The sequence below is a fragment of the Citrus clementina genome, unplaced genomic scaffold (assembly GCF_000493195.1).
Source record: "Citrus clementina cultivar Clemenules unplaced genomic scaffold, Citrus_clementina_v1.0 scaffold_4, whole genome shotgun sequence".
NCBI lineage: Eukaryota > Viridiplantae > Streptophyta > Magnoliopsida > Sapindales > Rutaceae > Citrus > Citrus x clementina.
Window position 1 is genome coordinate 20391710 of NW_006262274.1, and position 70767 is coordinate 20462476.

Sequence of the window (70767 nt, forward strand, 5' to 3'; positions counted from 1 at the left end):
ATATATATATATAGGGGAGGAAGGGGAAGAGGAAGAACCTTAGGAGGTGATAAGGAGGTACAAATAACAAGAGAAAAGAAAAGGGTATTGAAATTGAAATCTGAATGCTTATGCTTGAAAAAAGAGGAAGGTGAAAGCGAACATTGAAAGAAAAAGAGTAAATAAATGAAAAAAGTGGGAAAGAAATTAAAAGGAGTGAGTGAGTTGTAATAATCAAAATCCCAGTAAAAAGGTCAACTGCAATTAATATTAGAGAGAGAGCATCAAACGGCTCTTTGCAGTTTATAGTGAAGTGAACCCCCCTACCTCTTTATTTACATTAATTATCAAACCCCACCTCAACAGAACATAAAACATTTCACATTAAACCCTGACCCCAAAAAATTTAAATAAAAAGAAAATAAAAATTCCCCCCCTTACCAGCTTCTCACTTTCCCGCTGAACAAACAGCAGCAACATGAGAAAAAAAAATTTGTATCCCGATCTACCCAATAACCCAAAGGCGTGTTTTTTACCAATATGCTGAAAAGCTTGCTTTCTGTTTTGTTTTGAGTTTTGTTTTTTTTGGGGTTATTTTTAACTTTCTTGATCCTTATTGTCGCACAGAACTGTTTGCTCTCCTGGTTTTGTCTTTGTTTTGTTTTTGTCGTTGAAGGGCTTGAGCCCTTGAAGCTGATGATGACAAACGATGTCGTATTAAAACGAACAAAAGTCAACTGCGTATGTGGGTGAGTTGTGTTGCTTGTCGCCGGAGACTTTGTTAGAGTGGCAATTGGTAATTGATCTAAAATGAGAAATTTTGTATTTGGTTATTTGTTAGTGGCTGCCTGCCTTGCCTGCCTCTGTCAGTACTAATCAGTTCGTTGAGATCTTGAGCTGGCTGCTGGCCCCTCTCTCTCTCTCTCTGTTACTCTCTGTAACCATTTTTATCTTTTTCTTTATATATTTTTTTAATTATTGTCTATTTTACAATTCTTTTGTCTCAGGATCAACAAAATCGTCTCTTTTGATTTCTGTCAGGTTTTTTTTTTTTTTTTATCATCTATTTGTTTAAAAATAAATAAAATAATTCATTGGGACCCATGTGAGCGCTACTGCTTTCAACTTTCGTCCTCCCCACTGACTCTACTGGTTTGAATCAAAATCTCGTTCTATCCTGTGAGCATGAATTTTGCCGCTTGATCTTATTACTCTTGATGAATTGTGGTTAAAAGGCAATGCAAATTAATAAAATTTTATTATGGGACGTAACTGCACACGTATTGAGCTTCTATTATATAGTGTTATGAGCTCCATTGCTCAACTCTCTTTGATGAAAATTGACACGCTCGTAATCGTGCATCTGATCATAATACATATTATAGCATAATAATATTTAGGAGAAATTTATGGTGCAACGGTGGTACCGTGCAACCGTTACATTCAGTTGTTGAATTTTAATAAATCCATCCATGTAAGTGGATCCAAGAATACAATAGTGATATTGTACCGTCGTTGCACCGTAACCGAACCCAATAATTAAGCTACGACGTACAATATCCTTAATTCCTATAGAAACAATAGTTTATCATGATTTACTTTGACTAACAACCCGTATTAATTAGGCTATATTTATGAGAATGAAGGGTGCGATTGCACTATTATACACCGTCCTCTATTGTCATCACGCTAAAGACATTAATTATGATTTGTTCCAACCAGCCGCCCATCCCAAAAGAATATAAATGCGAATGTGAAATTCATTGTATCAATCAGGGTACGTTTAATGTGAAAATCTACTCATTTAATACGATTCGCTTCAAATAACTTCCTACACTACGATGTATTTATGAAAATAAAATATACTATAACAGTTATATCACATATTTTTTTTATAAAAAAAAATTAATTTAACGTCATTCACTTTTATTGGCCGTGTATTTCCCAACTATTATCTTTGAAAGTGAAATATTAAAAGTCAATTAATATCTAAGGGGGGAAAAAAACTATTTTCATAACATAGCTTTTTTATTAATAATCATCATTAGCAAACATTTTTAGACCAAAAATGAACAAAATTCGATTTGTTAGGTGGGATTAATTGACTAATTATGGTTATGGTTTAGATTAATATGTTGTTTGAAGTCAGCGCAAGCATGCAGATTGGAGCTGTTTCTAAAAGGGACTGGGAAAGTGAAAGCATAATCACATGATCTGGATGGTTGATAGGACTACACGCGTACCTTATGCTAACGTATACTGCGGGTCCATCGAGGGATAAGGAATGATGTAAGGTAAACGCAACACGTGTGGATGATAACTGATGAATGAATGAATGATGCGGTACAGTTTGGACTCACGTATGACTTCGATCCGCAAGCAAAATATAGGGCTACGGGCCCACAAAACGAAGCGAATGTATGATATATCATATGACTGATGGGACCAATAATGAAGACACTTTTAAACATTTTCAAATATAAAAAATATAATAAAAACACATTATAATTAATATAAATATCTTTAATGCGTGTTTTTTGAAATATTTTTTTGACTTTTTAATGGCTTTTATTTTCGAAAAGAAAAGAAAATGAATTTCAAGTTTGAATTATAATGAGATGTTTATTTTTTCAACGTGAAGAGAGTTTTTTAAATCACATTAAAATATAAAGTTAAGAACATCATTTCATTCAATATCTTAAAAGTAATATTTTCTCATCAATAATAGTACGGATACAAAGTTTGAATACAAAACCTTATTATTTTATTTAAAATATTGTTTGAAAGTTCTCAACTATACATTTTTTCAAAAATAGTAAAAAAAAAATTGTACCTACTTATAAATAAAATAATTGGGCATGATTTTTTTATAAGAATTATGTTAACATTAAGTAAAAATGGAGTTGGTGCACAATTAATATGTATGTGTATGGTATATATATGTATGTGTACGGGGGAGTAGAAGATAATCGTAGCAAAAATTATTTGATGCATGGCATGGTCTATGCAAGTAGAGTCGGTAAGGTAGGTAGGAAGGCTTCAATCTTTTGATGAGTCTGACTCGAAATAGCTCTTTCGTGTACATGGAAGTTGTTGTTGTGGTAGTAAATTTATGGCCACAATCTTACTTTTGATTTTGTGATTGTTTATTAGTACAATACATACACATATATATATTGGAATGTAACCAAAACGTGCAATAATGATAAACATTCTCAAATGTTAACCCCAAAATATGACATTAATTTTTAAAATATCTGCGGGCAGTTTTAGTTAATTCAAATCTCAAAAATGATGAGGAGATTTAAAATTTTTTTATCTTAAAGTAGTTAAATTTTTCTTATTTCTACAAATGTATAAACGTATAAAGTAATATGAAAAAATCGATCACATGATAATTTTTTTGTTTAATCTTCTTTATATATATATATTTTTAATTCATCTTAATATTTTATCAAGTTTACAAAATTTTTATAGCTATTTTTATTTTTTGCACAAGGATTGTGAAATCGGCTAAAACCCATAAATTCAGAGTAAGTTTTTTGGGCAAATGTAAATTCTTTTTATTGAATGAAAAAAATTAAATAATATAGTAAATCATATGAACAATGATATTTTAATTTATGCGCACATCCATTTATTAAAAAAAAAAAATTGTGGCTCTCCTCCTCCTGCCTCTGACAGTATTAAAAGTAAAAGAATAGTTAAAGTACGTAACCCGTAACCGAACGTTGAGTAGCAGCAGTTCATTTCTGTTGCTTGCCTTGATTAACAATTCGTGATCAATATTTAATTATATTATCATCTTCTTATTATTAAAATCAATTGAAGATGGGTACAGAGTCAGTGATTTTGACCTAAACCCAATTAAAAAAAAAAAAAAAAAAGTTAGAAAGGCCTTGCATGCATGGGGATCCAAAGTGAATTCTCCTGGTTGGACGGTTCGGTAAATTAAATTATACATCACAAAGATCAGTTTCCCTCCCATGTTCCCATTCTTTCATTACACATAAATCTAGGGCAAGCCCGAGTTTCGCCTTCACATGCAATCTACCAAAAACATTATAAAAAAAAATGTTAACGATTGTATTGTATAAAACTTATCCCTTTGGTAACTCATACAAACTGCCCAAGCATATGATTAAGAGGCTAATCCTGTCAATTTCTTTGATTTGGGGGTAAGTAATAATTAATTAATGATGTTTACTTTCTCATCTGCCTTGCCGGAAACAAATGTGCAAATTCAATTAATAGATCATTTGTGTTCAGGTAGTTCATAAGCACGATGCCCACTTGTCATCCAAATCGGGTCAGCCAGGTGTAGGATCCGATCATGTCAAGATAAGTTTCGTATGTGAGTAAACCTTTGACAACTCTTCTTAGTTGGAATAGACTTATAGATTTAATTTTAAATGGACGACACTGAGACAGATCACATACTAATTGTTATTGTTAGTATTAATATAAATAAGGGTTATTATCATTTCACTACTTCAAAAATTATCAAATATCAAATGACTACAACAAGTATTGTCTTCTATCATTTTTTTATTATATATTTATAAAAATATCATTTTACTATTTTTCCGTTATAATCATTAGTTGACCAACAAAATACTAATTTCATCCTTCATGATTAAAAAAAAATACTTAAAACTTATTTACAAAATAAATTTATAATATATTGATTAAAATAGACATATAATACCAAAATAATGCTTTTTGTTGGAATTATGATATATGGATTAAAAATTTATCTTATTATTTTTTTAATCATGAATGGTAAATTTAATATTTTATTAGTCAACTAACTGGTCAACTAATAATTGTAACGGAAAAGTAATAAAATGATATTTTTATAAAAATATAATAAGAAAATAATAAGAGACAATATTTATTGTAGTCATTTAATATTTGATAATTTTTAAAATAATAAAATAATAATAACCCTATAAATAATATAATTCTAACCACCAAATTTATACCTCAAGTTGAAAGGAAGGGTATGTCCGACATTAATGAATCAGATCATCAATAATGATCATCATTCACCTAAGGAAAAACAACAATAACAATAATAATAATAATGAGAATATCTTGTCTGAAAAATTAACCGCACTACCTGAGATTTTAAAGTGCTTAATGCATGAATAGGATTTGTCTTTTGGAAGGAAGTGAAGACACAAGCAGACACAGGCTGCATCGAAACGACAAAACCAAACAAAATTGACTGAAGCCGATTTATGTGACAAGGTTGCCTGGCACCTTTGCTTGCTTTAAATAGGCCACTGTGCTCTTAATTTGAGTCTACGATATTTGACAAATGGACACTGCACATCTTATGAAGTGAAACTGGTCGGCCGATACGAAGCTTACAACTCAATACCGTTACTTTTTCTATTTACTATTTTAGTCCCTTTTTTTTTTTTTTTGTCGAATTTGTTTTGGATTTTACTTGAAAAGAACATGAGATGAGACCTGAGGATGACCCACTACCACGCTGAAAATGTTTACCCTGATTTTTTTAGGACGCCGTGATGATTCTCACACACATTATATGTGCGCATTATACTTGGTGAGTAATTATTTAAGCTACTACGCTTGGTGTGTATAATTAGATTAGACTAATCATTAAGATTGAATTAGATTACATTCAATTAAATTATATTGGATTATATAATACTGTTTTATATTTAGTATAATATGGAATTGAACTATGCTACATTATATTTGAATGAAATTAAATAGCATTTAAGTTGACATTTAAATATAAATATGAACTATATATTTATGAATATTTAATAATAAAATGTGTATTAAAATTACTTTAAAAGACCATTAATAAAAAAATTAAATATATATAAAATTTTGATTATTAGGTGGTCATAATTATAATAAACAAATATAAATTATGCTAGATTAATTAAAAATATTTAACTATCTAATTTAATTTTTATTGCATATTTTAAAAATATTTTATTTTATCAGAAAGTTATCAAACTGCATATATAAAACCAATTACTAGCATTATTAATTTTCATGAATAATTTTAATATAGTGGTTATTAAATTAAATATTACATTAGATATAAAAGTAATGGTTAATTAGATATATAATTATTTTTAAAATTGATCCTAACTAAACTCACCTGTTAATTGAGATTGTTAACCCCATGCTTTTAGAACTAAATTCAAAGTTAATCCCCTAATCTAATCTAAAGTTAAGCATGCCAAACATAAGATAAACAATTAATTCTAAAATTAATCCAATCATACACTTAATTCTAACTCCTAAATATATATGTTTAAGTCCAGAATTTTATAGTGCGGAAAAGTTTGAGAAAACACATAAATTGTACAGTTTAAACACTGTAAGTTTTAAACTTCTTAAACCTTACGGTGGTTTTAAACATTTTCCAAACTTTTTCCGCACTTTAACATTTCTTATCATGAAACTATTATATATATATAAGCATACCACTCTTATAGTATATTTACTAATTGATAATTAAAATAAATTAGTATGAGAATGAATTGTAATCATAATAAAGAATAAAAATTAAAATAAACTGTTAACTTGAGTTGTGAGTATCAGAATCATAATAGCCTATTTGACTATTAATATATTTATTTTGTGCTAAAATCAAAATGAAATATTTTAAGATGCTAAAATATCTATAATTAATTGTTGTCACTGCTATCATCATTATATAATAATTGTTATTATTATTCATTATAATAATTGTTATTATTATTGTTAAAAAACTATTGTTCCCAACAATAACAAAAACAACTCGATGTCGTGAGGAAGATTGCAAGCTAGTTGTAATGGTGTGTTGGCGGCTTTGGCTTAATCGGAATGATAAAGTGTGGAATGGACATAGTAGTAATGCCCAAAGACTAGTAAATGCTATTAGACATTATCTGTTCAGTTGGCAGGAAGATAAGAGGAAGAACTTTATCACTGTTGAGCAAGAGCAAGAGTAGCTGGGCCATGGCTCGGTGTGTTGGGGTAAGCCCCCTCAGGATTGGTTAAAGTGTAATGTGGATGCAGGGGTTTTCAGCTCTCAAAGTCGATATAGCTTTGGAGGAGTGATTAGAGATTCTCGAGGTGCTTTCATTGCGGCTAAGTGTCAAAGATTCCCTGGCTTGTTTCGTCCTTGTGAGGCTGAAGCTTTGGTTGTTTGTGAAGCTCTAAGCTGGATCAAGAACATACAGATGTCAAAGATTATTGTTGAAATAGATTGCCTGAATGTTTATTCTGCCTTAATTACTCCAAATACTAGTCCTAACGGTTTTGGGTTAATTATTGCGGATTGTCAAACTGCAGCTCAACTAATTAGAGAAGTGAGATTCTCTTTTGTGCGTAGATCGGCGAATGTCGCTACCCATAATGTGGCTAGAATGGGGGATTCTATGTCAGATCCTGGAGTGTGGAAGACTGTTCCACCTCCATGGTTATGTCCGATGTTGACTGTCTCTTAAGATTAATAAAGTTCATTTAAAAAAAAACAATAACAAAAACAATGATAATAATAATAATAATAAAATAACAAATTATCAACAACAAAAAATAAAAAAATAATGATGACGATTATGATGATATGGCAATCTCGGCTGCGTGGAACAGTCGGCAACAGCAACAGCAACAGCGTGGGATAGTTGGCGATGGTAGCAACGTGCAGCTAGTAGCAGCAGCGTCAACCACGAGTGGCATGCGACATTTGCAGTGTGAGACCGACGAGATTGAAAGCGCATGACCGTGACATTCGATGATTTGACAAGATCAATGCTGCCGCTGCTCGTTCGAATTTCTGGTGAAAGGAAATTAGAGATTTGTTTTTATTTTCATTTATTTTTTGAATACTTAAATCCAGGGCATAAATGTAATTAAAAAATTTTAATGAGGTAAAAGTGGCGATCAGAACTCATTCGATTCTTAACCATTATGAGAATCAAGATTTCATTCCTTATTTTTAATTTTATGGAGTCACAATTTCCATTTTCATTCCCTCCTTCAGTTTTTGCAAATAAACAATATTAATAATTCTTATGCCGAATTTTCATTCTCTACTCCCATAAACAAATATTCTATTAAAAAATGTGGAAAGGCATGTCCAAAACGATGAGCTAGCTTTGATTAGGTACTCTTTTGATATTTGCCCAACGAATAATTTTTTCAAGCAATTGATAGTATTACCATTTGTTTATTTTTTATATTAGATTACAATTTTATTAAATATTATAATAAAAAATTGACCAAAATCTGTAATTTTTTTTTTTACTATAATGATCAATAAACATGTTATATAATGTATTAAAAATAAACCACTACCAACAACTCCTGAAGTCCCATTTAGGACCACTGCACTGTATCAAAATCAATCACGCAACTTGACTATCAAAACACAGTACTCCTGACAATCATAGCATAGTAAATTAACGGGTAATTTTAAAAAACCTCTCCTGAGGTCTGAGCTTGTTGCAAGTAGATGACGAGAATTTGTTTATTTATAAAAAATCACCTACCGTCAGTTAACTTTAACATTGACCGTTAATTGACTGTGCAAAGACAATATTACCCTTAACAACAGTTTGTAGACGGAAATAACTAAAAAAAAATTAAAATTGTTGGCGCGAAAAGCACAAACCCTATTTTTTGACAATTTTATCCTTGTCAATTCCAAATATTTATAATATCATAAGTAAAGATTATAACTATTTCATTTTCAAGTTTTTTATTTTATCTTTTTTGTAGGAACTTTAAGAAAATATTAATAATTTAAAGAGGATTTTTCAAATTTTTAATTTTATCTTTTTTGTAGGAACTTTAAAAAAATATCAATAATTTAAAGAGGGTAAAACATATCTTTTTTTTAAATTTTTACAAATAAATAAATTCTCGTCATCTACTTGCAACAAGCCCAAACCTCAGGGAGGTTTTTAAAAATTATCCGTAAATTAACACTACTCCCTAGGGATGGCAAAATCCTCCACGGGTTTGGGGCCCCATGGAGCCCCACCCCAAATAGGAAAAATTTTTAATAATTTTTGGGGAATGGAGTGGGGAGTGGGGGAAAAATAATCCCCAAATTGTTAACGGGGTGGGGTTTGGTATTGCACTCCCCACCCCACCCCCACCCCAATCCCCATTATATATAAATATGTTTTTAATTCTTATTTAATAATCGTTATTTTATCAACTATAATGTCAATTAATAATTTTTTTAATTTTTATGTAATATAAATAGAATATGAATAAAAGAAAACCCTACAATATTTTTCAACTTTAAAACATTATTATATTTTTTTTCTCTTTTAAGGAGCTGCTCTCTTTAAATATTTTTCACTTTTAATATAATTTTAAGATATTGTTTCAAATTTTTAGAGATTTTTTTAAAAAAATTTCAATATTTTATAATATGGTAATGATTTTATTTTAAGTCTCTAATTTTTAATTTACTAAAATCATATTTTTATATCTACTATAAAATAAGTAAATGAAGAATGGGATGAGGATTGAGGAATCACTCTCCACGTGGGGATTCCCCATCCCCAACCCACTAAATTTATTGGAGAATAGGGTGAGAAATGGAGGCAAAAATTTTTAATGGGGTGGGGAATGGGGTAGGCATCCCCACCCCCATCCCGCCCCATTGCCATCCCTACTACTCCCAAATGGGAAGGATCTTGTCTACCCTTGGCTGAGCCCCAAAAAAAAGAAATGAGGGTATAAGCAGTTACCTATTACCCTAGTAGTCGTCACATCCTCATCACATCAGAGCTAAATCAACCTTGTTAACGCACACATACGCGAGACTATTCATTCAAGGCTGTGGTTATTTTCGAGTTGATTTAAGGCGGTTTCAACATAATCGAACATTTCATTCAATGTTCTCTTACCATTCAAGTTTAGCAGTAAGCGAAGGAAATTAATCAATTCATTTTTCTTTATACCTAAAAAAAAAGGAAATTCGAAAAGTCAGAAGGCACGTATTACCTTCTAATTTAATGACAATGTAACATCATCTTAGATATAGACTGTAAAAAATATTTGAAAGTTGAAGGGATAGTAAAGTCAACGGTTGAAAGAGCATTGGTTGCAGTTGCATGCTCCATGGACCTCTCTAGTCTGTAGATGAGAAGATTTTCAAGATTTAAAGCCGAAGTCTACTGAATGATGTAGAAACCGCCCATTTATGTTTGATAAGATATATTAATGGTCCAATGAATACGCAAATGAGTGAGCTTTGGTGCAATTTTTCCAACCACCACCGCCGACTGCATTGTAAAGCTAACTCTACATCTATGGTATCTGATCTCCTCAATTTTCATGACAACGAATTTGACAAACTTCATTATTATTGTCCACGCAATATAGATTTATTTCAATATAGGTATGCCGTATGCCAGCTGCCCAGTTTGAAGTAAACGATTTGAATTCAAAAAATTCCAACGAGCTCCAACCCCCATTATAAAAAATTATTCGTAAAACCTCCATCATCCTTCAGGGAAATGGCCAAGAATAAGCTAAAAAATTCAAAGTTGGCATTCAAAAAATATATAAAGCACCAAGGCATACATTTTTATATACATTTATGTCTACAGACAGTAACATACCTCTTCTGTCTTCTACATTTTTCTAATATAATAAGTATGTCTCAATCTCAAGCTCTTGGTCTTAGGCAGCCTTCTCCTGAAGACCAATCTGCTGAATCCCCGAGCTTACTTATTTCTAGAAATAATGAACCGTCCACAAGACCAAACATGATTATCAGATGAAATCATTCGGCTTGCCTACTTTGATATTCTGCTCACTTAGAAACCCAATAATGGCATTCTTCTGCCAGCCCTTAAAACTCCTGCAACCAGTGATTTGCGTAAGCAGTTGACAAACTAAAGCGTGCTTGGACAAAATTACATCAGTCATGAAAAATCAACATCTAAAGCAAGCAAGATATAACAAATGATGCATTGAATTATTTCAGGAAACCAAAACTCTTAAATGCTAAATTCAACATCAGTTACCACCTTTTCCTTTTTGCTTTCTCTTTCTAAAATTGTTAAATGCCTCACTCAATTCAAGAAATGGCATGAAAAATCAAGAATTTGTTTTGATAATCACTTTGGCTTTCTGTTTTATCCTGAAATTCAGCATTCCATTGTAAATGACTAGCATGAGTCTAAGATAGATTCTAAAGATTGTAAATTGCATAATTTTTTATAGTCTTTATGAGAAACAATCAGATCATTGGAAAACAAAAATGTGTTCCAAAATTTTTTGCCACATCCTAAGCATAATGTGACCCTTAGCCTATCAAGTCGGAGGTGCATATGCAATCTTCTTCCTCATTGTTCAAGTATAAATGGAAATTTTCACACTATTTTAACGAGACTCCAAGGTATCATTCCAGAATAGACAGTATGTGTCTATAAATGTTTTCTAATCTTACTAGAAAAGAATGAAGGTGCCATTAAACTGCTTCTAAACATTATTTTCAATCTCGTTATTCAAGTTCCCTATAATGACCAAAATAGAATTGATTTCACATGTTTTAACATGCAAATGGCAGGTTGAGTTGCATTTAAAGTATTCTTTATAGCTGACTCACTTGTGATCAAGATGTGCCAGAATCTCCCCACCGGGAAAAGCTGATCTGGTAGCCTCGTATGCAGCTTTAATTGCTTCTTTCCAAGTTCCACCAATTTCTTTCGATTCTGAATCCACTTTTGACTGGCTTGGGTCTTCCATAGGCAAGGAATATCCAGAAAGTAGGTGAGCTACCCAAACATCATCTTTCCTACGTTTATGTAAACGAATGGTCCATTAAAAAACAAATAAAACTTATTCACTTCTGATCCTTCAAAATTTGGTGAGGAGAGCATCTTTTGGCAAACACAACTTCCTGAGTATAAGATGCTGTGATGCTGAAAGTTAATTATTTGTTGTCCATTAACAGTGTCATGGACACTTATACACACAAATAGAGAACAAGCAATGGATCCAGTATATTTGAGTTCCTCATGGAAGATAATTCTAGAAGCAAATCCCAACACTTTTTGGTAGCGTTGAGAAATGAAAAATGGTGTATATGAGGCAATTGCACTATTGTATAAGTTTTCACTTAACAAGTAAAGTAGAAAATATACATACTCATGTAAATTTAGATGTTTTTGCTTAATCTTAAAATTTAGTAGAACCCAAAATACTATAACATTGTTGGCCAAGCTGGCACATAAAATTTTTTATAAATCAAGTTATCAACTATAGTCATATGTGATAAGAAAGCCGATAGATGACAATCACTTACAGAACTATGTCCATATGCCGAGGTGCATAATGTCCTCCTCCGATTCCAAGAAGAACCTTGTTCTTGTCACTCTCCCTTGGATAACAATAAATCAAGAACCAAGTCAGAAAATCGCCATAAGGTAACTGTAAATATCTGATTACTGCTGGAAGGAGATAAACTTACATAAAAATTAGTTTCTCTGTCAGGTGCAGTGGCTCACAAGCATGCAATTATCAACAATAAAAAAACATCAACAGAAAATGCAGCCAAAAACATAATGAAGAACTTCACATGGTAATGGAGCAAGCATTTAGTGAACATGCTATCTCATGGAAAAATGCAAATTTCATATGAAATAGCCAGGGCACCACAAAAAAGCATATAAACATGCTGGTTTATCAACTTTATTCTGAAATAAGTCTACTTGGGCAGAGAAACAGAGTTTTTCTCTATCAGAGCAAATAGAAACATTGAGCAATGCAGCAATACTACTTGAGAAAATCTTTTGTAAATACATTAGATTAACAATTAATGTCTCAGTTATCATGCTGGTACCTATTCCAGTTTCCTACAGCATCGCCTCCTCCAAGTCCAAGTCCATCCCAAATTAACTGCAAACACAAATACAAAAAGGAAGTTAGAGAACAAAATCACTCATGAGAACCTTCTTAATATACAAATATTTAACCAATAAGTTATCCATATTCAGTTTAAAAAATTGGTGTTTCGTATTAGCAAAGCAGTAGAAGAAACCAACACCAGAAAGGTTAACCCCAGAAGCCAAAATAAAATGAACTTTTATCCTCATACAAATATAGGGAAGCCAAAAAGTTAAGCAAGAACAATAATAATAACAGGGACATGGAATGACTGCTGCAGAATAACAAAAGCATGAAGTTTTACTCAACTAGAGCAATGACTTGAGCAGCGTCCTGTCTCTTCCAGTATTCTTCTGTACTACCTGAAGCAAGCAGAACATTCGCTCAAGTATAAAGAGAAGTTTCAAATACATATTGCCATACAATAAAGACTTTAAGGAGACTCAACATGATGCACTACCAGAGACCAATTTAAAAGATAAAAAGGTATGAAAGTTATTTTTACAGGCAACATTAATTAACCCAACAAGCTCAAGTCAATTCAAAGCAGTGGAAGCAACATCATAATGAGATAATTGAACAGAATGGCTATGCCATGTTATCTTATATCTTCTTTATTTCTCTCCAAGAATCATAATCAGAATGGTCTTATCAAAGGATTAACAGTAGCTGCTTCCCAAACTCAAATCTCCTCTTTCCTCTATATTTGCCTATGGTCATATTTGATATTTCAAGATGAGCAAAACTGAATATCAGGACCCGTGTCCTGATATAACCATAAGCAAACTGGAAGGGATGAAATGATTTGTCACTATGAGCCGACAAAGGGTCCCCCCTTTTCACTTTCAATTACTAATTCTTAAGAAAAAAAAAACTATATATTCGCACGGATGTTGCCATAACAGTAATAGTAGAATGATCAAATATTTGTCAGTCTTGAGAAATAAAGTCAACTTCAGTATTGCTGCTGAAATGAAGCTATTTTGATGAACAATAATTCAAGAAAAAAGAAGTTGATGCAAACTCAGCTTCTAAGACACAACTTCAACTAAGATGTGAATTTCTAATCCCATGATAATATTACCAATACCATGTTTGCAAATCAGAAATAACCATTTAGCTGTAAAATCCAAAAACGGTCGTTAAGCATGCAAAGTGAACACGAGGATTGAAATCTATGTGATATATTTAAAGTCATAAACTTACCAATCTCTAGGAACATAGTTGGCTTACTAGTCACAGGTCCATGGTGAGTACCCTCTAATGTAATCTACATTCATGTAAAACAATTAAAAATAATAAAAATGCAACTTCACATTACTAAAAGAAATAAAAATATTCCATTTGTTTTTAATCTAGTGAATAAAAAGTTAATTATACCTCAAATTCAGGAACTAAATTATGAGAGAGAGCAATTTTCTTTAAAAGTCTGAGCCACGGGCCTATCCTAGGATTAGGCGGCGCGGCCCAGCCTGGCCTCCCACCTTGTGGCAGCGGCTCTCCTTCACGCAAATGAGGCACTCCTGCCAAATAATAAAGAATAAATGATTAAAGTATATTATTAATATTATTAAGAAGAGGAAGTTAAAGAAATTAACTAAAGCACGTAAACTGTACCGATTGGATGAACTGTAAGCGCGGGGCGATTCGAAACGGCAGTGTGTTTGCTCAAAAATATAACTTCGCCAACGACTTCGCCGGTAGCCTCCTGCCAACGCTTGTCTAGATCGTCCTCTGCTATGATGCTTTTGTTGTGTTGTAACACTCTCACTTCTTGATTCACGAAGCTCTTCATATCGTCCTGTTGTATGTAGTATTATTATTATATAGATATGATTAAAAATATTAAATAATTAATAATAAATAAGATTATTATAAGTAAGAATAAGAGTGAAGATCAAATTGGTCGGGTGCTTGCTGGATGAAAGACAATAAATGAGAGACCTGGAAGAAGGGACCGGGTTTCCAGCCGGGCATGGCCAAAAGGGCGTTGGCCGGGTTAATGGAGGCCGGATCGATCGTTGTGGCTACTATTAGGATCACCATTTCGCGTTTCTGCTTTCTGTTGATTTGCTTATTCGAGTTTAAATCAACAAGGCTTACACAAGTCAGTCGTTCAAATACCAGTGGCGGCAGCCAAGGCTTGTAATATTGTTTTTTTTTTTTTTTTTTAAGAAAAATAAAAAGGCGTTAAGCGGTTTTGATCCTAGCCGCAGGAATTTGATGCTGCCCAGGATCGAACTGGGGACCTTCAGACTAACGTGATGACCACGACACCGGAAAGGGTAAAACGGATAAACGGTAAGAAAATATTAACTCAAGAATAAGATAATATAACAAGCTTAAGGGTAGGTGGCAAACGGATAGATGTTTCACGCACCGGCATTGAGGAGCTGGATTTCATCTTCGCGGTCACCCATAATCATGGCTTCCAAATCCAAAACCCACCGCCTCCATCAATGTAAGTATAAACAAACTTTCTCATCTTTAATTTAATTATTTTAATCAAAGCCAAAAACCCTAGCTAAGTCAGTAGTCACTAGTACTGAATCAATGAAAACGATAGTGTCAGGGACAGCTCTTCAGAGCATAGCCAAAAGGCCGAGGACTATAACCACTGAATCCTACATGAAGGACGCCTTTGCTAATTATGCCGGCTACCTAAACGAACTCGTATTTTCTCCCTTTCTTTGAATACTTTTTTTTCTTTTTTTAACTATAATGCGGAGAGTATAATGAATTTTAGCTTGTCTTCACTGTTGTTATCATCATCATCATTACACACACACACTATGTTCATGTGCTGAAGATGCTTGGAATAGGATTTGAAATAGCCTTATGCATACCTTTTATTTCTTTTTAATGGATTTTTCCAATCCATTTGTGTGTTTAACTGAATGCAACGCTAGTTTGGGTGCTTGAAGATTATGAGCTTCAGAATCTGCAACTTGATGGATTATTTTTGCTAAGAGACATATACTGTCTGAAGAATTCAACAAACACCTTATGTGAAGTTTATGCAAGGAGAGAGAGAGAGAGAGAGAGAGATGAAAAGTGAAATATTTCACAATCCCCAAACTTGATTGAAAATGGGAACTACTTACAGAGTCATATCAATTTTTTGAAACAGCATATTAGTGCATTCTAGAAGTGGAGCTGGATGTTTAGGTGCTCAAACTTTTACTGACATATTGAATATTGATCTATATACAATGCTTGTTTGTTTGCAAGTGTTTGAAATATTTTGCAATTTTTTTTTTTTAATTTCTAGTTATGCACTAACCTACCTGGCATCATTTGTTGCTATCCATGGCTTTGCTTTACATTAATTGAAACTTACTTTCGTCTAATTACCCTTTAAACATTTTTGTGTTTGTAGAATGAAAAGCGGGAAAGAGTGGTGAAAGCAAGTCGTGATATCACAATTAATAGCAAAAAAGTCATTTTCCAGGTGCACAGGTAAAAAGATTTTGCAGTTTCTTTTCCTGCTGTCTCGTCTTCTGCTTCTTTTTCTGTTACATGCTTTTTTAGGTTTTCTAGGAGGTCTTTATGGGAAAAATTTTAATGTACTTTTAAAATTTCTCAGTTTCTGTGTAAATGAACGGTAAAGTTTTTTTACTCCATGCATCTTTTGAATATTGATCTTATTGCAAGGTAATTTGTTGGTTATAAGTGACGATTCTGTATTTTATGCAAATTTAGAACAACTTAATTCTTTGGCTTTACTTTTAGGATTCTTATCTTCCTCATTTTGCTAGTAGGAATTGAAATACAGGAGTTATAATTTCATTTTGATGACAGAATCAGTAGGGACAACAAAGAGGAAGTTTTGAAAAAGGCCGAAGCCGATTTAGAAGCAGTGAAGGATCAGTATATTTCCCGATTGGTGAAAGAACTGCAGGGGACTGATTTTTGGAAACTAAGACGAGCCTACTCTCCTGGGGTAAAGTCCTTTTCCCCCACCCTTTGAGGCTATCAACATTCTGTCTAGTTGGCTTATTTATTCTTGTGTTCTTTCAGGTGCAAGAGTATGTTGAAGCTGCAACATTCTGTAAATTCTGCAGGACTGGAACTCTTTTGGATCTTGAAGAGCTAAATGCTGGTTTACTACCACTCAGTGATCCAGCTATCGAGCCTTTGCAAATCAATGTCCTCGACTATCTCCTGGGGGTAATTGCTTAACTTTATACTAATTTATTGCATGTCAAACAGCTTCATTATTTTACTTCCAAAGGAAAGGTGGCAATTGGATTTGACAGATTCCTTGCACATGAAGTCAAATTCTTGTGATATTAGAATGATCTATTTGATCCCAGTTTTTCCATTCTATTGTTTTCACTGACAAGATTAAATGCTACAGTTGAACTGAATGCGCACAGTCGCATGCACAAAATGTGCACTTGTTTATATGCATATGTTTGAGGTGCTTACTTTTCTTTGGATAGCTTGCGGACTTGACAGGAGAACTGATGCGGTTGGCAATTGGTCGAATATCAGATGGGGAGCTTGAATTTGCTGAGAAGATATGCAGGTTTTCACGTGACATCTATAGGGAGCTGACACTTGTTGTTCCACTTATGGATAATAATTCTGACATGAAGACAAAGATGGATACAATGCTTCAGAGTGTGTTGAAAATAGAGAATGGTATGGCATTACTAGTTTCCTCAACCAAAGTTGTGTGCAACATCATGTCTTTTAACTATAGGATATTTATTACTAGACTTGAACCTTATAACAAAAATATCTGAACTCTGAGCGGTAGCTATTTCTTTGGTAAATTCTCTTGGGTTGATATGAGAGGTCAGGGGTTTGAACCCCACTCACCTGGGTGAGGAGGGGATTTCATTACCAGTCATGATGAGGGGATTTCATTGCCAGTCATGATATGCTTAGAAAAGAAAGCTAAAATATCTGGACTTTTTTTATCTTTTTCTTGGGAGGTTGTGGAATGGATTGATGCGGTTTTTTTCACTTTAATTTTGTCAAATGAAGACAATCTCATAATTTTGAATTTGAGCACCATGCTCATGGACATGTAAAGGTGATCCTTGATTTTTTTGGTGTCTCTTAGTCACTTAGTGGTTGCATGTAGGGGTGGGCAAACTGATGTGGTTTGGGTTGAAGAAACTCAAACCATATGCATTCACGTCACTTAATTCCATTAGTTGGCTGCCTTCTTTTGAAGTTCCATATGGTGAATCAGTGGATTATTAGTAATGTTACATACACACTGCAGCAGCCATGAGGTTGTCCTCAATCTAAAAAGAGCCTCATGGAATGAAAACAACTTCTGTGTCTTGCTTCGAGAATGTTTTTGTGTTTTTGTTTGTAAACTCTGTAATCCTATATCCAAGCAAATATGTAATAAATGAAGGATAAATGTTTTCCAGGTATTGTTGAGGGAGTTAGAGAGCTTATGTTTAATAAATCATATTCTTTTTAACTTGATCTTTCAGACCAATCTTTTTATCTGCAATATTTGTATTCTTTTGGTTGCAAAACTATAAGTTAAATGTAAAATTATTGTTTTATTTTCCTTCTTACATCTGCATAAAAGGATATAATTCCCTGAATGTTTTTCATATTGGATGCCCTAATTGAGTTTCTGGTGCAGCTTGCTTGAGTGTGCATGTGATAGGATCAGAGTATACACTGCTTGGATCCAGTGATCCAAGTTTCCTAATGGGAGTGCCTGACATGCAGTCATGAGGTACTTTCTATTTCACCCTAGTCATTTTTTGTCACTGGTACATCAAGTATCACTCTAACCCACTTGTTCTCCCGACAGCTGTTATGTCTGGATACAATTGAGAGGATAGATTTACTTGTTTGTGAAGAGAAGACATTTGCCGGCAAAGAAAGTCCATTTGTCTACTGAAGATTCTAGGTGGATATTCTTTCTATGGTTTATTGTAGGCAATACTTTGTAATAGCTGTGCATGCGCAAGAGGTTTTGCTTACTTTTTCCTAGATGGGTCATGTACAGTTCATTTCCTGTAGAAAGCATCAACAGGCCAAAGTAGAATTTGGTGCTACTAACATTCTTAGTGTTAAGACTTTTATGTATTAATATATATTATACAGGTGTTTGGCAACTTGTCAAAATTTTGAACGTGAAGTTTGGTTGTGGGCTTGTAGCGGCACTGGACTGTGAAAGTATTGTACTAGTTTATTAAAACACAAGATTAAATGATACTCTTCAGTGAGCAGAGCAGGTGTTGTTATTTGCCAATGACGCGGGAAAGTAGCTTATAGAGGCATTGCTTTTTGTTTCTTTGGTGTTGTGGGGGGGTGGGGGGTGGGTGTGGGGTGTGGTTGGGGGAACTTACAGAATCATTTGATATTTTGCCGTTTGGTTGGTCATGTGTGTGGATTTTTCTACTACTTGGGCAGTAGAACTAGTTGCAATTGTTCTCATTCTTGCATCAACAATTTTTATTTAATCTGTAAATTTTTCTTGGTCCATGTTTTGATAGTGTCTTGATCATTTCGATGTGTTTCTTGTTGAAAGCTGCAAGGAGAGGCCTATTAGACAATGTTGATATACATTTAGATATATTTATAGCATTATTCAATAATATATTATATAAGCGATATGGGTTGGTTTAGTTAATTTTGTAAAATACGCTCGAGAGTTGATACAAAACACAAGGGGCAAGAAACGCCTGTACTCAGCGCACAACTCGGATCTCAATAACATTGTTTTGTGCAATGATAAAAGCCTTGACATTTGCCTTCTAGCCAACAGTTTGCTTTGCGCCAAGCCGATCTGCTCGCCGACAATCCTCACGAGCTTGCACCCTTCTTGGAGATGAAACTCTTACCTTGAGAATGAGGTTCCTGACCTCACCGCCTTCACCTCTTCAGGGCTCTTTGCAACTCACTTGCCTTTAGTCTCATTGCCTACATCAAGCTTGCAAACTTGTGTGTTCGTTCATGAACCCTATGGGCACTTTTGTGTCACGCTGCTGCCGTCTTACCAACAGCTTAGACCAAAAGAAAATGGTCCAAATTCTCTAGAAGAAACTTTTGTTCAAGTTTTGCAGGGGAGTGAGTGTATATGGGCCCTTTTGGGATCATGCTTCGGGATACTGGAAGTGGAAAGCAAGCTCGGAAACACCTGACCTGACGAAGTGATTTTCTTTTGAGTGTGAGGAAATGAAAGATCAGCCCGCAATATAATTCATTTGAAGTTGAAGAGGCTAGCACATGACTTCTCGGGGCGCCTATTTTCACCAGGAGGAATTTAGAGAATAATGGCATGGTGGATTATGTTGTTAAATTATGTGGCTTTGATAATTTGAGCGATTTGGAGGTCACCGAAAGTGGAATACTGATCACCTGAGAGGCCGGCGATTGGATGCATCATCTCGCACCTGAAAAGTTGCAATGTCTGGACAAATTGCATGGCAGTGGATTGAAGTTCTAATTGTCGTTCTTCTTGTTGTTTATTTGACTTCATTATCATGTTTGTGTGCTTAATGTCTGCATCATGCCTCTTCTTAATGTAATAATTAAGACTGCTAAAATAACCATAAATAATAAATATAACTAAACTGATGAAAATTATAACTAAACTGATTAAATTTCCCAAACCCTCTACTCCAGAATGGATGTGAATTAGAGATGCAATGGATTTACCCGTTCAATCAATCAGTCAAATAAATCATAATGACATCCAGACACTCCCAATATATATATATATATATATATATATATATATATTTTAAGTTATTTGGTATCCGGCGACCGCATTGGGTCTCAATTAATCTGAATTCGGGGTGTAGTCACAATTAAAGCTCTTTATCCCTTTTAAATAACATATTTAGTGGAGATCGAATCCGAGAATTCTTCCCACAAACTCAGCCTACGCTACCAACTGAGCCACAACCATTTGGTACTCCCAAATTTTTCAACACAACAGATTCTCAGTATCTTCCGGCTAATAAGCAGCACTTCCTATAATATCAAATATTCTAAATACCGAAAACTTTCACAAATGATGACTCAGTGATGTTTAAGCAAATACTAATTATTAAATAAGTACAACAAGGGGGGGGGGGGGAAATAAAAATCCACGAGATGCATGATTTTTTATGTAAAAATCTTTGATCGTCACGTCACGATCTACGGTAAACTTTGACACGTCACGTCACGTCACGTCACGTCACGATCACGATCACGTCACGACACGATCACATCACGTCACGTCACGATTACGTCACGATCTATGGTAAACTTTGACACGTGATTATATCCATTTGTAGACAAAACAATGGGTAATTTTTAAAAACCTCCCCTGAGGTTTGGGCTTGTTGCAAGTAGATGGTGAGAATTGATTTATTTGTAAAAAATCCCCTACCGTCAGTTAAATTTAACATTGACCGTTAGTTGACCGTGCAAAGACAATATTACCCTTACCCTTAACAATAGTTTGTAAACGAAAATAACTAAAAAAAAACTAAAATTATTGGTGCAAAAAGCACAAACCCTATTTTTTGATAATTTTATCCTTGTCAATTCTAAAAATTTACAATATCATAGTTAAAGATTATGACTATTTCATTTTTAAATTTTTAATTTTATCTTTCTTGTAGGAATTTTAAGGAAATATCAATAATTTAAAAAAGATTTTTTAATTTTTTAATTTTAACTTTTTTATAGAAACTTTAAGAAAATATCAATAATTTAAAAAGTGTAAAATAGCTAATAATTTTGGTTTTTTTTATAGTTATTTTCGTTTACAAACTATTGTTAAGGGTAAGGGTAATATTGTCTTTGCACGGTCAACTAACGGTCAATGTTAAACTTAACTGACGGTAGGAGGTTTTTTACAAATAAATCAATTCTCGCCATCTACTTGCAACAAGCCCAAACCTCAGGGGAGGTTTTTAAAAATTACCCACAAAACAATTCATTATGAAAACAAAGTGAGTTTTACAAAGCATCTCACATTCTCACTCGTAAGCGCCTCATGTCTAATCTTATTGTGTCAACCCTGATGCATGAATCAAGCATCAAAATCTTCTCACAAGATAAAAATAAAAAGAGATTTAACAACTTCACTTCAAAGACCTCACATCTATGAATTCTTGATGGAAGGCTATTTAAACAGGAGAAGAAAATTAGGATTTTTTGTCATTATTAAAAGGCCATTTAAATTTAAACCTAGGGATATGCAAAATATTATATGAAAAAATAAATGTACTACAAAGTAACTCACTCTTACAATTTTTGCCGTGAGAGTAAATCCCCAAACTTTTCATGACTTGCTTGAAAAATTTGAAGGAACTGCAACTTTTTTGTGTTTTGTTTTTTTCCTGCAGGAATCCCGTGGCCTTAGATTGAAGAAGAAGCCATGTAAATACTAAAAAAGAAGTAATTCAGGCTTTTCATTTACTATCCATTTGATGATAAAAAGTAAGAATCCTATATCTCATGAGTCGAGCCAGAATTACGAAGAGATAAAAGAGGGCCCCAACACCAGCAAAAGTTTTTTAACGAAAGAGAGAGAGAGAGAGGGATTGATAGAGTGTCTGTCTCCCTAATTCAATATATTTTACAGTGACTTAAAATTCACTTATTATCCTACACTGAAAAACTGGATTATAAGTTATATAATCAATGTAATTTGGGAGAACCCTTTATTCATATGAATTTTCTAATTTTTTTCCTCAAACAATTTTCATAGTATTTTATTATCTTCGTGGTGATAAAATTTAACACAAACAAAAAAAGTAGTGATTTTACGGTTGGAACAAGTTTTTTTGTAAAAAAATTTGTTATAAGAGTGTTAAGAGATTATTAAGAAAACTATAGAGGAAAAGTGGTGAAATCTAGAGTAAAAGAAATATTACTCCCTAAATACATTTCATTTCAATTTTTTTTTAAAAAAGTGTCCTAATATTTACTGATATTTAAACAGAAAAATTAAATAGAAAGATGACAAAACTATACGGCGGCTTTAACGAAAGGATAAAATAACGAAGTATCCTAGCAAATTATAATATCACATGCTGCTGCTTTAGTCTCTTTTTCATACCAACAACAACCTCGCTAGACTTTGATTCAGAGAGAGAAAGAGAGAGACATGGACAAGACTGTCGCGGCCTATGCCCCGTCACATGGCACTGTGGTCCGTCCGTATAATTTTCTTCACCCTTTTCTCACTTCTGACTAACCAAACCACCGTGCAGCCCTCGTGACCGCGTCCCCCCTTTCCATGTTGTCTCTTAGTCACCAGTCATCTCTCGCTCTTGCATATTGAAGCTTCCTGTTTTTTGGCTCATTGAATGATTGAATTGAACGAATTCGTCTCCTTCTTGTTTCCGTACCTCGTTCGCAATAATTCTGGCCAAAGGAGTGCTGTCACCAATCAAAGGGAAACGCGTGTTCATTGCGAACTCCACTAATTGTGGCCGGAAAAGAAGAATCCAATTAGACATCACCGGTCATCACCACAACCGATGGCATGCTGCAAGACTGGCGTTACATGCACTCATTTGATAGAAAAGCTCACGTAATAAATGAAACGACAATTCTATTAAATGATTTAGACAAAACGACTTTAACGAAAGGTTAAAATAATGAAGTAACACTAGCTATAAAATCACATCCTTTAGTCTATTTTTCATGCCAACCTATCCTAGGAAATTATAGGAAAATTATCGGTGTACCACTTCTGTTTTGGCTGATGTTCACGAATTATTATAAAATTTTAATATGTACTTTGTATTAACTTTTTTTTTTAAATTTGTATCGATTAGTCAATTTTGCATTAACACCGTTAAATAATATAAATAAAATGATAATTTTGCCCCTAAATAAATTAAAAAATTATTTTATCTCATAAAAGATTTGAAAAATAAAAAAAAATTATAATCATAAAAATACCCTAAATTTAATAAAAAAATAAATCTCAAATAGAGGTGCTCATCTAACTTTTATTAAATTTAGAATTTGTAAAATTTTAAAAGTTATTTTTATTAAAAAAAACTATAATTTTGTAAAATTTTAATAAAAAATAACTGAGTCTATTTATTAAAAAATTATAATTTTGTAAAGTTTTATTAAAATAACTGAATTTATTTATTAAAAATAAATCCCAAAATTGTAACAATTTAGGGGATTTTTATTAAATCCCAAAATTTTGCATTTATTTTTATAATTATAATTTTCTATTAAAATAATTTTTTTTAAAAATAAAAATTCTAATTTTGGGATTTTTTTATTAAATTTAGGGGTATTTTTGTAATTATAATTTTTTTTATTTTTCAAAGATTTTATAAGATAAAATGATCTTTTAATTTATTTGGGGTAAAATTGTCATTTTATTTAAATTATTTAATGGTATTAGTGCAAAAATAGTTAATTGATACAAATTCAAAAAAAAAGGAAGTGGAGAGAGTATATTAAAATTTTGTAGTGGTTGGATGAATATAAGATAAAAAAAAAAAGTGATGCAATAAATAAAAATGGTGTAATAATAATTTTCCCAAATTATAATATCACATCCTTTGGTCTCTTTTTCGTACCAACAACCTCGCTAGACTTGCGTGATATAAATGGGCAACACGAAAAAATCAACACTGGATCAAATTCAGCACAAGTAACTCCCCTGCTCAGCGCACAACCAAGACCCCAAGTTCTCAGGTATATTCAGGCTTCGCCAATCATGCCCACTTCTGTGCCAACTCAACCTTCAGCTGTTTCCCTTCCTAAATACTTGCAAGAAGACGAACTTACACAAGAATGCAGGGAGTTGATCTCCTCCCTTCCCGCAGAAACGGGTTGGGTTGTCGATCATCTCTATCAATACCAAGGCTTTTGGCACACAAGCAGGGAGTTACAAGGTGTTCTTGCTTGTCAAAAACATTTCCAAGCTCAGGATTCTGATATTCTCCTTGTCACCACTCCAAAAGCAGGCACCACTTGGCTGAAGGCCATAACGTTTGCCATAGTCAACCGTTTGCGTTATGTTGATAATCCCTGTAACCACCCTTTGCTTACCAACAATCCTCATGAGCTTGTACCCTTCATTGAGCTTAAATTATATGTTGATAATCAGGTTCCTGACCTCACCACCTTGACCTCTCCAAGGCTCTTTGCAACCCACTTGCCCTTTGTCTCATTGCCTGCATCTGTTAAAGATTCATCATCAGCTTGCAAACTTGTGTATTTGTGTAGGAACCCTAAGGACATTTTTGTGTCGCTCTGGCACTTTACCAACAAGCTGAGACCCGAAGAAAAGGGTACAAATTCTCTTGAAGAAACTTTTGATAAGTTTTGCAGGGGAGTGAGTTTGTATGGGCCCTTTTGGGATCATATTTTGGGCTACTGGAAGGCAAGCATGGAAAAACCTGACAGGGTTTTCTTCTTAAAGTATGAAGAACTGAAAGAACAGCCCAGTCTTCGTTTGAAGATGCTGGCTGAGTTCTGGGGATGTCCATTTTCGCCAGCAGAAGAAGCGAATGGTCTGGTGGATGATATCTTGAAGTTATGTAGCTTTGATAACTTGAGCAACTTGGAGGTCAACAGAAACGGGAAAATGTCCTCCGGCGAAGGGTACAACACCTTTTTCCGGCGAGGTGTGGTCGGAGATTGGATGAATTACCTGACACCCGAAATGGTAGGACGTTTGGACCAAATCATTGAACAAAAATTGCATGGCTTTGGATTAAAGTTCTAGACTCGTAGACTGGTTAATGTTTCATTGTTTATGTGTTGATGCTGTTGTTCGTCTTTTACAATAATGTTTGTGTGTTTAGATTAATCTACATCGTTTCTCTTGTTTATGTGTTGGTAATATATGTCCTAGGTGTTTTAGGTCTGACTCCCAATTCGTGGTATCAGATCTAAGCCCCAGTAGCTGCATGGAATGTGATGGACTACTTTCACAGAGGCGTGAGTTTAGTGTAAGCGGGTGATTATTGAGTAGTTGAGTTGGCCGCAAGAGAGAAAATAAACAAGCTTACGTATAAGAGGAAGTGAGGAACCACTCCAACTAATGGTTAGTTTTTAAGGTTAATTTGGATACCAAATGTCCTATAGACCTGTCTCTCCACTTGACTAAACTGTAAATTGCTGCAATACTAAAAAAATCTCGACATGTTAATATCAACATTGATACAAAGAATTTTCGAAAAAAGACATTGATACAAAGAGAGTGATCCGTGGTCCTGATTTCGAGACTTAAGAATGCAGTTGTCTTCAATACTTATTAAGAGAACTTTGGTACCTTAAATGTCATACCCTGCTCAAATCAAAATAAGTCCGCCCAATATTATCTTCGAATTCCGTATTGGTATTATAAAAAAAAAAGAAAAAAGCGATGCATGCATTGTCTTCGTCACGTTTTAAATTGAAGATCACATGGTTCGCGTGCTTCTTTTCTTAACATTTAACGGCAACAAGGAAACTGAGTACAAAATATTTAAAAGGCTTAAGTGATTAAAAAAAAACAACTTTAATTAGTAGAAACTATCATGCTCTCTCTTATTATTAATAAAATAGAATGGACGGACGCTTTTTTTATATATTAAATTATTTGGTATCTGAAAATTATATTAGTATTTGACTAATTCATATTCGAGCCGGGTAGGACCATTAGGGCGGCAAATCTCTTCCAATAAATATTTAATGAATCTACATTCCCAGACCTCGAACGGACGCTACTTTAACTAATCTAATCTACAACATTCGATGGAATGAGTGCATGGAATTTAAATCACAATTTGAAGTCAAAGATTGAGGTTGACAGATTCCAAGTTAATAAAATTGAGAGCTGTCTACTTAAGAATCGTGTGATAAACATTAAACAAACCAAAGTAACTAGGGACGTAGCCCGTCATCAGAAAATAAAAAGTACGTATTTCACAAAGGTGCATAAGTTTCTTAACTCTTAAGCTAGTTTGCTTAAATCTTAAACGAGGTATTTGAAATTTAAAAAAAAAAATTACCTAGCTCTATTGTTTAAAGAAAAAAAGATAAAAATGGTTAAAAGAAATAGTTAGCTAATGACCAGAATGAGGGATACAATACTTCATTTGGGGTTTAAAATGGGGTTTTTGGGGGGGGGGGGGGGGGAGTATTAGATCTTGAGTGCTTTACATCTTCATTCTTAACGTCTCATTTTCATTTTCATTTTTTTTTAAATTGAAGATTCAAGCTCTTTTATATGTATTAGAAAAACTAATTTTCTGCTAAATATTTAAAATTTAAGTTCTTTCATATTTATTAATAAAATTGATTTTCTTTTACATATTAAAAAATAGATTTAACTCGTTCTAGCTCAATATTCAAGTTGCAATTTGATTTAAAATTAAAAAAAAATCTTTTATTCTTTTGAAAAGAAAAAAAAAATTCTCATAATAAGAATAACAGAGAAACAATTAATTTTATTAGGGCCATATTAAAATATGCAATATCACATGTGACAATAATCAATCGTCGGGTCTTAATTGGGTCCGTATCATGGTGGGTGTGATTCATAAACGATGATGTTGGAAGATCGAACGCCGTACATGACAATTTAAAGATGCCAACGATCACTAGTAAAAGCAGACGACTGTACATCAATAAATGGCTGCAGCCTGCAGTTGAGTTACGTACATTAGCTGTAATATTAAGCAAAGGGTAAGCTTACGTTACATTTTATGTAAGAAACATTACTGAGATGACTATTTAATTACTGTAAGTGGAACACGTGTTAATATGGGGGAGTAATAAAATGTTGTTGCAACCGGATGAAAACAAGTTGCAAAATGGGTCAACGGTAAAGTCAAGGTCACAAATTCATCATTACAGCCGGTTGAAGGTAAGGCGGTAATCACTAAAATTTTTGAAAAGAAAGGAAAATTTGGAAAGAGAAAAAATTTACGCGGCTTTTGAAAGAGGATTATTGAAGAAGCAACAGCTCGCTGCTGCAAGTAAATATTCGAAAATTTCATATAGCTTTATATTTGATTGTATTGAACAAAGGCTGAAAATCGAGGGGGAAAAAATGGTTTCAGAGTTTTGTCCGTTACTAGTACATGGAGAAATGACGGGGAGCTGCAGTTTCACAGGTTAGAGAGTGTTTGAAAAATTTATAATATATGTCGTTATTTTTTTCCGTTGGAGTAATATCATAGATTGGTTTCGCAATTATAAGTATAATTAATTTATCCTGCTTGAAAGTCTTAAATGGACCATATTCATCAAGTGTTCGATGAAATGTCTGAATAGCGTTAGCCCGGAAATATTTTGCTAAAATTGATGAATATATTTGGTTAATATGATGAATATATGTGAGGTTTGTAAGTTGGTGATTGATTTTTCTGCTGAGTATTTGTAGTTTGGTTTATTTATGAATATAAATGAGGGTTGTATGCCGCTTCTAGCTTCTGCTGTTGTGCATCTGTACTTTGGTTTGTTTAGTATCTCTGTTTTGATTTGTGATTCAGAGCCAACAAGGCCATATATTTGGTTAATATGATGAATATATGTGAGGTTTGTATGCTGGTGATTGATTAATCTGCTGCTGCTGGATTATTCTTCTGAGTATTTGTAGTTTGGTTTATTTATTAATATAAATGAGGGTTGTATGCCGCTGCTAGCTTCTGCTGCTGTGCATCTGTACTTTGGTTTGTTTAGTATCTATGATTTGAGTTGTTTTTCAGAGCCACCATGAATCATGTTACGTTGTAGTTCTCTGAGAATGAAGGAAAGAAGCTAAAATACCTTCTTAATTTCATTTTTCCATAACAATATTTTCTCTTATTTGGGGTTCTGTAGAATTAATAATTTTATTTTTTCCTTTTGTTCTGTTCTCACTGTTTTCGCAGAGTATGATGAATATATAGGAGTTATATAGAAAATATTCTATTCTGTACAATATTTTCCTTTTATTCGCGGTGCCATTTTGTGCAGTTCGTACAATTCAACGCAATGCCTGCAATATCTGTAAATCAAAACTAGAATATATAAATCAGTTAACAAATTGAAACCTTGATGTCCTTGCTAAATTAAGGGAAAAGTTTAAATTTTGACTCTGTTATTAGCATTTACATAAATGGAGCTTCAGAATATTTTGTTTATTTAGATTAGGGATGCAATAAGAAGCAAGAGTGGGTGCAGTGCTGACAGAGCGCCGAAAATCTTTCGATACATTAGTCAGTTATGCTCCGAAGTTACATGATCCATCACCATTTATGACACCTAAGAATGAAAAAAGCGGTGCATCTAGGAACAAATGTAGAATTGGAGAAGGTGAGAAAAAAAGGCCAACAATGACGTTGGCCATTGCATATTTCCTGAAAATTTTTTGTTATTATCTTGGTTGATATGTAATTTGACGGAACTTTTGGTTAATGTCAAATGTAGATGTGTCAATGCAACAATTAGGAAGTTTGTGGGTTGCGTCCCAGGAGGCAAAGTTGGGAAATATTTTTTGAAAGAGAAACAAAATTGCAGAACTGGATGCACAGAATGGAAGAAGGCAGCATGGGAAATGTTGTTTTTACGTTTATGTGTGTATATTGTAGAACTTGTATATGTATATAAAGCTTTGTTATACATGTTTTACCCGATATGTAAATAAAACATGGAGCTTCTTATGTTATGTATTTTAATTTCAGGAATTTTTTTGGTCAATTAGAAGTGTTATAAAACTATAAATGTATGTGTAACTTGAAATTTATTAACAAAATATATATATTGTAATAGTTTGTAGGTGCGATTCGATTGAATTAGGGATTAGATGCTTTAATAATTATTTCAAATGTTATATAAGTATGAAATGCGAAAATAAGACTTAAAAATATTATACTTCCTTTAATATCTTCTTGGACTACAGTGTGTAATTCGTAATTTAATTTTAAAAACTGTGACAAATGTAAAAATGAGGACGCTTGGCTACATCCAAATATTAGTAACTTTGTTGTATATAGATTTGAAATTTATGGCTACCCGAACATTATTTGGCCCCGATAAACTTCATTAGGCTATAAAAAATTCCTTTGCAAAGACATGAATGTTGTGTCAAATAATTGAAAATAGGCATTATGAGGGAACGTATGAGTTAAGTTTATCAGTAAATGTGCAGCATAACATTAATAGGATTGTGCATCATGCAACTGGAAATGGAGTAACGGGTTAAAAAAATTTTAGAAATGAAGTACTTGAAAAAGGATGGAGTTAAAAGAAAAAACCGAACGCAAGCCATTAAGTTAACATGAAACAACGTTGAAGCAAAAGAAAAAACATTTTGACAAGTATATCTGCAATACAAAAGTAGAAGATTACTACATAACATTTTATTGAAGTTGATCCAACAAAAGACTGTAACATAATACTCGATAATATGATAAAATATACAATAAGGTCCATAAATAAGACAGCTGAGCTACAACAAAATACTGGTGGCTACAAAGTTTTGTTACCCATACAATGGAAAACAGAACTTGAATCAAAAGGCCAACAGTGCATACCATTAAAATTAGACCGCCTTTCCATACAAATACCCAACAAGAGTTTAATGTGGTCATGCTTCTGCCAACCATATACTTGTGCTAACAGTCAGACAATTTAATCCTTTAACATAGACACAGCTATCTTGTGCCTGAGAAGAGGGCCATCATGAGGACCAAAATTGAAAGGAAATCCACTGCATAAGTACTCTATTATCTTGAGCACAAATACACCACAGTCCCCAGATCCAGGTCGCTGTTGGGGAACGCCGGCAGTCACCCTAACGACGTCGTAAGGATCAATGGAAACACGGAGCATTGGACAGTCTCTGTGGAATCCTGGGCAAGCAATCAACAATCGGGGCAACAATTCTCTCAAGCAGCTAATCCATTTAATTATTTGTTCAGTTGGTATAAGTTCTGTTTGAGGATCATAGATCGTAATTCGCCTTTCGGCAAAACTGATTTCTGCTGCAACCCAATGTGCACCACCTAAGTTGATGGGCATATATACCTTGAAAGGTAAATTTGTAAAGATTACATTAGTTGACTAGAATCAATACGTTGTATGATAAAGTATGAGAGACATGTATAAGTATGTCTTCTTCTAGAAATCAGTGCATAAGTTTGATGAGATATTGTAATACACAGGCAATATACATAAGGATATAAAGTCTGATTAAATGAACAAACTGTTAAATATTTCATAATGAGGAAAATTTTACTTATCCTCTCAATTTGAAACTGCAACAAATATATTAGCATTCACTAGATAAATAAGGTCATATAAACATCAGCCTTAGGAGTGAAAGTGAGTGAAAATGCCACAGAACCAGTTCAGAATACTGTTGAAAAGTGAATATAACTAGTTTGTTAATAACTTGCATTAAATTTATCCTGATGTCTGTATACTCTCCCTGTTATTCTGTTAATATGACAAGAAGCATATTGTGCAACCTTTATAACAATTGCATATGAAATGACAACCATGTTTGTGCACATATAAGAACAAAGTCCATTCATAACAATGATAGCATTATGATGGATGTGTACCAAATGACAGGGCAAATATGAAAATTGGCTATAGAGATTACTTGCATGGTCAACAGACGACCAAGGTCTCTCCCCCATCATGAATCTATTAATTAGATAATCATCAAACTGCACATTGTGGATCATTTTGCGTGATGTTTCCATCTTTGTCCAAATCCCAGAAACACTTACCTACAATGTTATAGCGCACAATTAATTTCCATCAACACAATCACATGTTTCATGGGATGTGTACATAACAATAACAACTATTTACAGATGATGAACCACGTCCCCAAAATAAATTATTACTTTTGTAAGTATTGTAATCTATGATTTTCCTGATATTCCTTTAAAAACTCAACACTTTCATACCCTTTTAGTAATCATGTATATATAATGGATATAACACAAACTTGTTCACAAGTATCAAAGTTTTCCAAATTACGTTTATGCCGCGAAGGTCATGGTCAATAAAACCATAATACAAAGTAAAGTAGAATGATAATGTCACAGTATAAATTCAATTATTTTAACAAAAAGAAATTCATTACCCAAAATTCAGTATCAATGCAAGTGCACCGCTTTTCCTGCCAAACTGTGGAGTTGATCAGCCGCTGCTTAATGAGCCTAAGGTAAACACTCAAGTGCTGAAATTTAACAAATATGACATTTGTTATATTTAGTAAGCTCTCTTGTGTTCGTTATAAACGAGCAAAAGAGATAATTTAAAACTTACATCATTGTTCAGCCAATCACCCTGGACCACTGATTGAAACCAATTAGAATCAACGAAAAGCACTTCTTCATAGAAATTTCTCACACTTAGCCCTTCAAACTGAATGTCTATTAAGCTTTGGTATTCAGCTTTGGCCTCTGCTTCTATTGAGTCCAGTTCTTCTACTTTTGTTGTCACTGCTGGCAGAACTCCTGTGAAAGGGCCTGTAATATTAACTGGTACTGGCAAGCGATGCCTGATTTGTACAGCCCCATCAGCTGGCTGTAATCTACTTCTCTTGTGCAATCCCCTGGTTCGCCGAATGGCTGCTGCTGATGAAACTGAAAACAGTTGGGCCCTTGCATCACTGCTATCATATTCCAACTGCACCCCCTGTTTTTCAATTGCCAAAGTTACTGTCGGGTGTCATGTAAGTATTATTACAAACTGCTGAGTATAATATGATTTTCATCGTGCAATAATAACATTAAACTATCTTGGTCTGCAAACGCTGATTTGGTCAATTTAAGCTATCGTGTAACAATTATTGTTAATGCCTAGAACATCACTAGCATAATGTGTACATGTTGTCTGTTGCCTATTGTAGGAGAACATAACTTATTATTATATTTGACCGTGGATTATCTAAAGACTACAGGATAATACTATAATTATACTTTATTACTAATTCCTTGTAACACTTATATTATCCTTGAATTAATGATAAAAATGCCTTAAGTCTCTTTAATGCCACCCAAATTTCAGCTTATCCCAAACCTGATTATCAGCATTAATGTCAATGGGAGCTTCTTCATTCTGGCATAAAATTTCCCTTTGCTCTCTAAGCTATTCCATCAGTATTTTGTAATGAATTTCCAGCTCTTCAGCTATATTATTCCTCAGTCGCTTAATACCTGTCATTATGTCAATCTTCAATTGTGAGGTTGCTGCAGCCACCATGTTTGATAAGATCTGAGTTAGTCCTCCTTGTCGTAGCACAGTGCTATCTTCATTCTCATGTAATCAATAAAGTTTTACTTATAATTTCGATCTTATACTGCATATAAAAGTGGATATTTTTGTAACAAATAAAACAAGTTATGGTTGTGGTCTTGATGATTCAACTCATTTCCAGTGAAGTTCGAACAACAATTGCTATCATATTCGTTTGTTGCAATAATAAATTATAGAGATGTTAGAGCGTCTTCTTTGTGGGTACCTTATTAACAGTCGTATGCTTATATTTTTCCTCCATATCAACATATATTACCATGGCTGTTACAATATTAGCTGTTGATAATGAATACTATCATCAATCGGTCTTTATGTTTGTTTGGAGCAATGTTGTTGTTTAGTAAAAGAAGGAAGTGAATAATATTATAGACTTGTCAGTGGTTTTATGACCCTATGCTTTAAAACAGACTCTATTTCCTGATATACATGGCTGGTATGATGCATGTCTATATCCTTATGTTATGAAGAGAGATTGACAGAATCACTCCAATTTCCATCTACCATATATTCAGGCTCAATGAAATTTTAAACGGAATACATGGGATTTGCAGTATACTTACAACGACAGCTGATGTTGCCTGTACCGTATTTTGTCCTTCGCCATGCTTGGAATAGTTGCCATCAACGATCTGGACCGGTTGTGCAGCCCCAGTAATTTCAATCAGACTCTTGTAGTAGCTACAATCTTTCTCTTTATGCGATGGCTCTAATGTAACCGGTACAGAAGACAATCGGTTGCTTCTTGTTGACATAAGATGCAATCTATTTGTTGCATTATCTGGCTGAGTCAGTGTAGTCCATCGAAGCATTCGGGGAACAAGATCTTCATCCAACTCCCGTCCATATAAGTGGCCCAGTATATTTACACATTCGTATATCCAAAGCTGCAACAGGAAGCCAATACATTGATTAATGCGACTGTGTTTATAATTGTATATTCAATACTATTTAGCTTGCAACTTGAGCGAAATTAAATTCCACAATAGCTAAAAAATTTAATATAGCTTCTTCAACAAAGTAATAAAATATAGACATAATATTTTGACATGGATAACAAAAAATTACATAGAAACAATGTGACCCCATGAGTCATAATATTATGTCTAATCCACCTTATTTTCCCCTATTATGGTTGTTTGTCCATTATTCTTATTTTCCATTATGATCATTCTTCACTATCATCATCATGTGATCTATCATTTTATAAATTACATTAACTACATGAAAAATACCACTGAAATATCAAATATATCTTATCAATCTTCAATCAATTGCATTTCATACTATCAATTAAATTTCCCAATTACGTTACAAACTTATAATATGTTACATGTTCTCTTATACCCATTAACCTAACAATTAAACTTGAAATTCAAACACTACAATCATATCGATTAACATTAACCTCCAATGCGTTGTTTAAAACGAATACCAGAATCTTACTTACAAGTACGAAATGAAACCGTAATTGTTTTGCTCGTTTTTCTTATCTTCTGCACTATTTTCAACCTCTGCCTTCTTCTCTTCACGACAAAAGGCAACTTCATCTAACTCCGGTTCACCTGTTAATACTTTGATGCAATTTTCACGGATACCTTCTTCCCTTTGCTCTATCATGCTTTTAGCAGGATCAATTCTGAAATTTTTCCAAATCACCATGTTCCAATAATCACGCCCCACCCATAACAAGGAATGATGTTACGAAAATTATATGGTGAAGACAACTTGACAAGATGATGCTTCACATTTCACCAAATTCTGCCAAATTCCAGCACCTGTAGCTTCGATTTTATGGGGCTGTAATTTTTTAGGTTTCCGTAATTTGTGATATGAAATAATGGAATACGATTTTGGTTATCTCGTTTGCTGCTTCTAATGCTTTCTTCTTTCAAAGTCTATTTACTATACTTTCTTTCTTCAATTTTCCGGCTTCTTAAATAAATTTTCTGGCTTTTCCAGCGACCACGCGTCACTTTCTTTCTTCAATTTTCCGCCTTCTTTCTTCAATTTTTTGGCTTTTCCAGCGATCACTCGTCACTTTCTTCAATATTCCGGCTTCTTTCTTCAATTTTCTGTCTTTTCCAGTGACCACTTGTCACTCATCATTGCCATCTAACATTTTCTTTACCGACTAACCCCTTTGCTTCCTTTTTTCAACAACCGTTTTAGCAGGTAACCATTCTTTTGTTTTTAAAAATGAATTTCCAACCACTACCCGAACTTAGTTTTACGTTATGTTTCACTACACCCGTTGGATCTGCAAATTAAAAAATCCAACGGTTCATGTTATGAAATTGTTACTTACATCAAATGTAAGTTAAGCGCTGCCTTAAGCAAATGGTTCACCCGATGAGCACCAGGTCGTCAGCGACATACAGCCGTTTACCCTCAGCCAATGGATTTGAGGTTTGTTTGGCATTGAAGTCGTAGACCGTACGTAGCTTTAAAATATAGTATTAAAGTCCTTCACAAATATTATTACATAATAAGTTGGTGACGATTGTAAGTTAAACTTAAGTTGAATTAAAAAAAAAAAGTTTAACTTAAGTTGGTTTGATTTACTGTTTATATAATAAAAAATTAAAATATTTTTATTAAAATTATTATTTAAAAATTATATTTATTACATATTATTAAAACGGCCCTCAAATTTTCAATCCGACAATGAAATAAATGTTTTTTTTTTTAAGAGAAACAATAAGATGCATATGCAATTACAAAGGAGGGAAGTAGAGGGCAGAAATTTGAAAATGCTTTTGTCTTTGTTTTCAATAATATGATGTTAAGAGCATGTTTAGAACACTGCATTATATACTATTATGATGCAAGTAGTGTTATACATTTTAATTTTTTTTTTATCTCAAATGTGATATTCATCAATTAATTGAATGAAATAATATAATTAATTTACTTAAATTTTATTTAAAAAAATCAACTACCTAATGAATAATATATTATTTAATATAAAATTTAAGATAAAAAAATTTGAGATATCTATCTTGCTCTTAATATACTATTCCTCATAAAAGTACTACTATCCCACGTGTAGAATGAAAAAGAAAAAAAAAACAATTTTATTGTATTAAATTTTGAATTAATGAGGGTACCTAGCATTAAATATACCCGCACCCCAATCTTTAGCTTTCAGTTGTTACTATATTAATTTTCATTAGATCGCTTTCTTTAATTGAAACCACCACTGACCACCGTTGGGGCCACTATCGGCCACCCGGTTTTTACGTCCGTTGAAGCTTATTTTGATGTCGTTGAAATTCTTATTGCTGGATTTATGTAATGATCAATTCTAGAATATATCTGTTATATTATATTAATTATACAACAATAAATAATGTCGTGACATGTGTGCATTTAGTTTGTAAGCTATCATGCAAGTGGTGGTTATATTAAACTCAATTACACATGTCATACATGTATTAATTAATTGTAATACAATAAATGTATTCTATAATTTCTCCTATGTAACAATACAGGTACTTATGATAACTAAAGCAGGCTCCATTGCCGGTAATGCACGTGCTATTAAGTAGCTCTCGGGATGATTGATGAGGACTCTTAGTACCAAAAATGACATCAATGAATACTTTTTTCTTTTTTTTTTGAAATAGACATCAATGGATATACTTGAATCCATTGATGCTTCGCGAATTCAAGGATTCAAGCAACATCAATGGATACTTGAATCTTACAACTAGCGGCAATTTATGGTGGTCTACGGTGGCCGCCGGTGATTTGATAAAAATAAATTATAAAGCTTTAAAATATTGATAATCATAAAGATCTAATTTTAATATAAATAGTAATATAACATATTATTATTATATATAATACAATGCATACTAAACCAAAAATGATATTGTATTATAACTTAATGCAATGCAATACTAAGTTATCAAATACATTATAATAAAATACAGTTGATGTAAAAAGTGCCAAACACACTCTTAATTAGATGTTATTCTAATACTTCCAAGTTGTTTGTCCAATGTTTATGTTTAAAAATATAAGAGTTGTAAACTCTCGTATAAATTTTTTTTATACAAATTAATGTTGCATAACTCAATTGGGTGGATTAAATATCTCTTAGTTTACATGATTTTATTTTTAATTTTATATTTTCGTCTGGTCAATGAATTTATGTCATATCAATTCAAATAAAACAGGTTTGTATAAAAATTTATGGATCTATCATCTGCTGTTTTAATGTCCTCCTAAAACTTTTTTGATTGTTTGCAATTTAATTACTCTTTATTAAAATTACACTTAATCATAAGTAAAGGGGGGAAAAAAGACTACATGACAAACTCTTTACACCTCACTTGTGTATCTTTAAGTTTGAAATTGGTTTAAGAATTTCATAGATTATATTTGTTCATGTTTGATTTTACGGCTATTACTTTCATGTTTAATTTTTCTGCTTGACCGATTTCTTATGGTTGCCGAGATCCGTAATCAACACCATATTTCACAATTCACATATATTTTACATTAATAGTTGCCAAGTCTGTTAGGGTTAAAACAGCAAACTCCATTCATAATACAAAAACCATGAGAACTGAGAAAGAAATCGGTTAAGCAAGAAATTGGAGTTATTTTCTGCATTTGAAAGGGGTGTTATTAGAAATGATATGATTTTTAAATATTTTAATAAGTATATTGAGAAAATGAGGTTTAAAAGGATTTTTGAGGCGGTGTTAGTAGTATAAAAATTGAGTAATACATCTAACACTATAATTTATCTCACCAACTCTAAAATGAGAGGAATTATAATACATGAAAGATAATACAATCAATTAATACATGTATGACATGCGTAGTTGAATTTCATATAACTAAAATTTACATGCCATTTTTTTTCTAAATAAATACATATATACTATAATATCATTTATTTTTTGTATAACTGACATGACACTTGAGAGGTATTGTGAAATTTCTCGTGATATTGAATATCTATCATTAAAAGATTAAATATTTGAACGTACCCTAATAAATTCTACAGTCACCCTTATTACTATTTTTCTCAAATCCTTAGATGCGAATGAATCAATGAACAGCATAACAAAAACATTGCATTCAATGATCCTGCAAGTAAAATCCACGGCTTCCTTCTCTCTCTAGCCCCTTTTTTTCTCTCTTTTTTTCTTTTATATCCAAAATGAAACCATGAAGGAAGAACAATAAAACTCACTTCTTTTTGCCCCCAATTATCTGAATTGACAGAAGTGGATGAGTCCCCAACCTCCTTTTCTTTTCCTTTTTTCCCCCCTCCTTTTTTTTTGAGTCTGAAATCAAACAAATTATCTTGTTATTTTTAAACATTAACCATTCATTCATGATAGATATTCCGTCTAGAAATAATAATAGTTCATAACATCATAGAATAAATTCAGACATGTTTTGGTCCTAGGTTGATTATTCAGTTTGGGTAGAAAATTTTTAGAGATAGATTCACATACAGAGTAGAAAAGCCAGTGAAAATTAGTAGTGAAAATTTGAACTTTCAAATGTGTTTTTGGTTAAATTAAGTCGAAGATAAATTGAAAAAGAGAAGTGCAAAAAAAAAATATCATCGGGGTCTGTTGAGATAAGTAGTGGACTAGTGGGGGCTGAATAAAAGACGCATGGAAAAGAGTTCCATCTTTTGGGCCTCTGGACAATGAACACCAGCCAGTTCGTAAGTTTACAAATGAAGTGCGCGGCTGACGGGCCGAGCCTGAGCTGATCTGCGCATTCAAACTTCATTTGCCGTTTCCTATGCGCACTTCTATAATTAACTTCATTAGCTTGATGTAATTTCTTTATTGTATGACCGACATAATATCTTTTATAGGGAGGCCTTAAGTTATGTTGAACTTAACTTACGATCCTCTCACAGTAACAGTACCACTGGTGGGACCAGACACTGTTGTTGTGTGAAGCGTAAGTTACGTGCAATATAACTGAGCGCCAGCCTCTTTTATATATTCTAAATTTTTTTGTTGATACGAGATGAGGACAGTGAAGGAATCAATAGTTCTTAAGCCACTGTTAATTACAGTCAATTGGTTCTATTCCAACTTCCAAAATACTACCTTCCCAAGAATGTAGGGACCTAATGCTGATGGATTATCACATGGGTAATCATATTTGAATCCTCAATTTATCCCATTTTCAAATTATTTTTGTTTATTCCAAGATAGCCTTCTTAAAAAATAAAAATAATTTTCAAGAATGTTCTTTTTTTTTTCCCTTCTCACTCATCTACGCACACTCTCTCAGCATTACCATCCTGAGTTGATCTGTTCTCCGCTTTCCTGTCAAATTATTTAATTATTTGGCTACGAGTTTCTTTAATTGTTAACTTCTGAATTATTTAATTTTGTTGCTGCCGACGAATTTGGATAATTGACAAAATTCTAGATATTCTAGTTAGTTTTGCTGGCGCTGGCGGAGTTTGCATCAACTTCGAGTTTTTTATTTGTCTTATAACTTATTTTATTCAAAATTAAAAAATACAGCAACCAGAGGAAATCACAACAGGGCATGTAGATGTGATCGATATAAACCGGGGGTGCATTTTTTTTTTTTTTTTTGAAACGAAGCCATGGACGTCACATGCTGAAAATAGGTGGAGGTGAACCGTAGTGATGATGATGATAGAGTAAAAAAATAAATTTTTTAAATTGTTTTTACAAGAGGAATTTTAGAAACTAAGGGCATCTTTACTTACTAACAATAGAATGAGAATTTTGGAAACGAAATTAATAATGCGTTTTCTTGCAGGCTTTGAATTGGAATGAAAATTGTGCACGACCCAAAATTCATTGAGTTGTGATTCTCAATGGTTTGGGAATCAAAACCTCATTCCCATTAATGAATTTTTTACCCCCAACTAAAAGTCCTAATTTCCATTTTATCCTTGATTTAGATAATAATTAAAAATAAAAAATAATGAAAATCAAACCAAACCCTAGATTCATCTCTGGCTAATCCAATTCACACAAGCAGCACTTATGGCATCGAGCCACCACTAGCAATGGTCGCATCGAACCAACAGTAGCGATCATGTCGCCAACCGCCACCGGTTTTGATCTAATGACAATAATGATGTCAACGATGATGATGATTTTGATTTTGATGATTATTACTATTATTATTAGTAGTTGTTGTGATAATAGTAGTATTATTATAATTAATTAATATTAACGTTAATAATATTATTATTAACAATAATCACAATTATTAAAATACAAAATAGTATTATGATAATAGTTCATTAAGGACCTTTTGGTAACTTGTACTAATTTATGGTGGGTTCACTTATTGAGAATGAGAATGAGAATCAAAGAATGAGAATGAATAGTGTATTTACTTGCTTAAATAAGAAGTGAAATAAAAATAAGAGTGATGAGTCTCACCTAGAATTGAGAATAATTACTAGAGTTCTTATTCTCATGGAGAGAGGCGAGAATGAGAATCTCATTCCCAAAAGTGATCATATTATCCTCACTTAAATCTTATAATTTTTATTTTATCCTTTATAATAATAATAATTATAATAATTATTATTATTATTATGACAATACTAAACTAAGGTCAATTTAGTAAGTTGTAATTATCCATTTCGATTTCAAGATAAAGTAAACACATCAATGGCAATGCAGTTCATTCAAATTCCAATTCGTACAACTAAAGAGAAACAATGTATTATGATTCCCATTTCTCATTAGGATTTTCACCCATTTCAATTCCACTATACTCCAATTACAATCCAGTTTATTCCGATTACTGATTAGTAAAGGGGCAGATCCAGTATTTTGGCGGATCCAGGATTTTAAAGTACCCCGGGCTAAATTTTTTTAAAAAAAGTTATATCGTAAAGTGAACATAAAATTTTATAAGAAAAAAATAAAATACACATAATAAGAAGAGGACATTAGAAATTTTAGACCAAATAATAATTTCTTTAAACAAACTAATTATATAAAAATGTAATTCAAAACAAAAATATAACTAAAGTTGTACTTTTCGCGGCTTCAAATATGGAATTCATCAATTATCGATTATGAATCAATAGTATCTAACCACTTGGTAGTTGTTATTGAGGTTTTTAGCCGCAACCAATTCTCTGAAACTTGTTGTGAAGATTGTGCATTCATTCTTTTATCAATATGTTTAAATGGATCTTTTAAATTGCTTCATCTACTTTGGCAGAGAAACAAAGAAGAGTTTTCCTTATCTTGGATTTATCGGACATTACAACCTATAAATTACCATAACATGAAACTACATAAGAATTAATAAATTAATTAATCATTTCAAGCTTAATTAGCATGCTTAAATAAATTAAACAATTCAATTTTGTTCATCTTTTTCATTTTAAAAAATATTATTAGTGAAAAAATAACAATAATAAATCAACTCAAACTAATAAATCACAAAACTAATTACAAAAAAAAAAGCCAATCAAACATTCAAAATAATAAACTAAAATAATATGTAAAATAAATCAATAAAATCTATCTAAGAAAAATAAATAATTTATGCAAGTTCTAAAAGTATAGTAACATACCAATAGAAAAATGTAGAGATTGCAAAGAAATTGGAAAATATGAACCGATGATGAATTATGATTTGTGAAGCAGTGAATGTAAATTGATGAAGAATGAAGAATCGTGAAGGGTTGGAAATTTTTTTGTTTTTTATAATGGTGTCGATAGAAGTAAAAGAAAAGTAATAATGATGGATGATATTTTGTAATTAACAATTGATGGTATTTTCGTAATTAATAATTAATGGTATTTTTCGTAATTTTAATCAAACTAACTAATTTTTTTTTATATAGACCACTAACAGATCCGCCCCTAATATTAATGGCGATATAATTTATTCTGATTCCAATTCTTACATCTCAAGTAAATAATTTATTATGATTCTCATTCTCTATCCTGATTCAAGCTCATTTTGATTCCAATTTATTATGATTTCAACCCATTTCGACTACTAAGTAAATGCATAATAAAGATTTAATAGAAAAGTGGGGAAGGAGGGTTAAATTAAGGGGTTTAGATATAACCACTCCTTCCTAAAAGATGAGGTGAAGGCTATAAAAGAAAGGCAGCCCAAAGTGCTTGGGCATTGTATTTGATCAAATATACGATGCCCTTGTTTTTCTTTGGATGAATTTTCTAAATGCACCTCACTAGTATCTTGATTACGCCCATTGCATAAAAATAGATGTGTTAGACGCTGAACAATAGTAGACGGTTACATACCTCCGTCTGCCAAAGAAAATGCATCATTTACAAATTATTTCAGCGAAGGAGAACTTTAGTTTGGAACTTTGAATGAGATAATGAAACATTTTTCTTCTGAAACAGCGCATCTTTAAATGCACAACAGGGCTCTTTAAATTTCGAAAAGATGATACTGATTCAGTATTAGTGAATTGTGAACAGAAGCGTAGCTATTACGGATTACCAAAACATGTTCTCCAATAAACGGGCTTTCAATTGTTTTTTTTCAATATTTTTACCTAGATTTTTCATTAAGTAAATGCTAGATGTCGGCCACCCGAACCAGAATTCACAGAGGCATGGAATAATCAGCAACAAAGTGGCCTGAAATTGGCCACGGCATTGTATCTGCTGAAAATGTAGTTAGCGTAAACATATCAAAGCTGGCAAATGTATAAAAGCCAGCTACAAAAAATTCAATGACATTTCAACAATTTTACCTTCCCTATTAATGGTTTAACGCTTAACATGTCTGTGTCCGACAGCCAATCTTAATTATATTCATCTCCTCCCCATGCCTAGCCATATGAGTTGCTTTTGAGTCAACTTATTTCAATAGTACCCGCGAACCAAATCAAGAAAACACATTAAGCCATTGGAAATTCTTTGTTCGTTTTGCCGATTGATAACATTGTATGTTGGTGTGCAAGATGAAGCTCATGCTACATTTTAATTTCTCTCGTTACGTTGTCGCGATCATAGCACACGTTTAATGTTCTTTCTTCACTGAATGAAGATCAAGTACCGAAAGTGATGGCTGTTTGATATACATTACCAGTACACAGTAATTCAAAAGCACGACGCTTCCCTTTAATTCTGAGTGCTGGCGGTGGAAATTAATTTCATGCTGTGAAACCTAACTAGCTACATATATATACACACATCTCGGCGATGTCAAATGCCATGCACGAAGCGTTTCGTTACTTAGTTTTGCTTTTAATAATTATTATGAATTAGCTAGGTAGATCTTATCCTGGCGTTTACCAACCTCTCAACTAACAAATCTTATTAGCAAACGACTATCCATGTGTAGCTTTTATGCCAAGCAAGTTAAATTAAAGTCAGATTTAATTGAAAAAAAAAAAAAAAAAAAAAAAAAAAACTTGGAAGCGAAAAAAAAAAAAGTTCCGAGTATGTCGGAACCCTACGAGAACATTGGAACAAACGATAACTCTAGTTTTTTTGGGACTTTTCCGCCGCCGTTTGTCGATGATCGATCAAGTAAAAAGGCCCGCTGGAGGGCGAATGGACTGGATGCCAATGATCCGCTTCCAGCATCTTATCGAGATGCACTTCGTGATTTTGGCCAAGGGAAGAATAGTGTTCATGGGATGACTGAGGGAGAGGAATTTCAAGACGATGATTGGGATTTTGAGCCAGGAGATGTCATGGTACGTTCTGATGGAGCTATGCCAGCAATAGACTTTTCGAAACGCATTCAAGAGAAGCTAATCAAACCATGGCAAAACTCAGTTGTGGTTAAACTTCTGGGTAGAGATATTGGATACAGAGTGTTGTACAATAGATTGAAATTGATGTGGAAAAAGATTGGGGAGTTTTCAGTGGTGGACTTGGAGAATAACTTTTTCCTGATTCGGTTACAGTCTTATGAGGATGTTGAATATGTCTTAACGGAGGGGCCATGGGTCATTATGGGACATTATTTAACTGTGCAACCATGGTCTCCACAATTTGACAGCAAGGTGACTAAATTAGATACAGTTAATGCTTGGATTCGGTTACCTGGACTGCCCATGCATCTTTATGATAAGCGTATCCTGAAGAAAGTTGGTCAGCTTGTAGGGTTTGTCCTCAAAATTGATGTGAACACTGCATCCAATGAAAGAGGAAAATTCGCAAGGCTGGCGGTGCGAATATCGCTCACTAAGCCTCTGGTTTCTCAGTTTAAAATTAATGGCAGTGTTCAAAAAGTTGAATATGAGGGATTGCCAATAATATGCTTCAAATGTGGGCGCTATGGTCATTCAAGCAATGGGTGTACATCTGGAGATGCACAAGAGGTTGCACTGGAGGCAACTATTGGTACTGAGGTTGCATTCATACCTCCCACAACCATTCACACTAATGCGGGAAAGGAGGATCGAAACAGGGAAGATAGTTTTGGCCCCTGGATGATTGCTCCAAGGAGAAGAAGGGCTGCGCCAATTCTTGGTAAGGAGAATGTGAGCAGCAACATGCAAAATCAAAATCATAATGCTGGCATGTCACGTTTCACTGTTCTTGAGGATGCTGTTGAGGATATTGAGGCTGTGGGAGTGGCCTTCCATGATTCCCCGAAGGAGCTACATCAATTGCCCAACCCATCTATCTACTCCCGTACTATGAGTAAGCCTAAACCTGTTTTTAATCTCATTGCTAACCCTAAATCACAGACCCTACGACCTAACATGAAGGGCAAACAAATTGCCAAGCCCCAACCGCCCAAACCTAAACAGACAATTACTGGAACCTCTAAAGTCATGCATGCAAACATTATTCCACGTCCCAAAGCAACCCCCAGTTCAAAGCAAGCCAACCCCTCATCTGCTACTTCCCGTGGTCCCTCCATAGCGCATACAACTCTTAACCCAAAATATCACACAGTAGTTTCCTTCGCTTACCCACCTAACATCCTTGTTGGGGAAACTAGCGGGGCTCAAAAAGAGATCGCTCATGAAGTGGACCCAGGGCACCAACCTCCTTTTGAACAGTTAAATGATCCCCCTGATAGTGGTGAGGTGGGGGAAGAGGATGATATTATGAATAATGTTGATGACAACACATCTGATGTTGAAACCTCCTTTGTCAATGAGACTCCTGGTTTGCAGGAGACATCGCCAAGGGGTACCCGCCAGTAAGGCATTTCTTTCTCTGGTTATTTTTATGATATCTGTCATGTTTTGGAATGTTCAGGGAGCGGGCTCGACGAGTTTTAAGCTCTCTTTTAATTCTTTAATCTCAAGTTATAAGCCTTCAGTGGTGGTGTTGTCTGAACCGCGTATTAGTGGCAAGAAAGCTGATCTTTTCATAAAGGGGAGTGGTTTTGATAGGTCTCATCGGGTTGAAGCCGTGGGTTTTACTGGAGGGATCTGGATATTATGGAAGAATTATTTAAACATCGAGGTGGTGCTTAATCACAAACAATTCATCCATTTTAGAGTTATGAATCAGAATGTAATGCAGTCATGGGTGACAGCAGTTTACGCTAGTCCTGTGTCAACAACCCGTCGGGAACTCTGGACTCAACTAGGAGAGATTGCACATCACATGAGGGGCCCTTGGATTGTGGGGGGTGACTTCAACTCTATTTTGTATGCTAATGAGAAACGTGGGGGATCCCAGTCCAACACGGGTATTTGCCATCTTTTTAATTCTTGGTTTCACTCAAACAGTATTGTTGACTTGCAGTTTAGCGGTCCCCAGTTTACGTGGTCACGTGGAGGTTTATCCAAAAGGCTTGACCGCGCCATGTGTAACCAGGATTGGTTGGTAAAATTTGCGAATTACTCGGTACTGCATCTTCCCCGTGTTGCCTCTGATCATAGACCCGTGCTTGTTCGGTTTGAGCGATATATTCATCGGAATGTGGATCAAAAGCCTTTTAGATTTCAAGCTGCATGGCTTAAGGATTCTCGGTTTAACGAGTTCATGAAGACAAGCTGGGATCGTTCTAAGTCTTATGGGCAAGCTACCAACGACTTTGTTCGGAATGTTTCAGATTGGAACAAAAACGTTTTTGGCAATATCTTTAATCGGAAAAAATCTTTATTAGCCAGGATTGGGGGAGTGCAAAAAGCAATGGAGAATAGACCTTACAAGAGTCTTATTCGACTAGAGTTGAAGTTGAGGAAGGAGCTGGAGACAGTTTTGGCGCAAGAAGAAATTTTTTGGTTCCAAAAATCCCGACGAGACTGGATTGCTTTTGGGGATCGAAATACCAAATTTTTTCACCAAAAGACAATCACTAGGAGAGCCCGTAATCGGATTAAAGCAATCAAGGATAGCTGTGGTGTTTGGTTATATGACCCTCAAGCGATTAAAAGAGAAGCTGTGGAATTCATTTCGAAGTTGTATGCCCCTGATCAAGTGTTGCATCAATTGTATCCATTGCGTGACCGATTCCCAGAGATTGAAGAGACTAGGTTGGCTAGCCTTGGTGTGCCAGTTGACAATGAGGAGATTCGTAGTACTATATTTCAGATGAGCCCGTTTAAAGCTCCGGGGATTGATGGTTTGCCAGCTTGCTTCTATCAAACACAATGGAGTATTGTTGGAGATTCGCTTTGTGAGACAATAAAATCTATGTTCAAAGATGGAGTGGTGCCAGAGACGGTGAACAAGACTCTCCTGGTTTTAATCCCGAAAACTGATCATCCCAGCTCCTTCAAGTTCTATCGTCCCATAAGTCTTTGTACTGTGACATACAAAACAATCACGAAACTCATTGTGAATAGACTGCAACACCTCTTACCGGATCTGATTGGACCTCACCAAACTAGTTTTGTACCAGGAAGACATATCACTGAGAATATAATCGTTGCTCAGGAGATTATTCATTCTATGAAACGTAAAAAAGGTAAGAAAGGTTGGATGGCTATTAAGGTTGACTTGGAAAAAGCTTATGATAGGCTGAACTGGAGCTTCATTTCGGATACTCTTACGGAGTTGAGATTACCACCATCTCTAGTTCAGCTAATTATGAATTGTCTCACAACTGCTCGAATGAATGTTTTATGGGAGGGGGAGTTTACTGAGGACATTTCACCTAGCCGGGGTGTTCGTCAAGGTGATCCATTATCCCCCTATATTTTTGTTCTCTGTATAGAGCGTCTCAGTCATGGGATTTATGAGTCTATTCATCAGAATATGTGGAGGCCAATTCGGCTATCTCGCTCGAGTCCCCCTTTGAGCCACTTATTTTTTGCGGATGACTTGCTACTTCTTGCTGAAGCTTCCAAGGATCAAGCTCAATTTATTACGGAAGTGTTAGATTCATTTTGTCTTAGCTCGGGTGCTAAGGTGAATAAAACTAAAACTCAAGTTTTCTTCTCCCATAATGTTCCAGGGCATACCGCTCATGACCTGAGTAATGAGCTTGGATTTACTGCCACCTCTGATTTGGGTAAATACTTAGGAATGCCTCTTCTCCATGGGCGTATCACAAAATCCACGTATCAGGAGATTTTGGATAAAGTTGATCAGAGGCTTTCGGGCTGGAGTGCCTCTCACTTATCTCTGGCAGGTAGGATCACCCTATCTCAGACTGTTTTACAGGCTGCTCCCATCTATGCAATGCAATCAACTTACCTGCCGGCAAGTATTACTTCTAAGCTTGAACAAATGTGTAGAAGATTTCTTTGGAGTGGTAATGGGGAGCATCGGAAAATGAGCCTTATTGGTTGGGACAGAGTATGTCAGCCAAAATCTACTGGTGGTCTTGGCTTTAAGAAGCTTGCTCTCATGAATAAAGCTTTTATAATGAAAATTGCATGGCTTCTTATGACCAAACCTGAAAAGCTTGTGGTTAGGGTATTGTTGTCTAAATATGGTCTTTCCCCAACTGATACCCACCATAACTTACGTACAAATGCAGGTTCCCCCCTCTGGAAGGCTGTGGGGAGAGCTTGGGAGCCTACCAGACGGGGTCTGTGCTGGTTTATTGGTGATGGAACGACTGTCAGATTTTGGTGGGACTGTTGGGCGATCGATGATCAACCTTTGGCGAACTTAGCTCTCTCTAGTATTCCCAGTGATATAAGTCTTCAACCGGTTGCTCAGTTTACGCTTTTGAATGGCTCCTGGAATTGGAACAAATTTAGCCATCTCCTGCCCCATCATGTTGTGTTACGGATTGCGTCCATCATGCCTCCGTCTTCGAACAATGGGACTGATAATTTTTATTGGGCTGCATCCCCTTCGGGGCACTTCACTGTTCGTTCAGCTTATATGCTCCTTGCTAAGCCGTGGCTATCTGAGGAGAGTTCAGTTTGGAAGCTAGCTTGGTCTTGGAAAGGACCGCAGAGGATCAGAGTTTTTATTTGGCAAGCCCTTCACTCCAGACTCAAGACTAATTGCGAGCTTGCATCTCGGGGAATAGCCATGGATACAGCTTGTGAGCGTTGTGGATTTGTCCGGGAGGATACGCTACATGTGTTGCGTGACTGCCCCTATTCAATGGCAATTTGGAAGCGTCTTCTGATTAATGGAGCTCACCAAAGTTTCTTTTTGGATGGCCTCACAGATTGGTTGGGTTCTAACCTTCATACAGCTAGCTCTCATGGTGATTCACAAGGGTGGTCGTTAATTTTTGGGGTAGTTATTTGGAGGCTGTGGTTCTGGAGAAATAAGCTCATGTTTAATCATGAGATGTGGGAAAGTGATCGTATCATGCTGGATATTTATTCGCGGGTTGCTGAAATTCAAAGCTGCTTCAACAGTTCTCTCGGTGTTGGGAAGAGACATGTTGAGAAGTGGATCCGTTGGAGCTCTCCATCCTGGCCGTGGGTAAAATTGAATACTGATGGTGCTAGGAAGGACTCAGGTGTTGCAGGAGCGGGAGGTCTTGTTAGGGATTACAGGGGAGTTTGGCAGGTTGGGTTCTGCGTCAACCTTGGTGCTTGTTCTGTTCTTACTGCGGAAATATGGGGCTTGTACCACGGGCTTTGCATGGCTTGGCAAAGAGGGTTTCGAAGGATTTGGGTAGAAGTTGATAGCAAATCTGTTACTCAAATTCTGGAGAATCCGACCACTCCTGTTAATGAGCATCACTCTCTCATCCTTGCCATTCGGGAGCTGCTTAGCAGGGACTGGATCGTGAGAGTGAACCACATCTATAGAGAAGCGAACATAGCAGCAGATTTTCTGGCCTCTTTTAGCTTGTCCTTACCTTTAGGTTTGCAATTTCTTACTAATGCTCCTCCTGGTTTACAGAGCATTCTTAATAACGATATAGCTGGAGTTGCCCATTCCCGCGTAGTGGTGTTTTAGCTCTATTAGAGCCCATTATTGATCCAAAAAAAAAAAAAAAAAGTCAGATTTAATTAGTATATTATATTTTGTTTTAAAAGCTAATTGGGTGGGCACGAAGTTTATAGTTAACTAATATGAATGGTACTCATTATTTGGTTGTTAATGCTTCCCTATAATTCTGTTGTTGTTGTTGTTGTACGCTGCCTTATGTTTTTCTCGTGGCTGTTGTACAATTGTACTCTTTGAATCTCGAGTGACGTGCTTTTCAATCCACCCCAATTGTTAGTGGGGAGCCTCTAAGTTACAATAATTGTAACATACATCCCTCATGTGAACCACACAAAATTGTAGGACCCACAATTTGTGTGGTTCACATGAAGAATGTATGTTACAATTATTGTAACTTAGCATTTGCCTTGTTAGTGTGTCTCTCTCTCATCATTAGGGTTCATGATGGTACGTAGTAGGGCTAGCTAAATAGTTTTATAGGGTGAATTATTATGAAGATGAATTGAAGGAAAAGATCAAATTCTTCAACATGTTCATTTAAGTATCTTTTTGAACGTGAATAGCACTAGCAGCTTTATCTCCAATTAATGATATTTCCGTCGTTCCATTTTCAGTGGTGCTTTCACATATTGGGGATTCTTATGGTGTGTTTAATTGTGGATTTAAAGAATGAGAATGAAGAAATGAGAATGAAATCTATGTTTATTTAGCAAAATATAATTTGAGAATGTAAATAAAATATGATTTGGGAATGTGAATAAAATATGTGGGTCCTACATAATTTGGAAATAAGGAATGAGAATCTCATTCCCGTAAGGGGTTGGGAATGAAAATGTGGGAATGAAAATGAAATATATATTTATTTTTCTATCCTTCTAATTTTTTCATAATTCCTAAATTACCCTTATTCAAATCACAAATAATTTATTATTTTAAATGTCATTAATAATAATTATAATAATTATTATTAAATTTTATTAACTTTATTATTTTAGTTATTATTAATTATTGTTATTATTATTTTTATTAATATTATCATTATTAACAATAAAAATAATGATAAAAATAATAATAATAACAACGACAACAACAACAACAATAATGATAATATTGTTAATAATGATAAAATAATTATTTTTATTAATTATTAATACTATGAGTATTGTGGTAAATTAATTCTTATTCTCATTCCTCGTTCCCATTTATTTTGCCAAGTAAACACATCAATGGCATTCTAGCACATTCCCATTCCCATTTATTTTTGCCAAGTAAACATTGAAATCTCATTCTCATTCCCAGCTCATTCCCATCCTAGGAAGTAAACGCACCATTAATCTCTTATGTTGTTGAAAACTCGCAATACAAACTTTACGCCTTACACTACCTTTACATAATATAAATATATGAAAATGGTCATTAATCCATAAATGCATCAGCAATGATATTAATTGCGAATTAGGGTCCATACACTCACAATCACAGATCCAAGTATCCAACACCTTAAAAATATATATTTTTAAAGTGTTTAATTTTATTTTAAAAGCATTTACAACGACCCGAAAAAATGATGTGCGTACATCTTCTTGCACCAAAAAAAAAAAAATTACATGCATGGAGATGTCGTGCCACCTAATTAAAGTTCTATTTAAAATTTAAACTGCAGTTGTTGTGGAAAAAAATTATAACTATGAAACAAAAATTAATAATATGTAATAAATATAAATTTTGATAAAATTATTAAAGATATAATAGATTTTTCATCATACAAATAAAAAATCATATTAATATAACTTTCAATCTACAACATCTAGTGTTTACCAAACATTTTAATAAAAATTACAGCTGTCCAATTTTAATTCCAAACACACCTTAATTACGTGAGAAGTAGTTTTATAGGTGGAGCATCAACAAGCAGTCTGCGTGCTCATCTATTGATTGCAACATTACACGCTAACATTTACGAAAACAAAAAATTTAAAAAAATAAAATTGTTTCTTTGTGTGTGTTAGTTAGTTATCTGTATTTTCAAACGGTTTACTGGCTTAGAATCTTAATGAAAAAGATGTAATTTCTTAAATTTAATCGTACAAAACTCAAATATATAAATTTGTCACTAGTTAAATGAGCGCGACATGAACACAAATTTGGTCGTAAAATTACACAATTCTGATTGTCAAACACATGGTCACATGGTAACATGTACGTAACGAACTAACGGTAGTGTAACTTAGCAGGAGCTATCATTAGAAAATATTAATATTAATAATAATATTTTCCCCCCCCCTTTTTTTTTTTTATTTCCAACCTTTGTTTTTTTGGGGGGGGGGGGGGGGGGGTGTTGGGAGAACTTGTTTTTACGTAGAAAGAAAAGCTGAAAAAGAATCTGTGGCCATATCCATAACACTGCAAAAGCTTTATTTAGAGTAGCTACGCCTACGGTCTAGACTAATGCATTTGATTTTGATTTTTGAAGAGCCGAGACTCGAGACTCGAAGAGCAAGACCCTGCCAGTACTGCGACGAATCTTGCTACTAGACGACCGTGTACTGCGTCTCTGAATAATAAACGAGATTTGGTAAAAGTAAAAAAAATTATTTCTTGGAAATTAACAAAACGGAAATCAGCCGTCAAATTAATTAATTAAAAATCAAGCCTCGTTTTCTCAGCCAGCTGTCTACCAGAGAAACCAACTTGCATGCTTTTCAGATTTCAGTGTATCTATCAATCTCCCTATCAATCATACCAATCAACGGGTAGAGGATCTTTGGAGAATCAAGATGGCGTGTGGTCGGCGTGGGGACCGACCCGACGTGGGTCGAACTGTCGTTTCATTTATTACGTGGGCGCGTTTTTGAATCTTCTTGATACGGCTGTGGGCGTTTGCGTTTGTGCTGCCGCAGAACCCCGACTCTGTTTGCGTTCGGGGACCCCCCCCACCTTTTGCGTCTCTGTTTCTTCTTCCCCTTTGCCTTTCTATCGCATCCCAACTAAACACTAATAATTCCAAACGCCGCTGGCTTCTGTCCCAAAAATAAAACTGTCACTCGACTATAAACAACAACTTTTTATTCAATAAATTTGGCGGGAAGCATTGGCTCTTAAGGATTTTAGAGATTTTGAATACTAGTTTTTTTATTATTATTATTATGATTCTCTTTTTTGCCCTGGATTTTATATGTAACCTGTGCCAATGTAAATAAAAAAAAAAAAAAAACAAAACAAATGGATAACTAAATTCATACACCTCTAGCAGGTTCCAACAACATTGGGTCCACTATCCGCAAAATGGACCCAGATCCTAAAAAGCGGGTTCCAATCCAAACTGTGCCAAACATCCAAAAATATCTAATATTTTTATACATATAATGAACTAAAAAGAAAAGGGACCGTTTGCCAACGTCAAAATCGCACCCCCCACCTTTAAACTTTTTAGCTTTTTCTTACGTGGATGATGAATTGGCAACAAATGAGAACGCCCCTTCGGCTGCTCCATGAGACCTCTGCGACTCTGAGTTCGTATTATTTTGTATATAAAAAAATATATGTAGTTAATACTTTTTTTTTAATTTTACTATTTAAGTCCAAGAAGAACAAAGAAAAGAAAAGAATATTATGACTCGCACGTGTTACGTGCGTGACTGCCATGCTGGCTCCACATGTAAATCTGATAACTCGTCTGCCGCATGTCACGTGCACCTTTGGCTTGTCCCCAAAAAATTAGTTAAAAATTAATTAAAGAAACACATACCACCTCGCTCTCTGTGACATCGTCAGTCCGGGCCGCTTTGACCGCTGACTGAAAACTGAAGTAAGGTGTATTAATGAATTTAAAGCGATCAGTTAACCACGATTAGTTGTCTAATTAACTTGTAGCGCTGATGATGCTTTGTGGAAGACAGTTAGAATGGTAGTTATTAGTAGTTAGCCGTGGTTTTGTCAAGCCGATGGGTTCATCCATTCCAATCGTGGACTGCTGTTGCACGTGGTTTATCGCTACTTGAATGATATTTCTCTTAAAAAAAGAACTCATCAATGTCCATCAATAATTCTACGTTTTTCAAGTGAATGTCTTAATTAAAAGATTTAATAACAAGTTATGTATAAATTATTAATTAGACGATGAAATTTCCTAACATGTAAAATTATTTATTTAACAATTCTTTTATCTAATGAATGAATGTAATATCATTTATAATGATATATAAAGTTAGTATAAAGAGGAAATCTTGGGTGTTTTAGAAGTGTTGTTTAGTTTTCATTCGCTCACTATTAAATATTATTTTTGTAATATTTATAGGCATGTGATAAGTAATGAATAGATAAGGAGTGAAGATATGTGAACACTAAAGACTCTCACAAATAAAATCAACCACCTCATTATATATATATTAGTGATTCCATTAAAATATCAAATCAAGATAAGTGTTATGATTTTTATTTGGCTGCTTTTCACAAAGTGGGGTTGCGCCCACCGTGCCATCAAAGTTGCCTTATCACTTCTCGTCTTGCTTGGTTTAGTGCAAAAAACATAGACACACAACAAAATGGCACCCTTTTCTTTTCTCAATCCATTATATGTTTCAATTATAAACTCATGATAAAACACCTTTTTATACATGTACTAATCAAAATGAAACGTTTTGGCTATTATAAAGAAATGTCGTTTCCAAGAGGGGCAGCCTAGGGCTAGGTAAGATAATGCGCGCATTACATACATTTTGCTAAAAGATAAAAAGATGGCTGCATATTAGGACGCCACTCGAACGAATGGCCAGGGGGTTACGCTAGCACTGGTGCCCGCGTTGCATATACGAATGTCGCATTAATTTTGCAAATTGCAGTCGCGTTCCACTTGTTTTGTTGTTCGTCAAAGTGCCGAGACAAATTCCGGGAGTTGAGTAATGTGGCTCGTTTGGATTTGCACATGTTAGCACACACGATGTCTTATAATTTGTGCCCCTTGCGTAGATGCAGCACCAACGCCGCCCGCCCCAATCAATCAAATCAATCACTTTAATCGCGCCGACCGAAATATGGGTGGAAGACACCAATTTTACACCAAAATATTCCGACATCAAAGGAGTTTTCGGAAACCGCTGTTGCGTAAATCATGCTCTTTTTTTTTTTTTAATAAAAAGTTTATATTTGGATTGATGATTGATCAAAGCAGCACAAACACGTACGTAATGCATACCTAATCCTTAAATAACTTCCCGCATTTTGTCAATACGTACGATTACAAGTACTCTCATTAAACAATTCGACTAGACACTTGTGCCTTATTTTCTCGTTTTGAATCTTTTCATTTGATTTACAACCAATGTATTGTAGGTAGAGTAGAACTGAGGAATAATGATTTACTGAGTGATGTTATAACGAGATGTTATTTGGTTGATCCACAAGTTTAATATTATTTATGATGAGTCATATTTTTCACATAATTGTGCCATACGTATAAATACTTAATTTTATGGTGGGTATAAGGTATTAACATTTAATGCTATATTATTTTTCCCATATATAATCAAAGACCAAAGCAGCAAGTATGAATTTTCTCCAAACATATTACAGCAAATTAAGTAGTGCATAACCCAATACAGAAATTGGATTATGGGTTATTAATTAAATAAATTGGGAATATAAATATATTAATTAATAAATGAGTAGTAAAAGTTAATTAGCAAGAGATGGGGCCACGTGCAGCGGACATGAGGCCGGCATCCACCGTAAGACACGCGTGTATGCGCTCACACTAATATTGACCCAAGCGGTTCTCGACCACCATGTGCTGGCATTTATATCCACCGTGCCTTAATTACTACACCATTTTGTTTTGTTTTTTTAATTTTTTTTTTTTTAAGTTCAACTTGATAGATTCAAGATTTGAAAGTGCTTTTAGGTTTTTTTTTTTTAAAATGATTTACGGGGTATATATGCCATCCACCAAAGAAATTGATATAGCGTAACAACAAGTTTAAGAATAATTTGTAATATTTGTTTCATAGTTAATTTTACTTAACAAATATTTTAGCTACTGTATTTTTTTTTTAAATTAAGTAAAAACGCAACGGTTACAAATATACTTAAAATGGGAGCTTTCTGTGACATGAGATTTACAAATCCGTTGCCTGGTCTCGTACATTTGATTCAAACCGACCATAATGTTATACTCTTTCCATATATTTTTTTTTAATTAAAATTTTCGATGAAATTGAGAGAAAGAACAGTTATGTATCTGTTCAATTATTGTACGGGATATAATATCCTCAGAGAAAAAAAGTCAAAGTATTGGTACAATAAAAATAAAAAATAAAGAAAGGTACACGATGCCGATCTCAGTTTTGATTGACTGCCAATTCCACTCCGATTCCCTGTTGATTTCACTTGTGATCTCTTTCTAAATTTGTGCTTAACTTATGTTGCGATACTTTTAATTTAAACTGTTTGTGTATTTTTGCCAATTTTATTGCCGTGGTCGTTAATCGTTATATGTATGCAGTATTTTTATTAAAAATGATATTTAAAGGTCGCGTTTTAAACAATTAACCGCATATATAAGCTGGCAATAAATTGACATCCTATGGAATTTACAAGTGCCTCGCCTTCTCGATGTGAATGTGACATTACATGGAACAAATAATCCTTTCAACGTGTTTGATTTTATAAATGACAAATTTGCTCAAAAAACTTCAAGTTTCTAGAGAAACATGCATATGAGGTTTTGACTTACCAATGAAGATCTTAATTTTTGCAACTAATTTTTTTTTTTTTTCAATTGCTATGCACCCCACTCCTCCCACATTATAGTCGATCAATCTAGGTCGGTGCGGGAATTCAAAAATTTGACCTTTTTACTTTCGTGATAAGACAGATCATCGAGAGACAAAATCATTTAGGCTGTCTTCTTAAGACCGAATAAAATCACGTTAAGAACAAGATAGTTAACAAGAATTATATCTCAACATGTCATATTTTAATAATATTTGTTTGAGTTTTGATTGGCAAGTTAAATTCAAATTCCACATAACTAAGAGAAAACAATAAAAAAGTATTTGAATTTAAAAAGGACGAAAAAATTTAAAAAAAATTGTGCAACATCTTAAATTTGTCACTAATTATATTATATGTTTCATTTAATCTTATTCATTGAGAAGAAAATTATAACTAGATATTCATTCCAATAGATTAAAAAAATTAAGTTATACAAACTATTGCCCTTTTTTTTAAAGTATGTTATACAGAGATGTTACTGATATTACATCATACATTACAATTAATACTATATAACTGGGACCACCGCCATACATTGACACACTGAAACACTCGCCCATATATTTTAAATCCTCTTTAATATTCGATGGTTGTCTACTCCACTCACATTTCTTAAGGGAGAGACTGTCTTCATTCAATTATGTTAATAATTAAGGGAGTACTGAAATTAAACCCCATAAAATTCTTATAGAGGATCGAACCCTTACACTTAATATTATAAGTGTAAAATTTCTCACATTGAATTAAAGGTCCATTAGTAACTATTGCCCATTTATCCTTAACTAAAAATTGACTTTTATTTGAACCATGCATTCATCTCATTAATTGATTAACCAATGCAATTTGTTTTGAATAGTACAAAGAATGAACGAAAAGATAATATTGTTTAAAAACATAGTAACAACTAATAATTAATTGAAAAAGATAATATTTCACAAAATTGACCGGTCTAAATCAGGGACAGCCCCTAAACCACCCTAAAGAGTAGAATCAGAGGCCTAACTTATAGGTGTTAGCAGGAAAATGTGCCAATTCGAAAATCTTTAATTAGCCACTCGTAATCTGCCGCCTGTTCCCGAATCCCGCATCCTTAATCGGCCTCTCCAGAAACCGTGGAACATCATAATCCTACCCCCAAGACATTTTCCATCACGTGCCTAATTATCCCACACAAACGCCACGCATCCAGTATACAATAGCATAATCTCGGGAGAGCGGCTAATATACGCCTCGATCGTCTTAGAATTGCTGACATCTACCCGTTTTGGGTACTCGCCAAATATATACTGAAAATAGACAACCGAATACGAAGATTAAAAAAAAAAAATTAAAAATAAAAATAAGTGTCAGAGTGTGTGTGGTGGGGGTGCTTTTGAATTGATTTTCGGTTTTGGAGCATCGTGTCTGGTGACTGATTAGTAAACGAATGAGTCATCGGGGATATTTTTAATTGATTATGGTAATAAAATATTCATAAAATATTTTAGTTTCCCTAACGAGAGCGGGATCAAGAGAGAGTCCCGGGTACTAATAAGATCTCTTCTAATAGAGTCAGTCCTGTGCCTGCGCGTGTATATATATACATACTTATGTAGTGTTACTTTCTTGATGTTTATATTCATTCAGCAAATATACAATTAGAACAGCAAAGGCTTTTGCGTTGTGTTGTGTTGTTGCAAGAGAGGAAAAGAGAGAAGATAAAAAAAAAAAAAAAACAAAATTCACTTTGAAGAATTGTAATGGGTAGGTGCTAACTTGGTTGTTATCATTGTTTTTGTTTCTCGTGCTTTCTGGGTTTTCTTTATTTTCAGTTTTATTCTTTTTGGTTAATATATCTTGGTTTTTGTGTTTCTGTTAAGTTGGTGGTCTTTGAGGCCTTTAATTGAAAGCTTTGCTCAGACAAATTTTTTTGTGCTTGTGTTCTATTGGTGCTTCCTTGGTATGTGGGTTCTGTTACAGAGTTTTTGAGCTCTTCATTGTGGGTGGGGTGGGTGGGTCAGTTTTCTGAATCCGAAGATGTTTGTAAGAAGTCCTTTTCATGGTTATTTGCTTAAATTTCTCTTCTTTTACTCTTGCCTTTTTAAGTTCAAGTATCTCTTTTTTGATTGGCCGTGACGATTCAGTTGTAAACTTTACTTTCCTTTTGTTCTGTTATTGGTCTGTATTATCCCTGTTTCTGTATCTGAAATAATTCCATTTTCTTTTCTCTCCTCAGAGCTGAGCATGAGCTATTCACATGACAGTGATGATGAATATGAGAAACTCATCAGAAGAATGAATCCACCCAGGTATCAACACAACCTCAAATTCTTTTCTTACAGATAAAGCCACCCTCTCACCCCTCCCACTCTCTTTTTTCAAGTGTGAACAAATTTATAGACTTTGCGATTTACACCACTTTGTACATGGGCCTTTTGTCAGGGTTGTGATTGATAATGAAGCCTGCAAGAATGCAACTGTCATACGGGTATTAGCTCTTATTCTTTGCTTTTTGGGTACTCTTTAAACAACAAATCTTGGCTTTTTGGTACTCATTCCGGTTTGTGGTTCTGCAGGTTGATAGTGCTAACAAACATGGAATACTTCTCGAAGTCGTGCAAGTTCTTACGGATCTTAACCTTATTGTAACTAAAGCCTACATATCTTCTGATGGTTGCTGGTTTATGGATGGTAAGATTCTCCCTGACAAACACCACCCCTCTAAACTTTATAGCTTTTTTCATTTTTCACTATGAAGATAAAGTCTCATGTGTTCTTGTTTTTCTTATTTGAACAGTTTTTAATGTTACTGATGAAGATGGAAACAAGATTACTGATGAAGGGATTCTAGATTATATTAGAAAGGTGAGCTGAGTTGTATGTGGTTTTGTCTTTTTTTTTTTTTTTCCTGTGGTATGTTTCGCAGGCAACTGATTATTCGGGTATTTTTCCTTTCTCTTTCAGTGTCTTGGGCCAGAAGCTTGCTTTGCATCTTCAATGAAGTCTGTTGGGGTTAAACAATCGATGGACCACACAGCAATAGAATTAACTGGAAGTGACAGGCCAGGGCTACTTTCTGAAGTGACTGCTGTTCTCACTCACCTTAAATGCAATGTAGTGAGTGCAGAGGTGTGGACTCACAACACAAGGGCTGCAGCCCTGATGCAAGTGACTGATGAAGAAACTGGGGGTGCAATCACTGACCCAGAGAGGCTTTCTGTGATTAAGGAGCTTTTATGTAATGTACTTAAGGGGAGCAACAAATCTGGGTTGGCCAAGACTGAGGTTTCACAAGATGTCACCCACACTGAGAGGAGGCTTCACCAAATGATGTTTGCTGATAGGGACTATGAACGTACTGGCACCGGTGATGATTCCTTGGATGAAAAGCAAAGGCCTAATGTGAATGTTGTTAATTGTTATGACAAAGATTACTCAGTGGTTACAATTACGAGTAAAGATAGGCCAAAGCTTGTCTTTGATACAGTTTGCACTTTGACAGATATGCAGTATGTTGTTTTTCACGCCAATATTGATGCTGAGGGACCAGAAGCATATCAGGTATTTTTTTTTTTTAAATTTACGTGTTGATGTCTGTGATTCTACGGATAAAGAAATGTGTTGGATCTCTATTAGTTTCGTTATTTCTAATTTTTGAATGGGATGATTTTGTAGGAATACTTTATCAGGCATATAGATGGATCCCCTGTGAAATCGGATGCAGAGAGAGAGAGAGTGATACAGTGTCTAAAAGCAGCTATTGAGAGAAGAGTTTCTGAGGTCAGCGCAAAATCACATATTTGAATTTGGGAGTTACAGTTTTAAATTTTACGCAGAGAAGTTCCATTGATTTACTGAATGGTGCTTTTTTTTTTTTTTAAACAAACTAATTATCTAGCCTCATCTCTTACTGAATTTCAAGTCGCCCTTCATTTAGAAATTGGGAGGATTTTGAGAATAACTGTATAATAAATATAATTTTTTTTTTGTGATTATCATTTTCTGTTGTCATAATCCAACCATGCTTGCAGACACTCTGTAGGCAAGAATCTTTCATCTTTGTCAACAGCTTCTGTGTCTTATTATGTTCTTTTACGTGTATCTGCCAATGACAATGTGCTTTGACAAGTTAACATGAATTTTTCTGCTTAACGAATACAACTCAAGAAAACAGCCCAATGAAAGTATGAAACATAATCTTTCTGAACATTCCCATTGATTAGTTTGTTCCATGTTCAGGGATTGAAGCTAGAATTATGCACCACAGACAGAGTTGGACTGCTATCCAATGTTACACGCATCTTCCGGGAAAATAGCCTCACGGTAACTAGAGCAGAAGTTGCAACTAAATCAGGCAAAGCTGTCAATACTTTCTATGTTGGTGGTGCATCCGGGTATCCTGTTGATGCTAAAATAATTGATTCCATCCGACAGTCAATTGGCCAGACTATACTTAAGGTGAAGGGCAATCCCGAAGACCTAAAACCAGCATCACAAGATTCTCCTACTAGATTCCTTTTTGGTGGTCTATTCAAGTCCAGATCTTTTGTTAACTTTGGCTTGGTTAGATCCTGTTCCTGAGGAATGATGAACTTTATTTAGCTCACCTCGATGTACATAGAAACCACCCCCACCTAGGTTAATTTCACAATATTCTTGCCTTTTAACCTTGATCTGACTGAAGAATAACTTAAACTTAGGAGCCCCGTCATTTCTCAAAGGTGGTATATGGAAGAAGCCGTTGAGACAGCTCAAAGTTCTTGTAAATTCCCCCATTTGCCCCTTTTAAACATCTATTTCTTTTCTGAGGATCCAATCTGATGTTGGAGACCTGAAAGCAGAGAAGGAAATTTATGTGTAATGACGCCATGGAATAGTCAGCTTTAACTTGTGTACATAGTTTACTTAATGCTGTATTCAATCTTCTGGCATCTTTATCAATCTCTTTCCAATTAGCTCCTTGAATTTATTTTATGTTGGTCACACACGACTTGGAAATTATGTTTGACATTTATTTTGGACTGGCGTCCACAAATATAAAGCAACTACTCTCCAACAATCAACAGAACTAAACAAAAGGGCCAAATAATAAGTCAGAAACCTAGTTGGAAGAACTATTTTATCATTGAATTGTTTACTTGCTTTTGATTGGTGAGTGAAGGTACCAACCTTGACTCTTAAATTCCTCCGTTTAAGCAGAAGGACCCGCAGCATTGGCGACAGCTTATTTGTAGGTAATCATGACTTAATTTTTCCACATTCAACAAGATTTGGATGTGAATGAATTTTGAACTTCATTTCAGATGGAGACGTGCATTAAAAAGATGGGTTTGGTTTTTGAAAATCCCATTTAGTATTTTGTTGAACGTCGTGCTTTTTTGAAGTTAGACAACTCATTTACACATGTGAAAGAAACTGTTGGGAGCTTCTTCATTTGGTTCTCTGGTCCCATTCAGAACCCAAATGGGAAATAAACTATTCGGGGATTGATGATGTGGTTTTTCCAACTAAAAACGACTGTGATATGTGGACCAGCAAAGCCAATCCACCTATTTCTTTCCCATTGGAAACGGTCCAACCAAAATCTCGTTCTAATAATCTAAATGAAAGTGATTTGATCCTTCTTTTTGACCAAATGCTGAGAGGATGATGTCGTATTGAAATCCTAAAGCAAGGAACTCAAATGGGAATGGAAAGAGATAAAGGCAAGACAAAATGCGTTTCCTTTTTCAGAATTATATGCTGGTACTCCATGACTCCAATATCATCTTCAACACCTACATGATTGGCTTTATAATTATTGGTTGGTGGGGCAGTAGTTTTTCAGGGTACTGCCACGTGGCTTTTCGTCCCGGTAAAGGATCATGGAGTCCCACATTAGTAACTAATCCCATCCTATGTACAAGACTGTATCTTTTGAACTCTATGTTGCTGATGTACATTGAATTATGTATTCAATCTGCTTCGGTGACATTGAAAACTGGACTTGTCAGGAGCATGAGCTATGATGCAAACTTCACATTAGCTAATAGTCATCATCTTCATAAGATCAGCCGCGTAGGCTAAGCATTTAACCTATTAAATAGTTTTGCATACGTGTATCTTGCGATAAACACAGGGACTGATGCACCATCACTGTTTTTTTTTTTCTGCTACTTGGACTTGCCAACAGTCAATGTTCTGCCCTTAACACGTCGAGAACGCAATGGAAATTTATATGATATCCACCAGAAAAGAATATATTAATGGTATTTTTTAGTGATATTGAAGTTCAAGATTACTGGAACCGCCAAGTTGGCTTTACTATCATAACAAAATTATGACCATCCATTTTGAAATATAAAAAATCGGCTCTGATTGTAAATGTTTATCTAATTGAATAGCTGTGTAATCTACATGATAGCTGCCATAAACTTTTTTGAAAAGTTGAATACCTTGGTCTTAAGGAAACTTGCTTTCTGTAACTTCATTTAACTATTATATTAATAAAGGGTCATGTGGCTTCTGAGGATCTTGTCACTGAAAACTTTGGGGTTCTTTAAATGCGTGCACTGATTCGTTCCTCACATGGAGGATGATCAGCAAATGCAGGTTTCTTAAGGCAGCGGCAACTGCGCAACCTCATCTCATCACATGAATGGTTTACTAAGAGCTATGCATATCTTATATTTTATTGTACTTCTCGTATTATCCAGTATTTCTAGGTCTTACCGTGCTTCATGATGTGTCGTTCTGCCGCTGGCTGATGGTGGGGGCATGAACGGTTGATTGGTTGATTAGGATTAGCACCCATTTGTTGATCGGAGGATTTATGTATGCTGTATGGTATAGCAGCATTTGTCCAAAACTTGTGAATATTTTTCATAATGAGAATCAACAAAGAGTAAGCCTGATTGCCTCTTGTATTAAATGCTCAAGTTTTCTCTTATCTCAAACAATGCCTAAGGCGAGTACATAAGGAGATTAAAGAACATTAAAAAATAAAGACAGGACAATGGAGGACTCTGGTGCTGAGTTCCCTGGCTTCCAAATTTGTGTTCACAAAGAAGAGTATGCGTTTCAAAGGCCATTGAGCCGGTTGCAAAAAAGAGCTCCATGTCCTCTTCAGCTAATTAAGCCTAATAATAAGGCTTCTTCTCTTGAATGCAAGAGTGCATCAAAAGCAATGGGGTACAACATGAATTCATCATCATCAGCAGCTGCTGCTGCAAAATCTTCTTCTTCTTCATTCAGTTCATTCAGTCAAAATAAAGATCCCATTCCTCTACTTTCTCCTCTTGTATTACCCTCTATGCTTGAATCCTCATATAATATCCAAGAAGGAAATACTTAAAAATCCCATTGAATTTTCTTGCAAGCACTGTGTCAATCAATGTAAATGTGAGAAATCCTATTTGCTGTATCATCGTTGGCTATGTATATTTAGTAGATTTTTCTTCTATATCACTGAAAATTGTACCATTGTATTGCAATTTCGTACTTTTAAATTGTTTCTGCCACTATCCAAAAAAATTGCAATAAGCAACATCTAACCTTTGTAATAGCATCATCACTGAGGGATGCATCAACTTACACGTGGAGGTTGATTGACTACAAAATGGGGCTAATGATGTAATTAATGGTTTGTTTGATATCGATGTATTGTGGCTTAAAAGTTTTAGTGGCTATGAAACGGAAGTTCTAAACTTCAAATTGTAAAATAAAAGTTGGTAAAAGTTGAAAACTGTAAATTTTAAAATTTTAAAAATAATAATTTTAATAAATTAGCTAGAGCAATAGATGTTTTTCACCAAAATATAATCATATTGGCTTTAATGTCATAACTAAAAGTGTTTAACAAATATTTTGTAATTGTGATTTAAAAACAACAGTACCTTAAATCACCTTATCCCTAATTTGAGTATCGTCATATGATAAAAAAATTAATAAAAAATTAAAAAAATTGATCATTTGACAGTATTTAGAACGTGAAACATGATACTTTAAAAGTGACGAACCTTCATGACAATCTTAAAAGCGATTAAAAATCTAAAAATTAGTTTCTCATAAAATAATATTTGTGAAAAAAAGACCAGGGGAGTTTTGTTGATCATTCATCATCATGGATTCTTACTTATTATGAAGAACGCTTTGGATGAATGCCACGTAAAACCAAAAGCCATGGCTTCATATATCTTGTTGGGTGGAAGACAAACTATAGTACTATTTGTAAATTGTAAATTGTAAATTATGTTTAAATGAGAAAAAATAGAATCGGAGTTTATAATTTGATGATAGGTGCTTGCTGAAAAGAAACCCCATGACTATGCGTAACACACCGAGAATCAAGTATGTTGACCGAGCCAGCGTGAAAACTTTTGTAACCTCTCACTACAAATTGTCATTATTGGGCTTCGAAACTGAGTTCATTTCAACATCCAAAACTAACCCATATTTTGAAATAGGCCTATTATCTAGGATGGGCCTCCGCTTTAACTTTATGAAGGCCTTTGATGGTCCAAAACCTAAGTTTTTTTTTTTTTTTTGGCAAAACCAAATTCGTTATCATATATATATATATATATATATAATATCTGTTCGAAATGAAATTTTTTATTTTTAGAAGTCTATTATACAGAGATGTTATTGACATTACTTCAGACATTACAATTAATATTTACAATCATATTATATAATTGGAACTACCGCCATACATTGACACACTGAAGCACTTGTCCATATATTTTAAACCCTCTCTAATATTCGAAGGGTGCCTACTTTACTCACATTTCATAAGGGAGATACTGTTTCCACTCAATTATATTGATAATTGAGGGAGTACTAAAATTAACCCCCATAAAGCTCTTATGGAGGCTCAAACTCTTGTACTCAATATTGTAAGTGCAAGTCTTCTCCCATTAGACCAAAGGCTCATTGGTCTGTTCGAATTGGATTGAATGTTCAATTTCAGTATAATTAATGTTTACATGTCTGAAGTGGTTGCTTATTTGGTCCATATGTAACCGTACGCTTATTTCTTTCTTCCTATATTCCATGACCACTTCGCTACTCCAAAGTCTCAAGTGCAAATAGTAATCATCGTATTCAATGCCAAACTCATTATTAGTTCTAAATGGCATTAAAATGCAATAAAATAAAATAAAAACAGAGAAATATATATGTGATCAAAGAAACATAAAAAATATTTAAGTTTACATGATCAAATTGTATCAGGAAGAAGGTTTTGTAGTTAGAACACGCATCATGATTGTATTAATTGGAAGTATTAGCATTTTTTAAATCTAGGGATGGCAGAAATCCCTGTGAGCGGGGTCTTTAGAGGATTTTCCCCATTTGGTACGGTACAATAATGATTTTATACCCAATTTCTTATTCAAAAAAAGAACGATGATGATTTTTTTACCAATTTTTTTCTTGGAAAAGGGACAAGAATGAGCTGGAATCCCCAGCCTCTCTTCAATTCTCTATTTTCCCATTTTAAATTTAAAATTAATTTTATTTTTAGAATTATTAATGAATAAACAATAAAATTTAAATTATAAAATATTAAATATTAGTATAAATAACAAATATTAAAGTATTTATACAGATATACCATGAAGCTTTAAGACATAGTTAGAGTAATGATACAGCCACAAACTCTTGTATAAACTTATTTTGTACAAACTGACGTGGCATTAATTCATTAGTTGAATGAAAATATAAATTAATAAAAACAAATCATATGGGCTAAGTGATATTTAATTCAACCAATCTTATCATGCCACATCAATTTGTACAAAATAAGTTTGTACAAGAGTTTGTGGTTGGATCATTACTCAGCATAGTTAACTAATTGTAGTTCTAAATTACTACTCAATCAGGTTTTATTCGGAAGGCCTTGGCCCAAAATATTTGTTTTAAACTTTTATCTAATAAAACGAAAGTTAAATCAAAAACTAAAGCTATAACATCCAAATTTTACAAAGATATATTGTAAAATTTACTTTTATTTAATTTTTTCTTTTAATATGATTAAATCAAATTCGGAAACTAAAAACTTATCGGTTATTTGAAGGTTATTGGGGGGGATCAAAGACCCTCGGGGATTCTCTGTTATTATTCGGGGAGAAGACTAGAATCCCCTTAAATAATTATGACGGAGATGGAGAGGGAACAGAGACATATGTAATCATGGATGGATACATGAATATCAGTCTCCTCCCCTCCTCACCCCATTGCCATTCCTATTAAAATCATATTTAGGGCCAGTTTGAGAATGTTGTATTTTTAAAATAATTGTTGTTAGCTGTGCTGTAAAAATAATAAATTGTGAAGATAATCAGTTAAGTGTTTGGTAAATTTTGTTTTCAGAAGTACTGTGAGTTTTAAAAGCACTTATGGACGTTTGGTAAATTTTACTATTAAACTGCTGAGAGAAAATAAATGACTAAAATATAAATAATGTAGGATAAAATTTACTTATATATATATAAACATGTACATACAATATTTTTTATTGCGTACTATACTAATTTTAACTAAAAATAAAATTTATAATATATTGATTTTTTATTTTTTTGTCTTAAAACGATTGATAATTAAATTTATAATATAGTGAAAGAAATTTAATAATAATTCGACCAACAATTGATATTAATAAATTTATATTGATGAATTATAACAAAAAATTATTAAAATATTGATTTTATTTCCAATTTAAATAATAATAATTTTGAGTTTAGGTAATAATTTTAAAGATATTTATAGAATTGTATTAAAGGATAAAATTAATTTTCAAAATTAAAATATAAAAACTACTCATTCTCTACTTTTCAAAATTAGTCGTAAAATAGGTTAATTATGAGAAAAGTGATTTTGATTTTTGTTTACTAAACAGTAAAATTAAATTTTAAAATTTTAAAATCACCTCAATCCCAAAGGGGCCTTAATTATAAGTTTTCTTACATTTCTGCATCATACTTCATATTAAAGAAGTAAAATTATTGAGTATAAACGGAAACATATGTATACGAAGATACATGGAAAATGCTGAATAATTTCCTAGTTGCTGTTAGCTTTTAAGCTTTAGTCAATCCCTTCGGGGGTAATGACGCACACACCATTGACTTGTACCTGATTAAAATAACACAAAATTAATAAAAGAATTTGGTTGGAAAAAAATTACCGTCACGCGACTGTCAGAAAATCCAATCACAGACCAAGGAAAATAGTTAGCAACTACGCATCTTATTCGTCCGTCATGTGCTGTCACTCTCACGCCACATGACAATGCACCCAAATTGATAAGTTGAGTTTAGCGTACGTAATAGCGTATCTCGGATTACATGACAATGAGCGGCGCCACCACAAATTTGATAATTTCATCACCATCACCTTTGGGACCAAAAATTTTGCCCTGTTTCAATTTTCAAAACTCTCACGTGCCATATATTATTAAAAGTAGAAGCGTCCCCAAATCTCTTCCTTTTGAAACTCTGATTCGATCACCCACCGTAAAATATGTAAGTTCGTTTGCTTGATTTTAATGTCTATTTTCCTTTATTTAAAAATTTCTTTTTTTTTTTAATTATCGCTTTTAAATTATTGGCGATGGTTGTTTTCATTCCAAGTTCTGGCTTTTCTCTATTGGGAATTTCAGGAATCTTATCATTTTCGCGTTCAGTAATCTGTATTCGAAAATTAGGGTTTCTTGATTGTGTTGCGATTGGTTCGGGGTTATTAACTTTTGATTAAATTCTTGCTTTTTTAATGCGTGTTTCTTGTTTTATGTTTCTTTAAACTAGATTATATTTTGTCTCTCATAGCGTGGCGAATGAAAATGAGAGGGGAAGGAGGGTTGAGAGATCATTCTCTACCCAAAACTTGGCCGAGGAAGCGAACTCTAAATGGCTGTGAGAGGAAGAGGAATCTTGATAATGTTGTTCTCATTGATGTTGACAGTGAGAGATTAGATACTGTTATTCTTATCGACGTTCCGGAGTCTTTGCAACATAAAATTGGGAGTTCTAGTGCTCGGATGAAGGGCAAAAAGTTTCAGTTTCGAGGTATAATTAGCATTGACGATGATGAAGATGTGGGGTGTTCTGAAATGGATAGTGATTCCTCTTCTAGCAAAAGTTGTCCTGCTCCTGACCATGCTAATAAATTTGAGGACTTGGGCGATGATGAATGTCGGGTTGTTAAGGAAAGGAATTATGCATTCGGGATATCAAAGTGCAAGCAAGCATCTGATAAATATCCCTGTAGTAATCGTTATGGTTTGTTTGAGAGTAGTTCATCTGATACCGATGGTTCTGATTGTGAGGTCATGGAAGGCTCTTTTGGAAAGCTTCATAAAGAGTGGGAGAAAGCTTACCTTAAGAGAAAATTTCATGTCCATCAAGGTAAAGCTGCTGTACAGGATCAGGCTAGTCCTTCCTCTTTGAATAATGATCCTCGTCCGGATGTTGATGTTGAAGCAGGGAAAAGCAGTGAAGAGCGCTCAAAAACTTCCTTTTGCTGTAATTCAAGCAACACTGGTTACAAAAGCCAAAATTCCCATCCCTTTGTTCCAACGGATGATACAAATTTGGACACTGCTTCTCTCAATCCTGGAATGGAACGTCCTTCGGTGCAATCTGATAAAAAAGTTGGCCAGGAGATAAACTCATCTTCCAAGGAAGCTGATTTTCAGTTCAGAAGAGAAACAGTTATGGAAGATCCTTTTTCATTCTCTTCGTGGTGGCAAAGTTATAAACATAAGAATAATGGCAGTGGTAGTAGTTTCCTTGATGGGCAAAGTCCTCCACGGCCCTTTTTTTGGTACAACAGAGGAGAGGAAGACAAGCAACATCATCATACAAGTGAAACACATGATAAGAACACTAGTTTTCAGGGGGTTAACCAAAATTTTTATCATAAGAACACTAGTTTTCAGGATAAAGAGGCTTCTTTATGCAAGAGCCAACAATCAAGTGAAAGACACGATAACACTGAGCAAGTTGTTCCAAGTGAGAATTACAAAGAATTTTCTCAGGCAACTTCTAGTTGCACCTCATCACCTGGAAAATCACATCGTACAAGGACTGTATTTATGGAAAAAGCAATTTCTGGAGATCCGCCAGTGTCAAGTTCTCAACCATCTTGTGATAAAAGAGCTGAATGTAGTGTTGCATCTTCTGAATGTAATGCCGGGGCTATATTTGAAGAATCTGTCTCATTCAAGATTCCCTCATCAGGCATGCCAGAAGTTTGTAACAATAAATCCGATCAACAAGATGCCGAGAAACCAGATTCAGAGGGGATTTCTTCTTGTGAAACACAATGTGCTGATCGGGAAAGTAAGCAAGAGCGTCCTTGTTCGACAGAAGTAAAGCAGCAGGTTATTGGTTCAATGTCAAACTATCAACTAGATGCTGGAGCAGATGCCAGACGTACTCAAGGTGTTAGTCTCACCTCAGCTTTTGCGGATGATATAATTAATGAACGAGAAAAGCTCAAGGAGACTGATGAATACAAACGAGCAATGGAAGAAGAATGGGCATCCAGACAGCGGCAGTTACAAATTCAGGTACATTTATCAGGTTCCGTATCAATGGGTGATGCAATGTTTGATATTTCTCTCCCCTGTAATAGTTTATATCCTGCAGTGATGGTTTTAATTAGTGGATTTCAAAAGTTGATTCGGGTTTGGCGCATATATAACAAGTTCCATGTTTTGGTACAGACCTGAAGTGGAAGTGTTCCGTATCAATACCTATGAACCCTTAATTGTTTAGACCGCAGATAAGAACATATATCTGTTAATTTCGTGAAATTAATCATCCATAGCTAGTTATAATTTATTGTTTGTTGGCTTGTAGTAGAACCGTTACTGATTGTGAAAGGAAAAGAGCCACAAGTGGAAGTTTCTCGACGGAGAAGCATTCATCTCTAATGTTATGTGTTTTTCGTTTTAGGTGGATGCATTCATGAAAGTAAACTATGTGCATACACAGTGGTGGTATTGGTGATCTATGCTGGTTTGTCGTAAAGTATCCACAATGTCATTTTCAATAGAACTATCCTAGAAATCATAGTTCCCTTTTTCTGTGTCTGCAGTGTCTACAATTCACATGCCTATGGATTATGTTGTTTAAGTACTTTATTATATTGTAGTTATTGTTTTTTGCTGCTTCCTCTGGATTATGTCAGTAAAGTTTTCTATTATCTTCATGTAATTATTGTTTGTGCTGCATTGTGTTTGTGCATTTCAAGGAAATTGAACTAAGGCATAGTTTGTTTGTTGTATTATTTGACATAAATATGCTAGCACTTTTACAGGCAGAAGAGGCTCAGCGTTTACGTAAGAAAAAAAGAGCAGAAAGTATGCGTTTATTGGACATGGAGAGGAGGCAAAAACAACGACTTGAAGAAATTAGGGAGACGCAAAAGAAGGTTCAATTTTATTTTGTCAACTTGCATGTCATTGTCTTCTATTTAAAATGCTATACTTTTGTGGGTTTTTTTCCCCTTTTTTTTGATAAATATGCTAACTAGTGGTGCCAAATTCAGGATGAGGAAAATATGAACTTAAAAGAGAAAATCCGTATTGAAGTGAGAAAGGAGCTTTGTAAATTGGAAACCACATGCATAGATATGGCCTCATTACTTCGTGCCTTGGGAATACATGTGGGAG

General features: G+C 34.2%; 8 protein-coding genes, 1 long non-coding RNA gene and 1 pseudogene across 14 annotated transcripts in view; 7 read left to right on the top strand and 3 right to left on the bottom strand.

The window, feature by feature from the left end:
- LOC18045192 overlaps positions 1-867 on the bottom strand; it is a 5868-nt gene extending 5001 nt beyond the window's left edge. Inside the window, exon 1 of the mRNA XM_024186295.1 lies at positions 421-867. The gene's annotated coding sequence lies outside the window, so the exon portion shown is untranslated. The remainder of the gene's footprint in view (positions 1-420) is intronic.
- A 9162-nt stretch (positions 868-10029) lies between these two features.
- Positions 10030-15018, bottom strand: LOC18045193 (D-aminoacyl-tRNA deacylase). 2 transcript variants are annotated; one of them, XR_002905962.1, is made up of 10 exons: positions 14815-15018; positions 14488-14671; positions 14251-14393; positions 14077-14140; positions 13180-13232; positions 12827-12882; positions 12290-12364; positions 11591-11779; positions 10599-10840; positions 10030-10483 (listed from the first exon to the last, which is right to left on the bottom strand). XR_002905962.1 is itself a non-coding variant. In XM_006437792.2 (9 exons), the coding sequence occupies exons 1-9, from the start codon at positions 14914-14916 to the stop codon at positions 10753-10755; spliced, it is 954 nt and encodes a 317-aa protein (XP_006437855.1). In that variant the 5' UTR covers positions 14917-15018; the 3' UTR covers positions 10543-10752. The 2 variants fall into 2 exon arrangements, 1 of the variants encoding a protein (XP_006437855.1); XM_006437792.2 differs by lacking the exon at positions 10030-10483 and having other exon boundaries at positions 10543-10840.
- Positions 15019-15147: 129 nt separating this feature from the next.
- Positions 15148-18991, top strand: LOC18044367 (translin-associated protein X). The gene is made up of 8 exons (XM_006437793.2): positions 15148-15331; positions 15437-15543; positions 16250-16329; positions 16672-16813; positions 16891-17040; positions 17316-17517; positions 18488-18583; positions 18662-18991. Exons 1-7 carry the CDS (start codon positions 15238-15240, stop codon positions 18580-18582), a joined length of 870 nt encoding a protein of 289 aa, XP_006437856.1. The 5' UTR covers positions 15148-15237; the 3' UTR covers position 18583; positions 18662-18991.
- LOC112099181 lies at positions 18845-20218 on the top strand (annotated as a pseudogene).
- Positions 20219-24400: 4182 nt separating this feature from the next.
- Positions 24401-25744, top strand: LOC18044368 (cytosolic sulfotransferase 12). Of its 2 annotated transcripts, XM_024186394.1 has the most exons (2): positions 24402-25501; positions 25726-25744. In XM_024186394.1, exons 1-2 carry the CDS (start codon positions 24548-24550, stop codon positions 25729-25731), a joined length of 960 nt encoding a protein of 319 aa, XP_024042162.1. In that variant the 5' UTR covers positions 24402-24547; the 3' UTR covers positions 25732-25744. The 2 variants fall into 2 exon arrangements, with proteins under 2 accessions (XP_024042161.1, XP_024042162.1); XM_024186393.1 differs by lacking the exon at positions 25726-25744 and having other exon boundaries at positions 24401-25661.
- Positions 25745-27609: 1865 nt separating this feature from the next.
- On the top strand, positions 27610-29497 carry LOC112099231. The gene is made up of 3 exons (XR_002906038.1): positions 27610-27938; positions 28955-29121; positions 29236-29497. It is a non-coding gene; the product is annotated as an uncharacterized LOC112099231 (long non-coding RNA).
- Positions 29498-30132: 635 nt separating this feature from the next.
- Positions 30133-35183, bottom strand: LOC18044369. Of its 3 annotated transcripts, none has more exons than XR_002906110.1 (6): positions 34532-35183; positions 33645-33968; positions 32848-33017; positions 32092-32463; positions 31907-32002; positions 30133-31544 (listed from the first exon to the last, which is right to left on the bottom strand). XR_002906110.1 is itself a non-coding variant. In XM_024186728.1 (6 exons), exons 2-6 carry the CDS (start codon positions 33891-33893, stop codon positions 30752-30754), a joined length of 930 nt encoding a protein of 309 aa, XP_024042496.1. In that variant the 5' UTR covers positions 33894-33968; positions 34532-35183; the 3' UTR covers positions 30133-30751. The 3 variants fall into 3 exon arrangements, 2 of the variants coding, with proteins under 2 accessions (XP_024042496.1, XP_024042495.1); XM_024186728.1 differs by lacking the exon at positions 32848-33017 and having other exon boundaries at positions 30133-30834; positions 31415-31544; XM_024186727.1 differs by lacking the exon at positions 32848-33017.
- A 22937-nt stretch (positions 35184-58120) lies between these two features.
- LOC18044371 (ACT domain-containing protein ACR4) lies at positions 58121-61075 on the top strand. Its single transcript, XM_006437797.2, has 8 exons — positions 58121-58170; positions 58345-58417; positions 58551-58596; positions 58685-58799; positions 58906-58973; positions 59073-59669; positions 59784-59888; positions 60348-61075. Exons 1-8 carry the CDS (start codon positions 58146-58148, stop codon positions 60687-60689), a joined length of 1371 nt encoding a protein of 456 aa, XP_006437860.2. The 5' UTR covers positions 58121-58145; the 3' UTR covers positions 60690-61075.
- Positions 61076-63102: 2027 nt separating this feature from the next.
- On the top strand, positions 63103-63441 carry LOC18044372. Its single transcript, XM_024186296.1, has 2 exons — positions 63103-63219; positions 63283-63441. Exons 1-2 carry the CDS (start codon positions 63103-63105, stop codon positions 63439-63441), a joined length of 276 nt encoding a protein of 91 aa, XP_024042064.1.
- Positions 63442-67424: 3983 nt separating this feature from the next.
- LOC18044373 overlaps positions 67425-70767 on the top strand; it is a 4458-nt gene continuing 1115 nt past the window's right edge. Inside the window, exons 1-4 of one of the 2 annotated variants that reach the window (XM_006437800.2) lie at positions 67425-67612; positions 67895-69660; positions 70413-70526; positions 70644-70767. The exon at positions 70644-70767 is cut by the window's right edge and continues 26 nt beyond it. In XM_006437800.2, coding sequence (XP_006437863.1) covers positions 67924-69660; positions 70413-70526; positions 70644-70767 — 1975 coding nt within the window. In that variant the 5' untranslated portion in view covers positions 67425-67612; positions 67895-67923. The remainder of the gene's footprint in view (positions 67613-67894; positions 69661-70412; positions 70527-70643) is intronic. The other variant, XM_024185423.1, reaches the window with a different exon arrangement.

Coding starts and splice junctions, on each gene's coding strand:
- LOC18044372 (XM_024186296.1), top strand. CDS start 63,103: ATGGAGGACTCTGGTGCTGAGTTCCCTGGCTTCCAAATTTGTGTTCAC. Junction 63,220..63,282: donor CTCCATGTCCTCTTCAGCTA/ATTAAGCCTAAT, acceptor GCAATGGGGTAC/AACATGAATTCATCATCATC.
- LOC18044367 (XM_006437793.2), top strand. CDS start 15,238: ATGTTTCACGCACCGGCATTGAGGAGCTGGATTTCATCTTCGCGGTCA. Junction 16,814..16,890: donor GACGAGCCTACTCTCCTGGG/GTAAAGTCCTTT, acceptor GTGTTCTTTCAG/GTGCAAGAGTATGTTGAAGC. Junction 17,518..18,487: donor TGTGTTGAAAATAGAGAATG/GTATGGCATTAC, acceptor TTTCTGGTGCAG/CTTGCTTGAGTGTGCATGTG.
- LOC18044368 (XM_024186393.1), top strand. CDS start 24,548: ATGCCCACTTCTGTGCCAACTCAACCTTCAGCTGTTTCCCTTCCTAAA.
- LOC18044371 (XM_006437797.2), top strand. CDS start 58,146: ATGTTTGTAAGAAGTCCTTTTCATG. Junction 58,597..58,684: donor AGAATGCAACTGTCATACGG/GTATTAGCTCTT, acceptor GTGGTTCTGCAG/GTTGATAGTGCTAACAAACA. Junction 58,974..59,072: donor TTCTAGATTATATTAGAAAG/GTGAGCTGAGTT, acceptor TTTCTCTTTCAG/TGTCTTGGGCCAGAAGCTTG.
- LOC18044369 (XM_024186727.1), bottom strand. CDS start 33,893: ATGCTTCGATGGACTACACTGACTCAGCCAGATAATGCAACAAATAGA. Junction 32,464..33,644: donor AGGCAACATCAGCTGTCGTT/GTAAGTATACTG, acceptor ATTGAAAAACAG/GGGGTGCAGTTGGAATATGA. Junction 31,545..31,906: donor GCATTGATACTGAATTTTGG/GTAATGAATTTC, acceptor ATAACATTGTAG/GTAAGTGTTTCTGGGATTTG.
- LOC18045193 (XM_006437792.2), bottom strand. CDS start 14,916: ATGGTGATCCTAATAGTAGCCACAACGATCGATCCGGCCTCCATTAAC. Junction 13,233..14,076: donor AACTATGTTCCTAGAGATTG/GTAAGTTTATGA, acceptor TGCTTGCTTCAG/GTAGTACAGAAGAATACTGG. Junction 10,841..11,590: donor CTGGCACATCTTGATCACAA/GTGAGTCAGCTA, acceptor CACTGGTTGCAG/GAGTTTTAAGGGCTGGCAGA.